Genomic DNA, 72089 nt, shown 5'->3' with positions numbered 1-72089 from the left:
GTATATATTCGCTTTTCGTAATTAATCGTTTTTGTTGGGGGGCGGTAAAGTTTTGCCAGTTCATGAAGGGGGCGTTGGGCCAAAAAAAGTTGAGAAACACTGCTTTACACGAAAGCGCTTTCATATTGTTGTTTTTTCTGCAACAGTAACCTACACTACCTGAGTAATTTTCAGATGTAGATATTTTTAAATAATAAAACATGTTTTTTCAAGCAGTAGGACGAATAAGATTACTGTAAACATTTTAAAGTAAAATCAATTTGCATAAGATACTTACTTGTTGACAAAAAACATCATGACCAAAATCACGTGACCAGGTTTTCCACCACCTACCATGTACAGTGAAGGTTCTGTGTCATTCCAAAAAAGATCCAGAATTGTAAAATATAATGAATACTATTCCATTGCTCTCTAATTCAATGGATTGTTTATGAGTTGTTGGTTGAAAGAAAGGGGCGAGTGGAAGCACCCGAATATGTTTAGGTTTCATAATTGACTAATTATGACTCTGACTTGCAAGCAGCCAAGTGCCTGGGAACTTCATGATTCATCATTCAGCTGCTTGAAAGCATAACAGTGAGAAAAAGTTCTGAGAACTGTAAAAGATACAAGTTGGAAGTTTTATTGATCAAACTACTTGTTGGTTGGCGGTGTTAGGCTTGTGACAAAATGGAAATACCGACTAAGTACACAAACTGAATCAAGACTAAGCAGAATCAAAGTCAGTTACGCGCGGTGCTGTGTAGGCCTACCCGCCAGTGGTGCGCACTTGAAAAGATTTGCCTGTGATGGTTGCAAAAGTGATTGCGTAAGGGAAAATTAATTAACTGAATTGTAAATTTTCAAATAATTTCAAAACTTGCAAAATGATCAAAACGAAATTTTGTTGTCGGAAAACATTTTGAAAAATTTTGCGCAGCGTGAATTAGACATAACTCAAATTCAAAATATAGCAAGACAGCGCAAACAAATCTTTCTAGTCTAGGCTTTATAGTAAAACACTGTATAGTGGCCATTTCGATTTGTGCGCATGACTACGCGCATGCGCAAAAGTGTACCCGCAATACCGCTACATTTTCTACACTGAAAAAATAGAGAGTAGGCTACCACATAACATTGATGGGTCCAAGGGTATTGTAAAGCTTTTACTATGCAAGTATGGCTTCGTTAGTAGGCTACATATCATTCTTCTCAAAGTAGAACTTTGAGCCTTTATCTGTGGTTAGGAAAGATGTGTAGTTACTGATGAAGCCACACTAATATGGCGAAAGCTCTACAATGCACTTGAATTCATCAATTTAATGTTGTCCGGTTCTTTAAAAGAGACTCTACTGCTTCTACTTTTGTACCCTCTATTTCTTTGATTAGTATTTAACGCAGTTTTAGGGAGCATTTTAGTGATCGCTTGTTCAATTGTTGTACATGGCATTGGAAAGCCACTCACCAAATTCAAGACTAATCGACGTTGGTTTTACCTTCCGACTTCTGAACTCAAAATTGACACTTGACGCCATATCATGAGATTAAAATGAACAAATGATACTGCGTCATCTGCGCTATCGGCACAATGCCAGTCTGCACGCGTTTGTTCACTGTGTGCCGCAATAATATCTGCTGCTGTAAATTCCTGTAAAAATATTTGAGTTATCTCTTTCCGTTCTTTTGTTTCAGGTTATTTGTGGGATAGCCCACAGTCAGTGGGGTATGGGGGCACACATTTCTAGTATCTAGATATCTCTGATGGGGGGAAAGGGAGGCATTGATCGTTGCCTCCCGTTTTTAAAGAAAAGTTTTAGTAGTTTAACAAAGTAAAGTACGTCATTCATTATAATTGGATAACCATGTCAAAGCAAACAACATTATTGTTACAAACTAAATTGCTCAATGGACCCCCCTGCGTACACCACTGCCTACGGTTGTTGGCTGTTGTCAGAATATTGTTGCTTTGTGTGGCATTTTTTGTAATGCAGTGTTGTCAGTTTGTCACTCACACTCTTACAAGTTTTAATAAAATGTAATGGAGTTTTGGCACTTCTAAAGTAAAATAATATTATATTAAATACAGCTAGTCTATTATTCAACTAAAAGTTTAACCCCCTGTTTCATCCTTTTTGGAATCATCAAAATGTTTTTATTCAAACATAAAATTTCAATACTAGAAATACTATCACTTTAGAAGGAATAACATCAACACTACAAGAAAGTTATCAATGCCAAGTTATCAATATTAATCAAGAGACATTTGTACATGACATTTGGTCTGCATAACACTTCTGTATGCTTGCAGTTGTTGAAACATCTGAACAGCAAGGAAGAAAGAGGTGATGTTAAGAAATGTCATTTTTACTAATTCAAACCAACTCCAGGTTTCCATGTGCTCGGATAAAGATGAAGCAGTGACTAAAGACTCTGTTAGTAAAATTAGGAAGCTAAAAGATCAGTTGGTCACATTTCAAAAACTGAAGATACAGAGGTAATAAAAATGACATGTGACATGCCTTCCAAGAATATCATGAAAGTAATATTTCCAAAGCTGAATTTTCACGCAACGAATTACTGTCATATGATTGATTGGAACACAGCACTAGAAGATGAGCTCATTATAATGCAAAATTTTACCTGGACGTTTATTTTACCATCAGCAAAAATGCTCTAAGCGATCATAGCAAAATTCAAAAAAAATTTCCATCATTACTTCCTAACGCATTGCGCATTCATTTGGATCATCATTACTTCCTAACGCATTGCGCATTCATTTGGATCGTCATTACTTCCTAACGCATTGCGCATTCATTTGGATCATTGGTAAGTTCAAAGAAATATTTTCAATTGGAAGCTTTAGTTTAGAACATTGTCATTGTCATGATGCGCGAAACCAATGTAAAGCAATAAACCATCTTGTTTATTGTTGCTTTTACTTTTATTTTCATCAAATGAACGTTGCCACTAGTGCCAGAAATAAACATCGTAAATATGACCATATCCACCTAAAAAAATCATTTCGAAACTTACACATGCTTTTGCACTTTCGATCAATCAATCAACTTTGTTCACCATCCAGCAGACACAGCGAAAACATCATCCATGACAAAGTTAATAATTAACAATTGCTCCTGAATGAAAAGAAGGAAGCGAAAAGACCACAAAGGGCCCTCAAGTCTGTCGCCATCTCAATTGGCCTAAGTGACAGAAGAATAGGTTAATAATAAAAAACAACGACGACACATAAAATAAATTAAGCTACTGTAAATAATTTAAACGTATGTGGAGAAAAATCCAACAGAGACATGCTAACACAATGTCAACAACACAATACTTTTGTGTGGTGAAGAGAATAAATATATTTTTGGAACCATTGTTTGGCGTTGATGTTTTTTAGAATGATGTTGCAAAATATATCTTGACAAAATTTATCATAGGAAAATTTAACATGACTAATCGGTTTATTGGCTAAGCGAATCTAATTCGATGTCATCCTTTGGAAATTCCTTCCGATATCAGGTGCGTAGTCAAACACCATGCGACGATGCTAAACTTGTTTTGATGCAACTCGATTTATCCTGGCGACATTTCATTGGATATTTCATTGTTTACGGTAAAAGGGTGACTTCCTTCAAGTTGGCCACAACACGATAGAACAATAGTTGACACAATTACCACTTTGATTTATCAGGCACTTCTTGTCAACATATTCTCAGTATAAATTAAATAGCCTACAGTATGTGGGGCACAATCAGGCAGTCACTAATCCTCAGAAGACAGATAGTAAGAGTTCTTTAAAGTTTATAAATATGCAAATTGCGCATATTTGTTTGAAAGTTCAACCAATTAGGAATCAATAATGTTACATTGTTAAACATAACTAGTTCTTTTCAACTGAATAAATTAATTTTTGTTTTGAATATTGTTCAGCACAAACAATAAATAAACCATCTGATCATTGACTTCTTCATCATCATCTTCACTTTAACCTATTTGTCGGAATTAATGAAACGCATTGTTTCATGTAAAATCTTCCCATATACGAATTATCGGACCTTTGCAGCTGCCTCAGCAACTTGTAGACTGTACACAGAATTTGAAAAGAAAGTTTAGCTATTACGTCAGCACAAAGACAACAATTCAGGATATTCTGACGGAAAATTAAAAAGTAAGTCGTGGTATCTCCTAGGGGTGGTGCATCAGAAGTCATCCATCATTGTGCAAAAAGATAAGTAGCGACTGGACCAAGCGATAGCTAGGTGTGAAAAGGCTGATGCCTCCATGAATTTAAATTTTGTTTTTTTTAAAGTTTGTTTCTTTTCAGTTATACTTTGATTCTTTATTCAGATGTCTTCAAACACTTCTGTATCCTCATCACTCTCCGAGTTCACATCTGAGATCTCAATTGAGGATGGTGATCCAATGACGACAGGAAATAACAGAACAAGCAAAGGAACCTCCTTATCAACTACTTCTCTTCCTTCTGAAGGCAACAATAAACAGAAGAAGATTTGGAGGCAAAAGTACTGGCCTCCGAGAGGGTGGATGGTAAAATGGCTTACATGGTGTAAGTACCACTTGAAGCATTAAAGGCTGCAACTCTAAGCTTAATATTTAAACTAACTAAAACAATTACATACACCAATTATATACGATCCTAGACAGGCGTTTATGAAACATCCAGAGAGTCTTGTGCAATTTGCTTGATTTCCTTGCTTCAAGTGTAGACAGGGTTGCCATGCCGTCCTTATTTCTAAGAAATATCCTTATTGTCGACTTGCGTCTTTATTTTGTCTTATTTTCAACAATTACAGAACTTCGATCGTTTTCCTCTGGTATCCGGTGTTGCATAATATTCTAAAATTAGTCTAATTAGTTTTCTTTAGTCATCAGATTCTTCAACGCCAAAGTTGCAGTGGGAGTGCGTCTTCTTGACCTGCGATCGATGCCAGGCGAGACCTCGGCACAGATCACGAACTTTATTTTCTCCTCTATTCAAGAGAATGGCCTAGACATGAAACAGCTGTCATCCTTTTGTGCCGATAATGCACCAGTGAATTTTGGTAGATCACAGCATATAGTGGAAAAAACGTCTTCTCTCGTCTCAAAGAGCAAACATTGCATCTGTTCCCAATCGGCTGCCCTGCTCATATTTTGCATGATGCAGCAGAGAAGGGATCAGAGCGCCTCACACTTGACATAGAAACAATCGTATTGAAGATTGGTAGCCACTTCAAAAGCCAAACTGGTGGAACGATGAGGCTCAAGCATTTCTGTGAGGAGCTTGATAGCAACTACTCGACTCTACCAACACACACGCCGACTCGATAAACCACACTTAATGCTGTACTCGAGCGAATGATCGATCTCTGGGAACCACTCAAAGCGCATTTTCTTTCGTTGAAACATCCACTAAGAATATTGGAGAATTTCTTTAAATAAGAAGAGTCACTGATCATCGTATCATTCCTCCACAGCGCTCTCTTGCTCTTCAATAAACCACTGTTACTCCTGCAAAAGTCAACTGCATTGTTTCCAGAACTGGCAGAGATAATTGAATCTTTCAAAATCAAAATATTGCAACGCCAGTGTTCAGGATTTTTCGGAGCAACAACAGACGAACTACTAAGAATAGCCGATGAAGAGCATCCTAAGGTTCTCAAAGCGAGCTTCTAGGAGTTCTACACCATTACTTTGGAATATATCAACAAGTGGTATCGACTTGAGAAGCATTCAATGCACATCAACTGGACCCTGCTGAAAGATCAAGCAATTGAGTACGAGGAAGTCAAGGGGTTGGCGAAGCAAGTTGATCCACTAATAGCAATGAAAGATGAGCTGTTCGATGAGGTATCGGCTGTTAACGCTTTGCTCAAGAAGATTCCAGATGATGTGTTCAGCAAGGATGAACCTGAGGTCAAGTGGATGAAGATCTTTACCGGAAACAACTCTTTTCGACTGCTCTACAAGCTGGTTAGCATCATTTTCTCCCTTCCGGTCAGCAATGCGTTTCTGAAAAGAGTGTTCTCTCTTCTTTCGGCGCAGTGGACCAAGGAAAAGAACAGACTTAGTGAAATGACAGTCAAATGCCAGCTACAAGTAAAGATAAAAATATACCTGAGCTGCCGTGAGATCCATGAAACAATTTCTAATAACAAGGAGTTGCTGAAGCAGATTGTTTCTGGCAAAAAGTATAGAATGTGATATGACACGGCTCGTATAAATACAAAGTGATGTCCAAAAACGTTTTTTTAAATGCTAACCTAATTTTTCGGTTGTCCTTATTTTTGAGTCAATGTCGATGGCAACCCTGATATAGAATATACCGCATTAAGAAAAGGAGTCGACAGACAAAAACTTTTCTTCATCAACTATAACAGGGGTTCTTAACCTTTTTTGTCTCGTTTACCCCTTGCCGAATGAAAAAAGTAAAATTTACCCCCACCGTTTTGGTGACCCATTGTGATGTCATCGTGTCCAGTCAACCATGCGAAGAAATGCAAAACATCTTTTTTGTCTGGATTTACCTTGGCAAATATCAAAAACAAGCTGTTTATTTGCCGAAGACACGATTGTTCTAGACGGGGTCCTGTGAAAAATAATGTCTACTCAGATGTCCTAAATAGCCTAACTATGATAAAAGCACACAAGAATGTTTACGTTTTTTTCTTTTATTAATCTTGAAATTGAACCAGGTCTTGGTCTTGAAATTGAACCAGAGGTTATTAATCACTGCCACGCAATTTCAACAGTCAATCAGTGAGACGTTTGTGCTTGCTTTCCACAAACAATTTTGGAGATTCTTGGAACAGTCGTTGAAAGAGCTACTCACATGCCGTCTTTGAGAACTAAGAGACATCGACGTTTTGTTTTAATAAGTTAGTCAACAATGAAGAGAACTCTGCTTCACACAGATAAGTAGTTGGAAAAGGTAACTTCAAATGCACGCTTAGTCAGCATAGGAAACTCTCCGACTAATCCACACCAAAACTTGGAAAAGTCACCATTGCACGATAAGAATTTGGAAAAAAGCGTTGTTGAACATTGAAGATCAATCAATTCATCTTTGCCAAGATCATCGTGAGCAATACTTTCTAACTTGGCTTCGAAGGGATGAGTTATCCAAATAGCAGTACTGTTAAAACTTTCACCTTTGAAGTAACCGCCAAAGTTGTTTTTAAGGCGGCAAGGTGCTGGCATATTTCGACTTCGAGGTCAGAAATCTTGATGCGACTTCTACTGACTTTCCAATTATCAAATGTTGGAAAATTTGCGTAAATTCCTTTTTGACTCCTACTCCACAGATCTAGGCTAATTTTGTCTGAAAGCCCTGAATTTTATCATGTACATCTATGATGGTAACACTTTTTCCTTACATTTGCATATTGAGCTGGTTCAAACTTGAAAAAACGTCTGTCAAATAAGCCAATGCACCAATAAATTTGTTGTCGCCAAAGTGCTTACTCAACGGGGATTTGCGTCTCGACGAAAAATCTCGATTTCACCATGTAGCCTAGTTTGAAAACTCGAGACAAAACAAGACCCCTAGAGAGCCACCGAACTTCGGTGTGATAAAAGAGAACAGAGTGTTTTGATCCCATCTGATCACAAACCGCTTTGAGTTGCAATTAGCATAGTTGTAAAGTTGCAATCCACTTTGTAGTCGAAGTCCTAATTAGGTTGTGTACAGTAAAAATGCAGCACACATGCGCTATGCTGCTGAAATGAAACTGGTCTACTTGCATGGAGACAAAAGAAAAAAACAAAAACTTACATTAAGCATAAATTTGAATCAAAATCAAGTGCAACACTACCAGTATTTTAATAACTGAAAATATGAAGTTTGTTTTATTTTATTTTTCAGTAAATTTACCCCCGGTTAAGAACCCCATAAGTAGAACAAGACACTGGAGTACAGAAACATGATTTGCCAAATTTGATGATAAACAGAGATGTTTGGAGAAACTACGTTTATGGTGTCCGGGTGCGCCCGAATGGATGATGATGATGAAGAATAAAATTAATGTTAGACACAACATTTTTAAACATAGAAAGATCTCATCACAATCTAATTGTTTTCAGTCTTTGTCCTTGCCGCTGTTTATGGTTCCTTATGGTCAGTGTTTCCAGAAGCCATGGAGCCAAAGCATAGTATGTTTAGCTTGGTCCTCACTATTCTCTTGTGCATAGCTGCAGAACAACTTGTTGTGAAGATTCCGACCCCAAAAGGTTTTCCACCTTTACCTCCACTGCTCGGTAAGTTTTTTTAAATCTTGATAACGCACGTTTTTTATTTCAAAAAATAAAAAACAATGCAAAAGGTGATATCGTTATACGACATTTCACAATTCAATCCAATATTTTCAGCTTCACTGTTGATGGGCTTGGCATTGAGGAATATTCCAGTAATCAATATCGCTGTTGATATCGATGAGAACGCGAATAGTATCCTCCGCAATGTGGCGCTAACGGTCATTCTCACACGAGCCGGTCTTGAAATTGAACCAGAGGTGAGTTCACTTAATTAATCGGAAAGTTTGTTGCAAGTATGCAACCCACAATCCTGTGATACACGTCATCAGCTCGATGTGGGGAGTATGATAAAATTAATCACGTGATGTCATCTACGTCATAAAAGTGTCATAACGCAACATTTTGACGCAGGCGATCAAGCAAATGAAACGAGCAGTTGTTAGCCTCGCTTTTGTGCCTTCCTTGGTTGAAACTGCCGTCATTGGTATCCTTGGCCACTACATTCTCGATTTCCCGTACACTTGGGCGTTTATGACCGGGTGAGGAAATGTTTTGTCTCTGCCATGTAACATAATATTCTTGATTAGTTTCAACGAAATGAATGCCATTTACTTTTTATTTTACACTGATATTCTAGACAATTATATTTTTTTTACAGTTTCATGATCTCTGCAGCTTCTTCAGCAGTGATTGTTCCTTCACTGATAATTCTTCAGGACACTGGTTTCGGTCTTGATAAAGGCATACCTTCTTTAGTTATGGCCGCATCGAGTATCGAAGACATACTTGCCATTGGTAAGATTTCGCTATTACTCTGTCCAGTGTTGTGTTAACTTCTTTGTAAGACTGGGGCCACAATACCTTTGGGCTCCCTATCCCCAAGAATACTTATGAGAAGAGTGTGTATTACCACTGCACCGATATGGAAAGTGTTTTACCTCAATAAACTTCCTGGCCAGTTTACAAAACAACACAAATGTAAGTAATACCAAACTCAGCTAAGACACCCTAAAACAACCCTAATTGACTGCCAGATATTACAGGGGCACAACCATTAGCACGAAGCTACCGATTCTACTTACCAACGCCATACCATATGCGCTTGCTAACATTACTATCACATGCTATCGTTCCATTCAAATCAATAGTTTACTGCAAGTGACCTTATACACAAAACAATTTACGAAAAAAGCATTGGCTGAACCACACTCCATGAAAGACTAAAGCAGTAGGACACGGTAAACACGTGGTTACTGAAACGTAAAAAGTTTCAGCAGCCACATGATTTTTAAGTTTTGTTTTCTCGGATTCTGCCAGTTAGAATCTGAGAAAACAAAATGATGTTATGCGTGTGCCCAGTGTTGCGTTAAACCTATTGTGGGCCCTGAGGCCACAACAACTTTGGGCTCCCTATCCGCAAGAAGACTTATGAGAAGAGTGTGTATTTCCACTGATATGGTAAGGTGGTTCACTTCCATAGACTTCCTGGGATAGTTGCAGGGAAATCTAAATTTTCAGGGATGCAAAAAAATCCCTGCCCAAATATAATCATGCGAGCCCAAAGACTTTTGCGGCAAGTCATACTCTGCCTTAAACGTTTGCACCTTTTACCAGTAGTCCAATACATAGATACGCCTTTGGTCGGAATGAAAGTCTAAAGCAGTAAGGGAATCAGATTGTTACTGAAACGCAATTAGGTGTATTTTCTGTGGCTCTCATAAGACGGTGGGATCAGAAGCCGGGCCCCCTTTCCTCTCTTTTGACACAGCACTGACTTTGTCCGGGATTGTTCATGACGAGCAATTAAAAATTTTGAAAAAAAAATTATCTTTAATTATTTTAGTTGTTTAATTAGATTTTATGTTTCCACAGCTGGGCTTACTGTGTTCCTTGTGTTTCCACAGCTGGGTTTACTGTGTTCCTTGTGTTTCCACAGCTGGGTTTACTGTGTTCCTTGGAATCATATTTCCCACAGAAACGGAAGATGACGTCATGGATGCAATTGATAAAATGCTTGGTTTTGACACAACTGAGTCTCTTAATGGAACGGTTACAATGGCCCACAACTTTCTCAATATTAACCCAACAATGGTGTATCCAGGAAACTACACGAACACAGAGATAAACTCGACCACAACACAATTGCTAAACAATACAATTTCTCAAACACAAAACAATGGTAAGCAAGTTATAACTTTAATTGATTTTATGGTTAAACTTCAATTGCTTCAAACCATCAAAACAGTAAACGAACGTTTTGCTGTTTCTGTAAAAAATAAAATAAAGTTTATTAGATTAGGCCAGCACTGCTAGGTCACAATTGTGATAAACAGCCAGAATGATAGAGCTTGTCCAACCGGTGACAGTCACGTGAAGAATCTTGAGCATTTCCAATTCAATGTTCCTGTCAACGGATGTTAAACAGTTTGTTGTGATCCACTTTAGCTAAAACTTATGAATAGGTCCACGTTACTTGCAACGAGACCTCACAACTTATTGATTGTTGTTTCACAATAGACTCGAGTACAATTGGTCGAAGCATTGTGTTCGCCCTCATCCAGATCATCATCGGTTTAGTGTCCGGTTTGGTTTTGGGATTGTTCATTTCCTATATTCCACACCGCAACATGAAATACAAGGTATATCTTCAAAAATAAAGCTCAGTTGAATTTGATATGTAATTACTTTTTCGAAACGTAGAACAGGAAATCCAGGTGGGATTTAAAACAATTGCTTCCAGTTTCCCATTCAGTTAGATCCGTTGAGAATGACGTCTGCTAAACTGTTGAAACTTTTAACATAATACATTTAAACTGAACATAAACTATAAACTAATATAGTTCATGTTTAGTTTAAATGCATTATGTTAAATGCCGTGTGGTTGCTTGGTTTTATCCGTCTATGGTTTAAGAAAGTCACCTCTTTACCAAAATTGTATTGTAAAAACTTTATCAACATTAGAAGTAAACAAGGCGAGATATATTCCTTCAATATAACACTATAATACTTACGATAAAACTTTCATACCTGGAATCACTCGGTAGACTTGATGAGCGATTTCTTCCAACTGTGTTTTTTTGTAAGTAACATTGCAACAAATAACAATAGAGAAAGTAAGAGTTCAGATTCCAGAGGATGTCTTTTATCATAAGTATATTGGATGTGGTGTCAAACTTACCTGCAACATGTTCTGGCTTAGAACTTTTGTCGCGGCGCTTTGCTTCTATTGATAGCCATCCTCTTCGTGTTTGGATCCACTGTTTTGGGAGTCTCTGCCGTTGGACCTCTTTGTGCTCTCACAATGACCTTCACTGCCTCCCTGCATTGGAAGGAGGAAGTGGTAAGCTGGAGTGACTTAATTGTTGGCGGCATAAATTATTCAATCGAATGTCGCATTGCGTTGAACAAATGTAAAAATATTTAGTGCACAGAAGATCTGGTTTTGGCTCACATGCGGTTTTTCTGTTAAATTACATAACATGGATGACGCCAGTTGATTCTTAGCAGCAAGAAATCAGTGATTCTTTAATGATTGTGAAATCACAATGAGATCACAGTTCAAACCACCCGACAAAATCTTCTGCATAGTTGCTTTGTGTTGTTGATATATCTTAAGATATATATCCCACCATGGCCTTTTGCACTTGCTGAGATATTTACATTGATTTTTGTTTTTATTTAAGAAACCGTTGGCCGAGGTCTGGCATTACATGTGGGTCATACTTCAACCCATTCTGTTTGGACTCACAGGAGCTCTCGTTGATGTCACAATAATAGATGGTATAAGCATTATGACGTTGCATGTTACAATATTTCGCAGAGCACCACCACAGTGTTAGGTTGTTCGTGAAAAGAATCAGATGTATCGACGTTTCAAAGAATTTCTAATTAGATTCGTGGTTTTGCTGTAAAATTTTGAGAACACTGAGAATATAATTTGAAACCTGAAACAATAATGCGTCAATCGTTTGAAACAAGGTTAAGTGAGACTAACTTGAAGTTATTGTCTAAATAAATGGTTTTATTGTTGGAATATTTAATAGGCTTCCTTTGCAGAATGAACTAACCCTTAACTTGATGTCTATGCAAAGTGTAAGAATTTTCGAGTTTGAATTGTTTGAAGCTTGAATTTGGCAACACTTCCATCAGAAAGTGACGTTTCAAGTTGCAACGTCATTTGTTTTCAGCGACCACAGTGGGCCTCGGGCTTGCCACTCTTTTCGTCGCTCTGATCTTCAGGTCGATTGCCAGCGGATTGGTGACGTTTGGCCTCAACTACAACCTCAAGGAGAAGTTATTCGTCGCCATTTCCTGGCTACCCAAGGGGACCGTCCAGGTGAATTTACTTGTTATTAATGATTTATTCCTTACTTCATTACTATCGGTATTCTTGGTGTATGGTTTTAGAACCTTTCCACGTTTATTTCATCTTTTCTCGTAATTTTATGCTCTTGATAATAGCAAACTGTTTCAATTCATTTTGCTACACTGGTTTTTCTTTTGTTAAAACAAATGTTGCATTCAAAATCGAAATACCACTTATTAATACAAATTACTTTAGGCGGCTTTTGGGTCAGTTGCATTGGAGAAAGCGAAAAAAATGAACCAACTAACGGAAATCCAATATGGCGAACAGGTTGACCAATCAATTCCCTTATTGAAAACATAAGTGCTAGTTTCATTCATGTGTTTTATTCTAAACCAAACAAACACTTGCAAGCTTAAAAATTGCTCAGTTGAAGTTACTTCAAATATCATAAATATTAAAATATTTCCTGAGAGTTTCTCGCCTGGGCATACAACTGGGGTAGTAACTGATATAAACAGCAAATTGATTTGATTATAAATGAAACAAGCTTCTGCACAAATGATGATTTGTAATGTAACGAATGTTCATCAAAACTTACTTTCAGATGCTCATTCTGGCGGTGTTGATCACTCTCATCTCTGCTCCAATCGGTGGGTTTGGTATTAACCTGACTGGTCCAAGACTGCTCAGCCGGCCATCCCAGCAAACACCAAACTCTAGCGACAATGAGGCTTACGTCGGAACCGAGATCGAATCTTGCCACGGCAGCAGCGGATACAACAGCGAAAGCATCCGAAGCTCTTTGGATGGGAGTAGTTCATCTAGTTTCGAGTTAAAAAGTAGGGATTTGTTTGAAGCTCAACAGGACATCCCATCCTGCGATGGCAATAAAATTACAAAACTTTAAATGTGGCTGCAACGTTTCCAAGGCTTCACCAAACATATTGTGTTTCTATCACCTTATTGGATCTGCCATACCAACACCAGGCCTGTTGGTGTCGATTGTTTTTGCAGCTAGTGAACAAGTCTACTCTTGCATACCGTTCTATGTAGATGTAAACGTGCTGGAATATTGCCAATATAGTTTATTTTCTAATGTAGCCGAGGTGAATATACCTTGCTTAGCCAATTTGAAAACGTTGAACACTGATTGGGGTTTGTCGTTGGGTCTTCCTGATCAGAACAATTGCACAAATTTGTATTGAATGACTGAGCTAGAGAAGTTTTAATATGTTTAAATATATTGATGCTGAGGCGTTTTGTATGTTAGGTTCATTTACTCTTTTTAAGAGCGTTTTTGTGTCACTTTATTTTTATATTTCAATCGTTTTGGTAGCCTATATGTGTCGCTATTATTATCAAAAATAAATTGAATTTTCACAATTTCCCCTTTCATTCCTTTTCTACAACTTTTCCATATTTTGCAACAACAAAAAACGTTGCTTCGCTCGCTCACCGGATTTCAATAACATACCCGACATTATATGGGTAGGCTGGGTAGACCACTACCATTGCTTATCCAAACTTTGCAGGTTTCTGCAATGCTTCTGCGAAATTGGACAAGAAAGTTTTGATGATCAGCTAGGGTGACTAACTGACTATAGCTTGATGTCAGTTTTACATTGCTTCTACAAGTAACATCTACGATTAAACTTAAAGATACTTGCTCATCTGAACAAAGGATTTTTACAATCAATCATTGGAAGACTTTTATTTGAGCCCAATCGCAGAATTGACACGTTAAAACAGTGAAAAAATATATTTTTGAGGAAGTATTTTTGATTTTAACTCAATGTTCACCTACCGAATAAACCGCCATTAAAAACTGCTTGGTGATCTACGAAATGGTTCAAACCGTTTGCAAATATCGAGTTTAAATTAATTGGTTAACGTCTAGCATCAACCAAAAAGCTTAAACAAAAGTTACAACTTCAGCATCCTTGTAATAAGCATTCACCAACTTCTCATGTTCAATTATTGGAACATATTTGCTTGACTGCAACTGAGCATGGAAGTGGATAGTTGCTGGAGTGTTGATGTGTTTGTGCAGCCACACCTGCGTTCTTGTGTTGTTTCAAGTAATCGTACACGTGGTGTGTGCATGTCATGCTCAGTGATTGGTCCTTTTTTCTACGTGACATTAATTGAGCAAAAATATAAGTGCTCATGTTGGCACCAAACAATTTACTTTAGTTTCGATGAAGAGTTGAAGTTAAACGATATTCTAGGAGGTTAGACTTGTCAGTGGAGAGCATTGATGAGGAGAAGTGATTGGTCAAATGTGGAGTGGCCAGTGGTCCAAAGATGGATGTAATCACTTTATTTGGTCATTGCAAACATTTGGATGCGCCATACAATGCTGCTCTAGCTATGATGTTGTTGTGTAAGTTAACTGTCAGACAGAGTTGTGGAAGATATGAAATTAATGCGATTGGATTTTTTGCAATGCCTGGTCTTTCATGTGGGAGCGATGCAAACCCGAATGCGTGCAATCTTTTTTGTATTATCCCATGAACATGTCATTCAAAAATAAAGTTCAATGATTGACTTGAGGTTTTTTTTTGTGCAGTACCCAGGTTGAAAATTACGCTTGCCAAAGATACACTGGGAAAATCTGGAGTGAACATTGTTAAGGCATTGAGAAAATTTCCAGTTCAACGGATCGGAGTCGTGATCTGTTTATGACATCACCGTCACACAATAGTTACTTGAAACTAAGAATCACCTTGCCAGTAAATAACTGGCGTGCCTTCCCCATTGTCGAAAACAGTTTGAAGATTTTTGATCGATTTTCTGAGGTTCTAATCAAGTGGGTAAGGTATGGGAACAAAAGGAAAATACCGTGAGAGAAAGACGGCTTAAGCACCCAGTTTAAAGTTGCAAAAATGAAAAACGATTGACAAGTATTGCACAAATTCATGACGTTGTCACAACTTACAGTGGTCCATGTCGAAACGTCGTTCTTTAGAACGAGACCAGTCAAGCGCAAGCAAAGGTCGCACCTTTCGTGGTTTGCAAAAACACAAAACATTTATTTCCATCACAGGTCCCAACGACGCTGAGCCTTTTTTTATATTCCCGCCGGTGAATGATGACATCTTTCGGTTACGGGAAACTCACATATATTTCTAATTAAATTATTGTTCCATTTACTCAGCTGACAGCACAACCATAACGACCGGTTCTGCAAGTTATAAACTCACTATTTTATTGTTTTCACCTTCTTCATCCACTCCTGACCATATGCTGCAGCATTGCTTGATTTCTGCTACGACACCTAAACAAGTGATCCTAATGAACTAAAGATGCATCGGGAAGGCATCATGCCCCCTCCTAATTCCACTAGTGGGCCACTATGTTTAGTGATAGTTAAACAACAATGCCGACAATGCAGCAGCGGATCTTGAAAACAGTTGGGGAAGGACCAAAGTTTGAACAAAGCAAAAATTATAAGATAAATGGACAATGCAAAACTTAACTTCCGCAAAAGAAAAGTTGGAAAAAGAGTTTGGTTGGTTAGCTTTGAATCTTTATCCTCGAACTGACAAAGCCTTGATAGGCTTCTCGGCAGCCGATTTGTAGCAAGAATTGACAGCGATAGACACGTGTTTCGCCCATGAGGCTGGGCTCATCAATATCGCACCGTATTCTTGCCACAAATGTATTCGACCGCCGCTTTACCAGTCAGTTTAACTCTTATCTTTGTTGAAAGAAAAGAGCCAACAAAACCAGCAGGCGCCAGGGCAGAGGACATTGTGAAGAAAGAGGCGTTCTTCCACAACACACCTTTCCACAACACTTCTTTCCACATGCACACCTTGTATGTCACCAAATTTATCAAATTATAATTGGATTTGGGTAGAAGGTTTGGTTAAAACTTTGAGTTAGCATACCAATTAAAAAAAAATTAGGACCACAGAAGGATTTTAATAGTTTATTTTTTGAAAGTTTGTATAGGCTACGTGGAAGTGTGGTGTAACCTTTTACCAGGCTAGAATTTAAAAATCTATCTGAGGTGTCCCTTCTTTGCCTATACTATAGCATTTTCATGGCACATTTAACTTAATGATCTATCTCGATTAATACCGAAAAGTATCAATTTAATCGTTAACTAAGTAGGCTGTTTGAGTGAGCAGTGTTTGCTCGCTTTGTTGAGTTTTTTTGGGAACACCAAACTCCTTTAATCCACTTTTCAAACTATGCATGCTTGATATATCGCCAGTTAGTTGAATGAAATAAGGTTGGACTAACAAAGCGAGCAAGAAAATTTTGCAAAACTTGAAATAAAAAATTACTTATTAAATGTTACATGTAAAATTACCAGCCGAAACAAGTTACACAAACTAACTGTATGTGGTCCCCTAGATGGAGATGGACCCAAGCCGGGGTTGGGAAGCAGTAACTGGGGCCTTGCATGATTGAAGTTATTGAATATCGACCTTTTGCAACATGTTTTTTTAAACAGCCAAAAAACACAAACCTGACTAAAATGAGTGGGCCTCTAATCAGCTACCTCTTCCCCGGCCGAGAGGTAGGAGGGCAGTTAACTCGGCCATGGTCACACATGCTTTAACTTTATTGTTTATTTAACTTCATTGTTTTAACTTTATGGCATTTCTTAAGATATTTTCCAGACAAAGGTGTTCTGTAAACAAACAAGATTAAAAGCATCGAACACAAGAATACTATGATCCAATCCAATGACCCACCATATTAACCAAAGCTCAGTGATAGTCATGTTCTATTTGAATGCTGCTGTTAATCTGAGCACGCTGGTCGCTTGAACGCAGTTCGTCATGTTGTGATGGTTGCATTGGATGCTTGGTTGGCAAAACATACAACGTGCCCCTCTTAGGGCGCTGTTAAGTGGCTGCCTTTGCGCCCTTCACCGTCCTTTCAGCTACGTCATTGATAACATTTCTAACTCATGCCAAACCAGCTCAGAGGCCAAGTGGTTATCGTCGTTGGTAGTGCAGGATCGATTCCAGGTCGGGTCATTCAGGAAACGATAAAAATGGTACTGAGTGTGTTCTTTCTTGCATAACGCAGTGTGAATAAGTCAGGTAATAATGAATAATATGATGACGTCTTAAACCTGATAAAAATTGAAGTTGAGCCCTGTCGCTGAAAGACCTTAGCACTTAGCAGTGGTGGAGCGAAAAAAATTAAACCATAACATTATTATTATCCTTGCACAATCAAATAGCTCATTTGAAAGCACAAAAAAGATCAACTGGTACCAGAAGAGCAAATTTGTAGCTTTTTTCATTGCCGCAATGTCAGCAGACGTTGTTTCAGTGTAAATAAGAAGTAATTTGCTCAGTAACGTGATAGGAACGGTCCCACGCTTCACTAGAAACTGAAAATGAATGGCCAAAAAATTGACGTAAAACAACAGCGAGAATCTGCGTTATTGCAGCTGAATGCTTGAGTAGCTTTGTGGTTATTACAACGAAGTGCAACGTTGATTTTGCATCTATTCACCAACGTGATTCACTTCGAAATAATTTTCCGCTTGGGCGCCAGAGTATAAGATCGGGATAGTTATAGAGCGGCCTGGGTCATGACATCGCAGTTTCAGAAAAGGTCCGATTGGAACCGAATCAACAGCTGGAGGTCAACAAGACTCTTGGTGAGCGATTTAGTTTGCACTTTTTGTTGATTTGATTCCATAAGCGGCAATAGAGCGAAAACCAACGGCGTTTTATCAAAACAGTGAAACAAGAAGTCACGTAGATTCTACATCCGACATTCAAATCTCATCATGCGCAGTGGGCAGGCAGACATGTGGGCTGATTGTGGCTGCCACACACGTTTCAGAAATACTTTGCAATTGCCCCCAAGAAACATTTAAAATATGTTTTTCAACTTGATGTAGCATTGGTTCAACGTTTGTATAGAGCAGAATGCTGTGGTCAGAACAGAGGAACGACAGCGTTAATTTCTTGCCAGATTGTCAAATGTGCAGAGGCCGGTTATTTGGTTGGGAGGGAATAGATGAGATAGCCAAACACAATACAATTATAAGAAGCCTACTTTGCCTTCCCAGTTTGTCTTGACTTCTTTTATTGGTGTGCCTCGGCTTCTCATGTACGCCTGCCTTTAGATGACATCTACTCCATCAAAGACTCTCACTCCTCCCCCAAGCACCGCCCACTACGTGTCGTTGTCACTTCTTGGCGGCACCAGTTATACATTTGGAACACCAGCTCAGTGGCCGAGTGGTTTCGCCTTCGGCTCTGGTGCTGTTAGATTTGAGATCGATTCCAGGTCGGGTCAAACCGAAGACTTTAAAAACGGTACCGATTGTGTTCTATCCTGTAGTCTATAGCGCAGTGAGAATGAGTCGGGTAATAATGTGATAACATCGTAAACCTGAAATAAATTAAAAATGAGCCTTGTCGCTAAAAGACCTTAGCTGTTGTAGAGCGACGATAAATAAAACCATAACATTATTATTATTACATTTGGAATCACAGCACCAGAGCCTGGTTTAGTTGTTTTTGTGAATGTTTCCTTAAGCTCATGCTTTCTCGCCATGACACGGTTGGAAGTGGAAGCTTCTTTAAATCATGGATTTTAAAATCAAGAAAAGTAGGAGTGGCAGTTTCAAAGGTTTCAACAAGGCTCAATAAATTTTATCCCAGGAAAAAAAAGTAAGCGAGCTCCTACAACAGATTATCTCACCCTCAATTTTATTTTGTTGTTGTGCTGTATTAATAAAAATAACACTGGATCAATGAGCTTTTTGACAAATTCGTTGCAGTACGTCGCACGAATATACTTCGATAATTATCGTGGTACAGTGTCGAAGACAACTAAAAGATAGACCTAAGTAAAAAAGTGGCAGCAAACAATCAATCGTTAAAGTATATTTCAATTCAACCAATCAACCTAAAATGGTCGTAAAAACTTGTATCGCTATCCGGTGTTGGAATGACAACCTATGCATTGTTCTTGCATTCAACATTCCCAACTCATCATGGTTTAGTTAGGAATGCAAAAACTTAAGGGAGCTTGCATTGGTTTGGTTGGCTTACAGAGCCTTCGTTGTGTGGCGCCGTGAATCCCGCCTGAGCAATCATGCGATACCGTTCATGTTTTCTTGAAAGCGACAGTGGAACACCTGATTGTTGACATCACAATCTGTGCAAGGTTTTGAATGGGAGCTTTTGTGGAAATCCGGTCTTTTGTAAGCAACCAATAGCTGTATCTTATCTTTCTGACGTCAATTGACCGTTGCAAGACAGCAGGCAGATCACTAGGTCTTCAATCGAGGCTTGAAGTTTGGCGTGCGAAGGTTAAAAAGGCTGCTTGACCCGATACAAGGCAAAGCGATACACACCTGATGGCTTGAATGTGACCAGCCTAGCGGGACGTAATTAAATCCGCCAACTATTGTCAGGGCTCAGGAGAGGGTGTATCTGATGACATCACATGAACCGAATTGCATCACTGAATCAGAACGGTGAAATTTTCACATACCAGTTCTGATGAATAGAAACGACAAACGATATTGTTAATCAAGAGCTTGCTGTACTGTTACAAGTTAAAGTTTAGCCCGATTGAGCATAGAATCTTAGCATGTAGCATGAGAAGACACATTCTTTGGAGATATGGACGTGAGGACTTTTTTTAAGAAAAGTTTGTTTCAAATGGTTTTATTTTAATTTAGTGTCCCCTAATTTCCCCAACAACAGCCTCTTGAAACAATTAGGCCTAATCTTAAAATAAACTCGTCACAATCAAGTGACGTCAAATAGTTAAAAAAATTGTCAATGCCAATAGTTTAGTTTAGAACGCTTGTTGATTGTAAAGCAACAATGTTAGTTGCCCAGCTTCCGCGTTGCATAAAAAATAAAACAAGTCTAATTTAAAGTTTGGTATTTAACTTTTTTGTTTTTTATGACTTGACTAGATTGTGTTTTCACACACTGCCGTTCACACGCAACTGGGCTCAAGTGAAATATTTGTTGGATTGAAATTGCTCAACGCTTTGCAGAAGGAAGAGAAATAATAACGGGATCCCAATGATTTGTTTTCAGATATCCAATAAGCTCATTGCTAAATTGCCATAGTTTGTTTGCCAAGGAATTTCCATTGTACAACTACCCTCATCTGATGAAACTTGCAATGAAAAGTTAGCACCAGCAAACACGTGAGTAGGTTTGACAACGGAGATGTAATTTCTACAATTGAATCATTGAATGTCTGTTGCCAACAGAGAACGTAAAACAGAAAAATGTACTGTCAAATGTGACACTGGCAATCTAGACAGAAAAGTGATGTTGTTAGACACATAAATCAACAACTGCAAATGGGTAACAGATTATAAATTTTGTTTCATTCTAAGGATTTATAAAATTAAACAAACAAACTAAAAGAGGAAAATTTATAAGAGCACAACAGAGAAATAAACTAGAATTTACATACGTTTTCGGCTCTACAACATGTTAGCCGATTTATATAGCATCTTAACAATTGAAATACTTATAGCTAGATGGGCTTCCATGAATTGAAATAAGAAATGCAAAAGAATGAACTAACATGGCAAAAGAGATAAGTCACATCACAAGACGATTTAATTGAAAACATTGAGCAGAAAAGAGGTACCTCCGGCAAACAACTTATTGTTTGGGGATAGCAAGATTTGATAAGCAAAACCTCGTGAACTTTAAAGTCGAGATCGAGTTCCGTTTTATGTAAGCTACAGTAGTCATCATCGTCATCATCCATTTTGCTTCAAAGATGCCTGGTCTTCATCCCGGAACATCAAGGTCGACCAGTTGTCTGCAGCGACTCCTCCATCTCTATTGTTAGCATCTTCAATTTTAATTTTCTTTTTATCAAGTCATCTTTCACAGTGTCATCTCAAATTTTCTTTGGTTTTCCTTTTCTTCATTTTTTATGTCACTACTTTATTACAGTAGCCTATACACAGTAGCCTATGTGTAAATTAATTGTGTGTACAGTGTGCTTGACAATGGTTAACATGTTGTATAGACGAAGACTTTCCGACTTATTTATTTAATTATATTAAATGCTAAGTCGTTGCTTGGTTTCATCTGCGTGTGGTTCAATAAAGTTTCTTCTCTTACCCAATTTATAGCACAACAGAGATTCATTTACAAAGTGGCAAAATTGGCGACACTCAGACATCACAGGAACAAACTTACTGCCGTAACGTCACAAGCAAGTGTCACAATTTCAATTTATTCACAAAAGTGCTAGTTGCATGTTGGGGCAGGAAGGTGAAGGTTGCTTGCATATATTGTACCGGGTTGGTTCGAGGTGTAGTTCTTGTAGTTGTTAGATGTAAACGGGGATCCCACGAAATGATGACAGAAATGATTGTAGCATCGCAATGGTGATGTGAACATGACAATGATAGGTCTGATGCCGGATAGATTAGAGTTTTAGATTTCTGTGAAGAACGAACGGCCTTGAGTAACCTCAAGTTCATAGCCATGTGAACAAACGTTCTATAGATGAAGCAGTTTTCGTGCACATATTTTGTGATGAGGTGGTTAACACTGCATTGGAGCTTGCGGAATCGATTGCTAAGGCAATGTACATTAGATTGAATGTAGGCTATAGTAACAGCGGTGACAACAGTGTCAATGGTGGTAGTCTAGGCTGTGAAATGTTAAAAACTAATCAAAAAATAGCGAATGTATTTGCCTTGCAGGTCGCAAATCGACAAAAGATTTTACGCAATCTTGATGGTTTTTGACGTTACTTGCAGCATTAAAACCATTATGAATCGTAAAGGGTTCTTTACACATGATTGAGTTTGTTCAATCCGAGAGCGCTTGCAGCTTCAACTCCAGTTTAGAGCAGGGGTCACCAAACTTTTTTCTCTGAGGGCCGCATTGCTGCGAGATCAGCAGCTGCGGGCCGGATGCAAATCCACTATCACTTGAGAAAAGATATACAACTATTTAGAATCTCCATTGACTTGAATTGAACACAATAAATAACAAAGTCAGAGGTGGAATAGCAAAGTTGTGATGAAAATTGAAAGGTTGCTGGAAAAGTAATCCCCTGCTGTGATACACTACAGGGCATCGTGCTCTTGAAAAAACATTACATCTTTCCAAATTTGGCCTAGGCTGTCCCCATTTGCGGTGGCCTAATGATAAACAGCAACGTCAGTCCTTTATAAACAGTTCGGTAACTTTTTTCCTTAACAGTTGTAGTGCAGCTGTTATTTCCGCAGCACGTGGCGGGCCGGATGAAATCAGTTCGCCTGCCGGTAACGGCCCGCGGGCCGTAGTTTGGTGACCCCTGGTTTAGAAGGTTGTCTTGATCCATAAACTGAACAAATAACCTTCAATCTGGCTGACATGACTCTCATTTTTCTGGAGTCAGGGCATGAAGATGAAGATGCAAAGGGCATATGAAGATGCAAAGGGCACATGAAGATGCAAAGGGCACATGAAGATGCAAAGGGCACATGAAAATGCAAAGGGCACATGAAGATGCAAAGGGTTCATGATAAGTCGCAAGTTTTGAAAGATTTTAAAAATTCCTTCTCAGGTTTTGGTGCAAAGATCTGTTGCTATTTCCTGTGGTCAAATCAAAGCGTCTTCTGACGAGGGGGCCGATGCATTCGGAAACGTAGGGTGGACTACAAAATGTTGACGTCCGTTCTGCCTTCCGAATCCATTGACTTTACTTCCATCTCCACATGCCAGCCATCCACTGAGCTCACTTTTCAGAAGTCAAACCGCTCAGAGCTTTCATTAATTAACCCTCTCAGCTGCGCTTGTGCAAAATAGAAGTTTTAAACTAATAGCTCAAGAAAGACAAATTATGGTCATGTAAGACATTTCTGGATTATCACATGGACCATGTGAGAATGGGTTTAGTAAAATATAAATTCGCCTGCGCAGTCTATTCATGCGCATCTAACAAGGTGTAGACGGAAACTTTGTGAAGAATTACACTTTATGTTAACTTTATTTTACACTTTAATTTTATTTAACTTTATTCTACACTTTATTTTAAAATTACAATTTATGTTTGTACGTGAAGCGCATACCCTGCGCATTCATGTGTGACCGCTACAAAAGAGGTCTAGAAAGCAGTGACATGGAAAATCTGCATAAACCAATTGACATCTTCAGCGCATATGAATAACAACACACAAAAATTGATTTTAATTTCATCACTTCAATGACTCATAATCATTATCCAAGTAATGTTTGGTCGTGATGCTTGTGAAAATCAAAGCAAAAGATAATGTGGCTTGTTAATGCTGCACTATGAAAGCTAACCCCACTACATTTTGCTCAGGTAGCCAGCAGCCCTCCGTCACCGCCCGGTCATGGTTGGTTGGGAAGCACTGGATGAAATCATTTCAGGTTGTGACGTCATCACTCCACCAAAACCTGGAGTCGTTGGTTTTGGTCTAATTTCTCTTCATATCGATTTTGTTCCTCATAGAGTGCAGTAAACTATAAGGAACTGCTTCGACATTAACCCGACTTTTTCGTTCGTTAATTTTTCAACAAAGCTCGCTCTTCGGATCAGAAATTTCTAAACAAGCACCCTTGCTTCGGATATTTGTTCCCAGTAGATTGAACATTGGACAATATGCGACTAGACTATCTTTTTTGCTTCAGTAATCGTTGTGATATTTTAGTGCCTTGTTTGACTACGGGACGTCCTTTTGTATAACTGAATAGTAATTCTGTTAAGATATTTCGCTTAGATATTTCATGGAGCTTTACTTAATGTAGGCCGATATAAATTCCTTATTGTAACGTCCCACGATGTCACAATGAGCAAATTTATTTTCTGTAGCTTTCTGAGAGTAATAAATGCGTAATTATTGTGATCACTGGGTAATACTTACCATTGCTATGCACTTGTGTTTATATTTCATAGGCTATAGCTGTAACCTAACCAGTAACCATGGCATTCATCTCGCGTTTCTTCAAACTGACTATTTGTTCCGAATTCATGTGTAATTGTTGATTTTTGCGAGTTGTTCCCTATGGTACCTCGCACTCATCGAGGAGACATAAGTTGATGGTTCCCCATCCGAAATATTCTATTGTCTGCTTTTTAATGATTGGTGAGACAAATCATAATTAATCTACTTTCGCGATATTCAACCCCAACTTCCAGGCGATTTTGACAAAAGTATCGAGAAGCAAATGCAGTAATGCCACAGATTAATAGGCGGCTAAAAATCTTGGAGGGTTTCTAAGAGGTTTTCATTTACGGTTGTTGTTGTGACAATCAAAAAAAGAAACAAATGGGACTTAAAGTTGTGTCTTGTCTGCCCCGTTAGCTCAGTGGCATCGACTTACCCGCCCGGCTCAAGATCAAGCGGCGCTGGTTCGACTCTCGAGGTGTGCGCTTGAGCAACGCATTTCAGGACTGCTCTCCATTCAGCGGCACCTAGTGAATGGAATAATTTCCCAGCAACAACATTTGAACAATCGGAAAACTTCCCTCTGTCAATCTCGGTAAACGACCCTGCGCCAAGAGCCTCTACAAGTATGCGAAACTACCAGGAATAGCCAATCAAGGCTTTGTCAGTCCGAGGATAAAGATTCAAAACCAAACCATAAAGCGTAATCTTGCTTGAAAAACATGTTTTCTGAGCAAGTTTCCTGGAAGTTGTGGTTGTCGGTTGTTGCGTATTGTTACAAACTTTTTCATTATTTTAATGAAGAAAAGCGACACATGAGCTTCCAACCTTTGTTTCACCCACATTGTGTAGACAAATTATGTCTACTCTTCAAGAAACCTATTAAGCTTTGTTTTATTTATTTTCTGCTTTTGATATAACCTATGACTGCTCCATTGCGCTTTTAGTGGCATTTCACAACTTGTAAATATCCTCTATGTTTCCAAAAACTACTTGAAGAATGTAAAATCTTTGTATGACTTTTGCACAGGATAAGCTATTTTCTAGTCTGGACAGCAGGCCTAAGTACCGGTTCAACAAACGGGGCTTTTTGTATCTTGGCTTATGCCGGTGGTTGAAGATTTAGATTAAGTGGACGGGAAGGCAAGGAAGCCAATCTTCGTGTCCACTTGCAGACATGCATTTAAGTGTCTTGCCAAAGACACGGCCACCTGCTCTCACCACTCGGCTATGCAGCAGACGACAAACAGGGCTGATTTGAACTTAATGTAAACCGAAGTTCACCCAAAATCGTAATAGTTCATTCCAGAAGTCTTTTGTTAAAATGGAAAATAATCACGTTATAGATTGAGAGTATCTTTGTCTTCAGACTGAGAAACCTTCTTTGAGAGCTTAATCCTGATAGTTCTGTATACTTTTAGAGGCTTTAAACCACTGACGCAACCCCAATCGCCGAGATCAACTGTTAAGTTTTTTGATTACTGATGTGTTGTTTTCTTTAAAATATTCCTTTCACTATAGGTACCGCTCAATGGAGCAGTCCTTGACATGTGTTGCTCAAGCGCACACCCCGAAAGTCGAACCAGCACTGCTTGATTATGTGGTATTTTTTTTACCTGTTGTTACTATTCAACTTTAATTGAAATAAGCAAAGCGAAAGGGGCCTAGGTTTAGAGGTTTACTGCCACACAGACATTATACAAGAAACTAAACAACTAAAACAAGCTTAATTATTTGTATTCTCCAGGAAGCCATAAGCGACAGTGAAAATGGTTGAAAAGTTAATACTCTCATCAGCCTTGAAAAGTCAATCAGAAATTTTGGGTTTTTCGTTTTTTGTTAAAGGAGGCGCGTTTGTCTGATCCCATTTGGTTTGAAAACCAATGGTGGCAAAACTACTTCAGATTTTGTAAGCTGTGCCACAAGTAGCGCTGCCATACCAAGTCACGCAACTTCAAACCCTTCCAAGCTAGCTCTCGTGCTCTTCGTCAAAGCAGCCATCACACCACTTCCTGCCCTAATTTCACAACTCCCTCATTCAAACGACTGTGTTGTTAATTGTGAGAATCTTTATCCGAGGACTGGGAAAGCTTAATCCTGAGCTTAATCCTGGCAGCTTCGCATACTTGGTAGAGGCTTTGAATTACTGACGCAGCCCGGTTACCGAGACAGCATGAAGTTTTCCTATTGTTGTCTTCTATTGTAAACTGTCTTCAAACTACAGTATTCCATCCTCTGGGTGCCTCTGTTCTTGAAATGCGTCACTTGCGCACACCTCGAGAGTCGATTTCAAGCTATCAAAAATATTTTGTTTCGACGTAAAATTACACTGGTCTACAAGAAATTTTTACAGGACAAACCAAAAATTATTTCCAAGTAAATTTGGTTTGCTGAGCTCGAATCTGAAATCAGAACTGAGCTATCACGTCAGGATTTTATGATAGTCCACTTTTTGTTCTTTTTTTTCGGCAAATAACAAATATTTTATGGAGTTCATTGTCTCCAACATTGTATTTGACATAACGATTGTGTTAGCATTATGATGTAAGAGTTGTAATTGTTTGAGATAATGCATTGGGTGTTTCGATTTTGTGACATCACATAATTGACTACTAGTTATGTAGCCTACTGTACACCCTTTCAAGGTGTTATATCATCTGGGGACTATGTCATTGTTTTTAAGATTGTTGCCATGCTTGTGCTGTAGTTATAGGCTACGTAGCCAGTGTTATGCTTTATCAAAACTAGTATTGTTTTTGGAAGCTTAAGTTGTACAAGGTAGCTTTCAAGTTGCTGTATGTTTGTTACAAGCATAGCTCGCAAGAGCTATTGCAACAGCCAACAAGTATGAGTTTGTTTGTTTGTTTATCTTTATCCTGCATTGCGGGAAAGCGGACTTGAGCGCTATGCATCGGTGTACGCCTTCCGACATACACCTGACCCACGCTGCAGCCGACGGCAATGTCAGTTTCCGGTTGTCTACTCCAGGGCTTCTCAAACTTTTTTGTTCTGCGACCCCATTTTGAAAAATATATTTCTATGCGACCCCATTATGGGGACATCCACGTTAATGACATTAAAACGGGGTTGGTTCTTTTGTCTCAATTTGTTTCGGTTCTTTTTGGCTTTTTTGGGTTTTTTTTACTGTATAATTCTCTTAATGAAGTAGTAAAACAATATCGAAAGGAGCATGAAAACAAGAACAATGAAACATGAAAAAAAGCAACGAATGAAAACAAGAAATAACAAACGAATAATCCGACCCTAATTAAGACTATAACAAAACAATACAAATGCACCCAATTTACAAATCACAAAAAAATCCGCTATTATGATGAAAAGTGAACAAAAACAAATCATTTAATGGGATGGATGCGTTTCTAGCACTAGCTGCAACGTTCATCTGATGAAATTGAAAGTAAATCAACAACAAACAGGATGGTTTATTGCTTCACTGACGTTTCGCGCACCATGACAATGCGCACCCTCAGAGCGAATGACATACAAAATAAAATTTCACAAGGTTATATACTGCAGTGTGATTGAAGGCAAGAAAAAATATAAAAAACACACAATATTTTAAAAATGGCCAATGATGTGTGAGCGGTTACTTTCCACGTTAAATTATGTAAAAACTTCCAATAATAAACATAAAATTCGAAGCAGTGGAGACCAACAGAAACAATGCGATAGAAGGCAAGAAAAATAGAGCTTGATTTTTCTTGCACAAGTGATTTTGATTTTTCATTACGACCCCAAAATTTCATTACGCGACCCCATCTGGGGTCGCGACCCATAGTTTGAGAAGCCCTGGTCTACTCTACTTATGACTTAAATTTGGTACTACCCATTACTCGAAATCGATCACTGGGTAGAGGCAATTATCGTAAAGTTTCTTGCCCAGAGAAACAACAGCAAGTGCGGGTGGCTGGAGTCGAACATGCAGGCTCTCGACTGCGAGCCCAACGCGCTAACCACTCGGCCACGGCTGCCGACCGACGGCTGACGGCTGCCGGCTGCCGACGGCTGCCGACCTGAGTACTTGACCAAGTAGCTCCAGACGAGGTTGATTGAACATTCAACAAAATTTTTGCTTTATATGAGGAGAGTAGACCTACACTTTATCTTCTGACTCTGTGAAGCTGTCCACCAGGCACAAGCTTGCCTACAATGCACTACTTTGATATGAAGTTGGGGATCAAAACAAAAGCCACACTTTACATATTGCAATTGATGAAGTAACACAGAGCTTCTGTTGTGCTTGACGATAAACGGAAGGCAATAACTTCTGCTCTGTCAATGGTATGGCATAAGTAAACTACTATTACCGTACTATAGCAATATATACAGTAGAATTCGCCTATAACGGCACCTCTAGGGGATTGCAAAAACTGACGTTATAGCCGAATTGACGTTATAGACGAACTACCGCAAACTATTCCAAAACTGTCTTTTGATTAAAGAAAGAGGTGTATAATTCAGTCAGGTTTACTGTGTACCACCAAACTGACAAAAGTCACGCAGAAAATACAGTAGCCTAAACAAAGAAATGGTTTTAAAAAAAAATACAGCGAAAGGTAGCCTACAGGAAATTTGCGCAATACAGCTCGTTACATTCAATGGTAGAGAAGTTTATTGTTTATTAGCAAACAAGACATTGATCTTTAGCTGTTTTGGTTTTGACACGAATTTCTCTACCACATAGCGTTCAGCTTTTGCTAAATAATGTAGGATTTGCTCGCTATCGTCGTGACTTCGGAAGTATCGGTCTAGTCTGATTGACTTCAGGGCTTCTACTGGGTAGCTGTTAAAGGTCAGCTGTAGAGCTGCTTTTTACACGTGATAGTTTTTCACTTGGGAAAAAAGTTAATTAAAGTTTCTGCTGCGAACGACGTAGCAAAATAAAGAGAAGACATTTCGCAAGCAGCAGCGCTAACTGGATTAAAAGACTGACAGTTCGTGGTGAAGGTGATGTAGTCTTCGAAATTAGCGTAGGCAATCAGCAATTGCCGAGGTGATTGCCGACGCAGATGCAGGAATGGCGCATTAGCGTCGCCAATAAAAATGCCGAAGCCACAATGAGCGCTTGCAAGGACCACAAGATTACAAAAAATATAATTTTCCTAGACTACACCAGACTAGGATGTTGATTCAATCTTACTATTGCTGGATGTTTTCTTTGGGTTGCTTCCTACTTCGCCGGCGCTTAGACACGTGCCCAGCTGGGAGAATTGCATCTTTTATAAAAATATCACTCTATTTGCATTGATTTAATGCTAGTAGACGTCAAATTATTGTAAGCATCTACTCCTTATTGCGCCTCGGTTTCCGTTATTTCGTCCAGCTGATACAGCATCTGATGATACCGATTCTGACTAGTTCTTCATCAAACAGACTTTGTGTTACTCGCAGTGTCCCAATTGTGCAGAAATTATGTTAGCTTTTACGTAAATCGAGGCAATCTTCTTCGAGAGCAAAAGTTAAATCGATTTGTGCTGACTCGAACGTTGAATCAACCCAAAATTAACTTACTCCCCCCCCCCCCGTGAGTTATTTAACGTGAATTACCGTATGTAACAGCGTGCGTATCGCGTTGCTCACTTCATCGCTACTTTTGATATTATTGCATTTACATCACAGCAAATCAAACAATGCGGTTGTGATAGACTACTCTAGTCTATAGTACATTTTTCGGTTCTCGTTTTACATGATTTGGTACAATTTTTTCGTAATAAAAGTTCACAGCAATTGCCGAGGCAATTTCAACTTTTACCGTTTGGCCTCGGCAACGTTTTTGCCGAAGTAAAAATACGCTAATTTCGAAGACTGGTGATGGCGTTATAAACGAACAAAAGACGTCTGGGGACCAATAAAGGGTGCTGTAACATGCGAATTGACGTTATAGGCGATGCTGTTGTAGCCGAACTACAATGTAGGATAGCAATTCTGCCGGGACCGAGCGAAATGTGACGTAATAGGCGAATTGACGTTATAAACGAAGCCGTTATAGGCGAATTCTACTGTAGTTGCTTTGTATGACAAAAATATAAAAACTTTAGACAGAAATCTAAAGTTTAATATCCAGCTTGCCTTTTAACTCTTCATCTCCCACCATGGTTCTGAGATAGCTATTGAGCTTCCTCCATCTAGAAATGAAGAGGTCTTATTGCTTGATGAACCTGCGAGTTTCTTATTATGCTGTAAACGTTTGGCTACCAAAGAAAAGTTCTACAATCGGGAGGAAGCGTCATGTCCAATTTAACCTTCCAGAAATAGTACACCTGCCTTCGATTTGTGGTGAGAATGGCTATTGAGGTTGGCTATGGCTTCAGGTGGAAATGAATTTGTTTATTAGGAGAAAAACTTTACTGCTAGGAAAACTGATGCCAACTGTTTTTTATATTTATTGGATCATAAATCGGGCACCCTTTGCTTGACGATGGCTTCAAAGAATCGTTAAGCCTTCCATGCTAGAAGGACGAGTTGTTGAGAACATATTGAAAGCATGGTTTTGCTTAACATTTTTGTTGACTTTTTATCATTGTTTTTCGCCATCGAATTTTTGTTGCACTTTGAAAATAACTAAATATGGTGCTTACTGATAACTTGACGTGATGGATGGGGAAAATCTGACTTCAGATTTCAGCGGCCGAAAGTCAGCTGAGACCACCTATTTGTACGATCTTTATCAAAAAAATTTTTTTGGACCAGTGTTATTTGTCTGATTTTAATTTTGAATTGAATTTCTTTGAAAACAATCTCGTTTTAAGCAAAAATGCGTGAGATTATAATTCTCACTGCATAGCAATGCACTGCAATCAGGGCTGAGAAAGAGCCAAACCAATGAGGACTGCGGTCCACCAATCGTTTTGCAACTGATTGAAAGTTTAACATCAGCGAGTAGGCTACATAAGTTGCTATTAGCTGAGCTTCTGAAATCCTGTCGCTTCCATCTGAATGGCAAGCTTAAAGTTAAGTTAAGTTTGAAGATTAGCTTGTTTCCGAAATTTTGCTCGTTTGAAACAAGGTTGTGACAGTTATCTTGCCCTCCCCCCCCCCCATGCAAGGGGTGCCCCTTCAAACCATCCTATGCTGACACAAATACATGTGACGTGAACACAGTGCTTTATTTTTATTGGTCAAGCAAATTCACGCATCAGTAATTAACGGTTAGCCATGGTAAAAAGTAAACAAGCGGAAGATCGGGACACGAGCAGTAACATCACAATGAAAACGAATATGTCGTCACGCAACTCCCGGTGACGTCAATCTGAAGAACGCGCTGCGGGTGTGACGTCATAACCGCATTGCAGCGTCATCTCTTGACAATTTAATGGTTGGATTAATGACGTCATGAATAAAAAAAACAACATAAAATAAGTGAAGCTGGTTGCAAGTCGAGGGTACCAAGAGCGACGCCCCCGGTGGCCAGGTTAAAGGGAAATATTATAAGTTGTAAATTGTGGTTTCCCATGCCGACCCATAAACAAACCATATGTGGTCAATTTTGCTTGATGAGGTTCCACAAGATGCGTCATCTGAGTCGGTGGAATGCTGAGTTATCAAGCTGTGGAAGATAGCTGGAATCATGGTTGCGATGCTTCAGATTGTCATGCATGACTGGAAAAGCTGGTTAGTCATGCGTGACTGGAGAAAGTGGTTGCACACATCAGTTTGATGAAATGATGCCGTAAGGCCACCAGTCGGACAATGTCGCCTCATGTTCATCGATGGGCGCGTCTGGAATGGTCCATGCATCCCGACACTTTGCAAGTGGTATCAACATGCCGGGGGTGACAATGGCGATAACAATCGGGCAACGACGCCCCACGTACACCCGCTGGTGGCAACATTGGGGCGTTGGTTGTCAAAATGACGGCAACTACCTTTGCAGGAAAAGAAGTTCTCGAAAGTCAGATGTTACTTGCCCCTGTTATTGGTTATCGCAGAAACATAGAAAGTCGTCAGTGTGACGTTGAAACAATGAAAATGATACAAACATCCGACGTTGATCCCGTGCCGGGCACAATAGGTAGAAAATGATGAAGACATTACGTATGCGATGACGTCAAACAAAGCGGTTCTGAACCCAAGATAACGACGTATAGTGACGTAATAGAAGTAGCAGAATGAGATCGTTTGACAGACGCAACAATAAAGTGAGCGGCTGGTCATGATGACAGCCAGGCGGTTGAAATAGATTGCAATGAATGGCGGGTGGGGGCGTCATGACAGTAGAGCAGCATGGAGCGCATTAGTAATTGAGCAGGTTTGTCTTGGCAGGAAGCCACAAGACCTTGATGTGTTCATGCGCGACCACCTTCGTCACTTTCCCAGCCACGATGCTTCCCGGGCCACCATTGATCGTTACTGCAAAACACGACCATTACTTGACGATGGAAGCCACATAACTGCTGCAAACAGACGGCCGCTATGATAATGTCAGGTTCCGTATCCCACTGAACAGAGGTGGACGGAGTCAGGCTTTCTGGACTCCTTCTCCACTATGACTCCACAATATGTTACTTGTGACTCCAAACCACTACGACTATGAACGCAAACCATAAAACACAATTCAGGTTTTTTATACTATTACACTTATACCTTCCATAGCCCTAGTCATAAAAGAAAAGTATATATTTAAATGAAAAAGTTATCGCTTTAAAAAAAAACTAAAAAGACGGTACATAAAATAACAACTATGTCAAATGCAGCGTAGATATTTGTATATTAAAAGTATCAACTGGGAAAAAACAGACTCCGGCTTAGGGCTCTTTCCAAAAATTTCAGACTCCAACTTCAGTCCGATTCCAGCCAAAACCCGAGACTCCGGATCCTGTACTGTACAGTAACTGTACACCTCTGCTGTAGACTCGTACATCGCAAATATTCGTTGATTTCAGAAGAACAGAGTTCCTCACTACCATGAACCCATCTTGCAACATAGAGCGGCCGATTGGGCCTCCGGAATCAAATGTCTATTGTCGCCCGACACCGAGTGGTTGTTGAAATCTAAGCAAAAATGAAGGGAAAAGACATGAAAGCTCGTTGGTGATCAACAACCCACCTGTCCCGTAGTACTTTGACACAAGCATGCGCTCGATCGCTGTCTGCTTTTCCAGGATCTCCTTGCATTGTTTCATCGAGAGCTTCTCGCGACTGGACGACCTGTCCTGGCTCTCCCTGTCACAACAACCCAATTAGCGTCTTCTGTGTGCGGAACGATACAAATATCGTGGTTGATGTAGACGACAAGACCATAGTGGCCTAGGTTCACCACAACTTTATATTTTACGTCAACAAACCAAAGAAACTTTTACAATGACAACCTCCATCACAATTTTAAGGTTCGTTGAAGGTTGCTGGAAGGCGAGATATTTCGCTTGAAGATGAATACAAGAGCAAACCGGTTTGATCTACTTACTTAATTTTCTTGGCGGATGAATATTTAATGAAGACGATGATTGGATAAACTTTGAGAAGATGAAGTCGATCAATGGCGTCCACTGAAACCTCGAGCAAAACATGGCGCTGCGGGAACTGAGAAACATGACAAAGCATGACGCAAGGTTGACGTTGACATTAGATTCAGGACGTTGTCATTGTCAATGTTGTCACGACGGTCACGACGTTGTCATTGTCAATGACGTTGTCATTAGTTTCAACATTCCACAAACATGGAGTAGAAAAGGCTTTGGGACATTTGGAGTCGTCGGACAAACAAGACACGACCAAAATGACCACCAGGCCTAGGTAATAATTGCTGGTGAGATTACCGCCTACCAGTCAACGTCGCTCTTTAGTAACCACAACTATATGGTCTGTTTCAAAGCGAAGTTGAGTAGAGTCAAAACAAGACATTCACTTCCACAACGGTCACTGAACAATAATTTTATGTAGAAAGTAGGAAGAATGTCCAACTCGGGGTGGCCACTTCTTAATGGTATCCATTAATAAACGTCAGAGTCGAAAATGCTGATTCAAAATTGGCCGTAGTTCACGAATCTCGTTTGAAACCCGGACAATGGAAACAACAACAAATTGCTTCACTTCGAATTGCAGAAGGCGGTCCGGTTGAGAACCCTCTGACGTAAGCACTCATTGATGTTGATGCCAGAAGCGAAGCCTCATACCTGCGCCATCGTGTTTCTAAGCACCTCTGCAGTCAAGACCATGGTATCCATGTCTTGTGTGTAGGTTTCAATGTATGCGCCGTTGTTGCTTGTTCCCTTCATCGGTTCCATGCAACATCTGCGCACAAGGCCAGGGAGATGTACAATGAAGACTCTATTTAACCATTGAACAACTCGTTGCAAGAATACCGTGAACAGATTAGACAATAGACATCCCAACCTGACAAGTATTTGAAAGCAACTTGTTTCATCGACAGAGTTTGCTTTGTTGCACCACAAACAGCAATACCGATTGCGGATTATTTATCATTAAGCAAATGGTCGATTTTTTTTGCAGGGAGCGTCCCCAGGAATGACAGTAGTTAAAATGGTTTCTATGGTGCAGGATATTGTATCGCAAATTTTAATGGCGCTCATGACAAGCAGCCTATGACTTGCTGACCACTCCTGATGAGAAGTCTATGGGAACGATCAGTTTATTTCTTGTCGTCAATCAAATATTTGTATGATCGTCGCCGTGTCGCTTTGTGCGGCAACTTCAAGTGACTGCTGATCAAGCGCGCACTCGGCTGCAACTAACATGATCAACCACTCACTTGACGAAGAGTTGGGTGTGTTCCAGAGAGAGCTTCTCCACCACTGAAGTTGAGTGGGGTCCGAAGACGACCACCGGCCGTCGGATGTTGCTGGAGTGCTTTTCCACCACTTGGTAGGCGCCTAGAAGGTCGGATGAACTTTCCACGGTCGACTCGATCGAGTTTTCAGATGGCGACTTGTGGAGTCGAGCGTCGCTGCTCGAGCGTGACGAGGTACGGTGAGGCTTCTTTCTCTGTCATTGGGTCGAACATGGTTTAGAACCACAAGGTGGCGCTACAAGAACTGTTAGGCAGAAAACTTCGCTTGTTTGCTAATATACTAATAGCATCTATATCGCGACACATCCACAGTAAACATTTAAAACAACCATGTTCCAAAAATCCAAGGCTACGTACAGGTCGGTAGTAAACAAAACAGCAGTCAGTGTTGAGACCAACCTTGCAAAATTTTGTAGACAAAAAGATATATTTTGAAGCGTACGTGAAATAACACAGGAAGATATGACGTGGTTTTAGGATTGGAGTAAGCTGACGTGACGTGGTTTAATGACGTGGTCATAATAATATGACGTGGTTTTAGGATTGGAGTAATATAACTTCGTTTACTAGTAGGCGTATTTAAGCGAACACCAGTGATTTGGCTTTTTTGAAGGGAGGAAACAGTACAGCATCGAATGCATTTAAACAAACAGTGGTAAGTATGAATTGCCACTTTATATTGGTGTTTACAAAATAACATAAAAACTTTAAACAAACGCATGATGTTTGCGCTTGATCAGTGAGTCGAAAGAGAAGATTAATTTCAACCCCGGGATCGTAACGTTAGCCTGCCGGTCATCAATATCCGGTGGGGGGTGTATAAGCACAGAGTGCAAGACAGACGCGGAACCCATATGAGTAAGTGGATTTCAACTAATTGTGTTGAACTTAGGGCAATCTGTCTCTTACAGAAAGGTGAAACCATGGAGTCGCTAAAAGTATCCTCCTCACCTTGAAGAAGCTCCTTCTTCCTGATCCACTCAACCTCTTCCCAGAAGATGATCCGGCGTAGGAGGAAGTATCATCCATCTGGTGAGACTCCTTTGACACCCTGAAGACAAACTACATGATAGCGTTCGCTGTAAACTTGCTTAATGTACCTGGAGCGGTTGAAGTAATCTTAATACTGAACACAGCATCCTCATCAAAGTTTTATTTCCAGATTTAAGTGGTTAACTAAATTGCGCTTCGCATAACAATTTGTTGTCAGACCCAGGCCGATGCCAGGTGGTAAAAGATTCAGATAATGTAAAAGGGAAAGTCAACGAAGGCAAGTAAGCACAACAGCGTGTGCACGGCACGAGGAAAATTGCCCGCCGGAAAATTTCCCGTGTGGGAAGATAGCCGTCGAGAAAATTGCCACCCGGGAAATTGCCCGTCTTTGAGGAACCATTGTTCCTCTAATAGTTTAAACTTAGCACCCAGCTGTGATAAAAGGCATGATAAATTTTAATCTGCAAATGCCAAACTAAATGAAAAAATGCTTCTGGGGAATATAAATATCAACTGTCTATCTCATACCGACAAAAGTATGCAGCTTTACACTGAGTTTTGAGAACAGTCTTCTTTCAGATTCCGCTATTGTCTCAAATTTTGTCACCCCAAAATGGTGACCCGTCATAAAAAGTGAGCGCGAAAAAGACATTCTTGTAGGTGAATTGCAATTTATGTATCATCGGAATAAGACGAATAAAAGTGGTACTATACGATTTATTGGGAGTGCAGTGAAAGAAAATCTACAAGTTGCAAAGAAAGATTACACGCGAACTCGCATATTGACAATATTCAAATTTTAAAGAAAGTAAATGAACATACATCGTCCGGGTGTTTTGATGAATGTATTCTCATTATTTGCCTTCTGTATGATCGCTTTGGTTAACGCATGAGCAACAATAGTAATCATGTAAATTTCTGATATCAATTAAACCTTCCCCATACTTGTCATTCCCGCATGAAAGTTGTTGCTACTTTCAAGGTCTAAATGATAAATTTATGATGTGATGTGCCTTTATTACTGCGAATTACCCAATGTACACTTTCAAGTTTGCTACAGATTAAAGTAGGCTACTTCATGAATTTCGCTGAATACATGACAAAGATCAGTGTCAAAACGTGATAATTAAATCTCGTCGCACCAATCTGGTTGCAAGGGTGCTAAGTTTAGACTATTTGAGGAACAATGGTTCAATACAGACTCACAGCTGGATTTTTTTAGCAGCTATTTCTTACTCATCAAAGACGGGTAATTTTCCGGCGGGCAATTTTCTCGACGGCAATATTCCCACACGGGCAATCTTCCTGTCACGCGTGCGCACGTACATTCGTACAAGCGTGAGGTTCCTTGTTTAGATCAGGGCTTCCCAAAGTGAGGGTCGCGTAACGAACTTCGGGGGTCGCAGAAAGTATACAAATTTTACACAAAGCACTGCATATTATCACTTATATGCCAAATGCTGTGAAAGTTATTAACTATTAAGAGTCGTGCACGCAATAGGCTATCAGTATTTTTTAAATTTATATAGCCTAGTGAAATATGGAATAGGAGTTTAAAATCCTCTTTTCTGCATTGTAAACGTGGATTTCAAAATTAAAGCCAATGCTTTAACAAGTTATTAGTGTTAAAAAATTAAGTCGTGAATTTTCCAACGGAAAAAGTGTAGCCTTTTTCCGCCGTGTTTGTAAAGACGTTTTTGGAAAGGCTTTTCAAATCATGCTATTTGTCAGGTTTCCCTGAAAAAAGGGAACGAATTTAATTTGTCTTTCCAAGGAGAAAACATTTATGTTTTTACATGGAAATCTAAAGTTGGAGCGTTTATCAAAAAATTAAACATCTAGAAACAAAACATTAAAAATGATTTATTTGAAATAATCTCATTTACTGAAAATTTTTTGGCTAACAATGGCGAGGAATCAAACGCTATATTAAGCCTCTGGTTATCGGCACTTGTCAAGACTGTTGAAAGAGCTTAAAAGTATTTTCTTCCAGAATTGGACAATACTTTTAGATTGGATCCAAAACCCATTTGGTTGGTTAGTCTTGAATCTTTATCCTCGGACTGACAAAGCCTTGATAGGTTATTCCTGGTGGTTTCGCATACTTGTAGAGGCTCTTGGCGCAGGGTCGGTTACCGAGATTGACAGAGGGAAGTTTTCCGATTGTTGCCGAGGAATTATTCCATTCACTAGGTGCCGCTTAATGAGAGCAGTCCTGAAGTGCGCTGCACAAACGCACACCCCGAGAGTCAAACTTGCGCCGCGTGATCTTGAGCTGGGCGCCTAACCACTGAGCTAACGGCGCGGACCATGCAAAAACAAAGTACCGATTACCTCTCTTTCAAATCTCAGAAAAAATTTGCAGATATATCTTTTAACTAAGTTGTGGCTTGAATTTTCTGGAAAAAGTTAGCCGAACGTTAGAGCGGAATATTCACCATTATATGGCTTAGCAGTAACCGCACTCCTGCGGTTTGTCTCCACGTATATGTGCGTGTCAGTGTTTTCAACGTTGATAAACTACCGTTCCAGCGTAAGTAACATTGAAGCGGCCTTGAGACCAGCATTGACAAACATCGAGCGACGGCTAGACTTGCTTTGTCGCAGAGAGCAGTCGCACCCATCACACTGAATAAATATGTTTAGGCTACTTTTTGGTTTTGTTTGCAGCAGGCTACAAGCAGTAAAGTAGTAGGCTTCGAGTACGGATAGCTTGTTTTTAGTTTTCGTTCAAATTAAACCTTTGAATAAATATCACAAACGTATATTTCGCATTGTTTATCCTTTTAACCGTAAAGGGGGTAGCCGAAAATTTTAGGAGATTAAAAGGGGTCGCGAGCAAAAAAGTTTGGGAAGCCCTGGTTTAGATAATAACACAGCCGCCGTGTGCTTCTGGCAGGCGTCGAACCGACAACCTCATGAACATCGTTCTCGCCACTAAGCCGACCATGGGCAAAGCGGGATGGAGCAGCCACACCTCCACCTCCGATGCCGTAGCAACATGATCATGAAGTACTCACGTCACTTTGCTTGGTATCCTCCCACTAGTGGAACGTCCACCTTGCTCGTCCACCAATGCCGCTGTCCACTGACCAGGCACGTAATCCGGGTAAGTGTTGTCCACTAGGAGGATGGAGTTTCTCGTGAATTGCAAAGCGCCCTCTCGCTCCACCATGTGATCGAAAAGTGCCCTGCAGACGAGATCATGTTTAAACCAGAATCTGCAATATTTGGTTGATTCAGGACAAAACATTCGCAAACAACCCAATGATCCTCTATTTCAATGGGAACAATTTCTATCAAACAACCAACTTATAGTCTCCACGCAAAGTGATCACGACGTTGGACAGCATGCCAGTGGAGGGCGTCAGTGCGCACCTGACATAGAAGTGGTCGCCGGGCATCCCGTAGATCTGCTTGAACTTGTTCGGTTCATAAAGAACTTGAAACGAGGCGCTGGATGCTGGTTGTGACATCATCATCGACGCCATCTCAAGTGTGACATTTTGGAAGGAAACACTGGAAATGAAGGTTACATTATGACGTGAACAAGCAGTAACAAATAGATTTTCGAGCCGGGTGGGAAGCAACCGAGACATCTGTGCAACCCGGAACAAACAACTGTCCATTCGTAAAGAAAAAAAACAATCGAATCAAGATTCGAACCCCGGTTTCCTAACCACCCACAGCGCAATAGAACGGCTACATCAATACAAACTAACAAATCCTCATCGAAGCTAATTTGTCATAATAATGAACGGTACAAAAGTTCTCGAAGAGTGCGAAGACCATCCCCAGACCATGATGACGTACCTGTTGAACTCTATGATTCTGTCGCCAATTCTAAGGTCGCTTGGCTTGTGGGTTAGTGTTTCATCGCTGGGCTGCACGGAAGCGACGTAAACACCGAACGAGTTTCCCCCCACCAGCTTGATGTGCTCCGTCCCCTGGCCCATGAACACATACCTGGGTTCGTTCAGACGCTGGGATTGCAAGGTCTCCTCCACTTGGGGGCTGTAACACGAATGAATAATTATCAATAACGACCCACTGGTCAATAACGTGAAATTTAAAATGTCATTCCAACTAAAATCGTCATTAGAAAAGCGTTTACGCCCTTCTGAATATTTCTTTGTCTTTCTCGTGAAGTAGACTTTCACATTTCCGCTCGGAGGCTCACAGTTACCATCAGTACTTTCAGACGGCAACTGCATATGCGACCAGCAATAACTCTTGCGTTACAAAAACACTATTTATTTTTTTACCAAAGAACACAGTTGTTGTGTGGCCTTAGGGGGATCCCCACAACATATTAGCGCCAGTTATCGGATCCATGTTGACATGGGTGACGCAACCAACCTTGCTCGTGGGGTGGTGTCAGGGGTGATGGTTCCATCCTTCTCCTCGTACAGGACAGCCTCGTTGTGCGGTGGAGGCCGGCCTACCCCCAATGTACCAGACAGGTTGCTCTCGATGCTGTGCTTGTACTCTGTCAATCAGCTCAAATGTTAGCGCGTCGTCAGCTGAACGTATCTCAACCTTCATGTGAATACCAGGAAGGGTAACAATCGATAGACCAAGAATATAACATGTCTAAAAGTAAAATTTATAAAATAACGTCTCCCTTCCAATTTAGCGTTTTGACTGACTTGTCTTTGGAAAGTGAAAATCTCCAAGTGGATGGATGGTCATTTATTTTGTTTGGATGCGAAATGAAACGTGTGCATCCAACACCTCACCGACACTCATAGTCATAACACTCGCAGGGAAACCGTCAGTGTACAGCTCCTACTCACCGAGATGGCACAAGGCCGTGCTTCTTCGAAATAAGAGTAAAAGCGTCCCCAACTTACTTTCGAGGTTGTAGTGAGCAAGGAACTTGATATTGTCCCCCGGTTGGGTTTGGCTCATGATCACCCTAGCCTGCTCCTCCTTGGCGTTTCGTAGGTTCACCCCGTTGTACTGTTACGTAACAATCACAATCAACACAGGATAGATGCAACAAGATAAAACTACTTTAGCACAAAGCAATATCAGACCCGTAATGTTGCAAGATAGCAACGAGACTTTTACCCAACTTCTTACAACGAAATATGAATGAGCATTTCTCTGGACTCATGTAAATTGCCTTTTTTTAAAAGCTTTTAACTAAAATCTGTGCATTGCGATGTCAAATTTAACAGTGTATAAAAAGTGTTAAATCAAAACAAAAACGATTCTATTATGACGTAATGACAACAGAAGGCAATTCGGTCACGTCAGAGATCTTACCTCCAACAGCTGATCACCATATTCAAGTCCTGCCTGTGACGCGAGGCTGTGCTCAGTGAGGCGTGACACAAATATCCCGCCCTGCTCGCCACTGACGATGGAGATCCCGATCGGTTCTGAACCTTTCACCATCGTTACGTAACGGGGGTAGTTGGCCACCGGGGGTCTGTGAGAATGCAAGGTCAAATGAAGAATATGTCTCCTCCTAAGAGGCAAACCACACTGAGCGTGGAAAGGTGAAGTAAAAAAAGTTCATATAAAAACAGATGTCCTGAAAGTGGCGTTTAGGCATACAAAAAAACTTTCAAAGTGATTTTGGTTATCTGCCACTGGTACCCAGGTGGGTAAATGCCCCCCAAATGTCATAACTTACCTTTTACGGTAAGTTAGAAAACTGGTTTTTGGCTTTAAATGCTCAAAAGTTTCGTGTCCAGCTACAATGCAACATTTGCTTCTAATTCTACCACATCGATCAGGAATTGGTGAGAACACAAGTTACCTGAGATATCGACTCAAACATGATGAAAAAATGATTGTTTCTTGTAAAGGTGTTGGATTGACTATACTGACGAAGCCACACTAGTGTGGCGACAGCTCAATTTGGTAAACTTGGATTTGCCGATTTAGTGTGATAGACTAATATTTTTATTTAGAAAGGCTTGTTTGGCGCCACTATTCTAAGGGATGCAGTTCTTTGTTCATTGCTTACGCATCATAATGTGGCAGTTCAATAATGCACAACATCAAAACGTACTATGTCCAGTGTTGGGCGCGATAACTCATTTTTCAGTTAAGAGATAACGATAATCGATAAACGAAAAATGCCTAAAGCGATAACGATAAACGATAAATCAAAAAAAAGTTAAGCGATAACGATAAACGATAAATTATCGCCGATAATGTCCGATAACGATATTTTTTTTTCTCGATTAGCGCTGCCCCATCCCATGCAGCACGAACTGTTTTCATCAACATGACGAAAAATCGAACATAATATACTGTAAAGGGACAAAACTTTTTGTAAGTTATGCATGAATAGAATCGCAACAGCGGCAGTGGGTATCAATCTTCAACCTCTTGATCCAGAATCAAATCACTGAGGTAACCGCCGTGCTTATAATTATACCTTCAGATACCAGTTGGATGCTTTTATCAATTGGGTTACACTGCCGCTTACGTGCAGTAGGCAAAATAATTAAATCAAATGAAACTACCATAAAAAATTTCAAACTTTGTATTTTGCTTTCTGCTTAAAGGGCTGTTTACAGCAAAGTCAGCAATAATTGAAAAAAATCCAAAAAACGCAAAATGCTTGAAAATTTATCAGTAATCTTAAGCGTTATTGGTAGTAAAAATGTGCATACTGTGAAATCCATCAAGCTTGTCAAATTAGTCGTGTTTGTTCAAGAACAATAACATAATTATCGTAATTTACTGATAATTTCAGATAAATTTTTCTGTTTTTTTTGTGAACACCATCAAGCAATGGCAGAACGCTGAGTTGTTGAAATAAGAATTACAATATAGGCACTGTATTATTAGTGGGAATAAAAATATTTGATTGAGCGTTGGCTATGTCGCATAGGTAAATCATCGTCGTATTCAGGCTTACGCCCGGTGGTTGAAGATTTAGATTAAGTGGACGGGAAGGCAAGGAAGCCAATCTTCATGTCCACCTTCAGGCATGCCTTTAAGTGTCCTGCCCTTTCGATTGCCGTTCCAGCGCTTTCACCACTCGGCTATGCAGCATAAGTAAATGAGAAAGGTTATACTGTATTTAGCATAATTTTACCACGCAACTCGATACGCAACTGTATGCTCACCCAGGGCCTCCGAGAGAAGTCAGCACTGGTCGGGAAACAATACGAAAAATGGGCCCCATAATATTTTTTAGCAAATATACAACTAATTTGTATCTTGCGTTGCATGTTCGTGTTAAGCTGAAATTAGCCTACTTTCCTCGGCATGAAAAGAACTTCGCTCAATGTAAAAATCATCAATAATCACTGGATTACACTTGCAGCAAAAATGTCATTGAGGCAAACTATTTTGTCTAGAAAGCTTTGTAAACACACAGTAGGCCTACAGGCAACGAAAATAGTTCAACCAAGCATTTAATTCAAGAGTGTCCAAACTTTTTCCCACGCGAACCAGATTTGATAATAAGTGTTCGCGGGCCAACAGCCACAATGATTTTTCTGAAAACTGCAAGTTGAATTTATATGATTTTTGTGTGTCTGCAGGCAAAAATAACACATTGTACAACAACAGGCGCAGGCCATACAAAAACGTCTCGTGGGCCGGATTTGGCCCGCGGGCCGGACTTTGGACATCCCTGATTTAATTAAACTCTTTCTGGACTTTTTGCAATGCAAAGTTACAGATCACAGCATCAAATGATAAAATTTTGAGACGTCTGAATTGATGCACAACATGTATAGTTAGGCTTTTCAATCGGTTTTGAGTCGTATTCCTACTGGAGCGCAAACAATTCTTGACAAATTTCAGTAATTGCTAAAACCACGTTCTCAAAGCGCAACAGTTCTAATGAAATTTTCATGGAACTTCAAACTCATCGACGATATGTTTGAGTTTGTTGATATTTGTCAATTCCAACAACTATCGAATCCTTTGCAATGTACGGTAGAATACATTTCCTTCGAATGATTCAGCTAGTTAAGTGGAGTTATAAAAGCGTTCTGTCCTCAGGAAAAGAAAACCATTTTCTTTTAAATTTATAATTGCCACTCCAACTTTAGCTTGCGAGTAGTAGCCTACTCTTCTCAGCTTTCTCTTACTTAGATTACATCTTCCTTTAATTTCATTAAATTCATCAGTGAATCTTGTTTAGGACCGTAATCCACATAATGCAAAGCAGTCACAAATTTAAAACTGCTAGTTGTAGGCTACCGTACTTTAGCATTGACTCAGCTTCCGATCAAGCTCTTGTTGGTTCCAACTTGATGCATTTAAGAAACGTCTTTAGAGCTTCAATTGCAAAAGGGTAATGTAAAGCATTGGGTTTGACTGCACCACGCCTTGATTACCCTATCGAAGTCAATTTTTTTTGCAAGATGATAGGACAGCTTTCTTTAGATTTTTCAGAATTTCTCCTCTGACTGGGCTATAACTTTAAAGATGCCACAAGCCTACAGATAATCAATTACTTCAAAAATGATAAGACATTTGAACAACGCTTTATGTAGGCAACATTATGAATTCCAACCAGATTTAGCCTAAGCAACAACATCCATAAACAAAAAACTCAAATACAGAAAAGTCACTACCTTCCAAAATCACATCATGAGAAGCATGACCACCAAAAGGCTACTTGACCACACAAAAACAGAAGATTTTTGAACTATGACAAAATTACATCCAGTTGCAGCAATAATAAAATCAAAAGTTTTAATACTGTTCGGCCACACTAAAAGATCACAATTCGGAATCAGCAAAGTTTGCACAGAAGGAAAAGTAGAAGAAAAAGGAAAACGTGACAGACAACCAAAACGATGGCAAGACAACATCCAACCATGGACTGGACTCAACTTGGCGACACTGGGCGAGCTGGCTCAAAATTGCCACTCTTGGAAGCAAATAATTCATGTTGATGCGCAATCTGCTGCAAGCGGAGATGATGACTGATGATGATCCATAAACAAAAAATGTACAGGATTTACTTTCTTTAATCGTGCTTGGACTGATACCTTTAACTTTCCCAGATAACTTATGTTGAATACAACTTCCTATGCCTGGCCAACGCAGATTTTGAAGTTAAGGTTCAGTTGTCAAGCAAAAATAGTTCCCGCTTAGCTAAAACAGCACCAGCTTTCAAGTTGAAACCGGGTTGAAACTATCAATACAATCGAAACCGTTCAGTGATACAGAAATCATTTCAGCTTCAGATTTTACATCTTGAAGCTGTTCAACATCGCCTACCTTAACACGAAAATGATTTGTTCTTGATGAGAAGCATCGAGAGTGACATTTACAATGATTGAGAAATACTTGGAACTACGCACTTCATTTAAGAATTTGTTGATTATTTAGTTGGTACATTTTTACTTTACTACTAAAAATGGGCCCCCCTCAAAAGTGCAAAACCAAAAAACTACTCGTTTTTCCTTTACAATGTTTTGCTAGGGGGTAAACTGGCCCGACTTCCCCCCCCTCTCGGAGCCACTGTGCTCATGAGCGGTGTCGAACCGGCGCCCTTTCGATTGCCGTTTCAGCGCTGTCACCACTCGTCTATGCAGCATAGGTAAATGAGAAAGGTTATACTGTATTTAGCATAATTTTACCACGCAACTCGATGCGCCTATTGTCATGCAAAAACTACTACAAGATGCAAAAAGTGTGATGTCGGTCTGCATGTCAAATGCTTCAAGCAATATCATATTCTGCAATGACTTGTTTCAGTGATGGTGGCGCGAAAGACCATGTTTCCGATGTAAAAGCGGTCTCGTATTGCGACACTTTCATAAACCACTTGCCAATTTTTTTCGCTTCGCTTCAAAGGAATCTGTACCGCCTGTGCGCCTACATTTTAATTGTAAAATTCACTCGCGATTGCCGATTGCAGCAAAACAACAAGAGACTTGTTGCATGCATTTCATTGCATTGCAATTTGCAACTCTAAAAATTATTGTGTTGTCAGGGCCGTCGCTGCAGGGGGCGTACCCCTCCCATGGCAACGACCTGTGCACACACACTTCAGGCACTGAAGAAGAACTGGTTTTAATTTTAGTTTCATTAACTAGGTGGCTAGTAAAAATATTACTTTTCATTGTCTTTCCACTTGTGTGTTGATCCGAAATAAAATTTATCGGCGATTAATTATCGGCGATAATCAAATATTGCCTTTGGCGATAACGATAAACGATAACTGAAAAAGTAATTAAGCGATAACGATAAACGATAAAAATTTATCGCCGATAAATTATCGCCGATAATGCCCATCACTGACTATGTCATACATTCGACTCATTGGGGAATGCAGTCGTGACAGACCGATGAAACGTTGACAGTGAACCGACACTCACGCACTAAAGCAGTTTAATAATAGCCGGCTGGTTTCCATAGAAACGTATGTTGCCGACTTGATAAAGGTTATGTGAATAAATGCCAAACGACAAAGTGGTTAAACTAAACACTATCATCAAACACAGCACAAACGCATTAGTAAGGTAGAAGGAACGCCCTCAAAGAAGATCAACCAGCGCACAGCACAGGACAGAGTCGGATCGCATAGCGACCTTGTCAATAGTAACCTTTGTTTGTATTACAATGTCCAATTTAGCACTTACACTTTTTCTTGGGTAGTTTTAAGTGACGTTGCAATAAAGAAGTTATTCTTTTGCAAACAAGCAAACACCATTATTAATAAAACACATTCTATTAGTTAGTCAGAGTCTTCCAATACGTCACAGCAGCCCACTCGATACTAACATTGTCCTTCGATGACGTTTATGACGCGCCTTCAGGCTCCTACAAGAATGGTCATGGATCAATACAACGCGGCAAATAAAATCAACACTGATCGGTCGATGTGCGGCTACTACTTTCTATGTATCCAGGCTTACGTCCAGTGGTTGAATATTAAGTGGAAACGCAAGAAAGCAAGTGTCCTCTTTCAAGCATGCCGGTATGTGTCGTGCTGAAGACACAGGTGTGTGCTTTCGAACGGTGTCAAACAGGCGCCCTTTTAAGTGCCATACCGGGGCACTCGGCTATGCAGCTTTGCTTGATGATTGTGGGACTACTATCACCACTGACACGACGGGTTGAAAACGACACGGATACAATGTTAGACCCCTCATTGCAAGACAATGGCTGGGAGCCCGGTTTCACAAATGTTAAAAGCCCAATGTTTAAACTAAACTTGCAGGCCAGCAATGCTCGAGCCGTCATCACAGGATCAAACTATGGGATCATGCGTCACTCACTTTCTACTTCGGGAAGAAAGCGTTGACGACGCAACAGAGATAGAGCTCATCGATGCGTCCGTTTGTGACGTGGACCGACTGGTGGTACCTCCATTCGGGGGGTCAATAGAGGAGTGGAACAACACTGGGGTGCTCCGATCAGACGACAGGGTGATGGAACCTGAAGAGCATAATATCGTCGTCAAACGCGCGACAACCATCATCGTGCAGTTAAGCCGGGGTGCGAGAGAGAGGCTATAGGGCACACGAGCAAGTTTCTCGTGTTAGCACTTCAACGATTTTTCGTACCAAAATTTTCGTTGAACATAACTTATTACCCTTGCACCTTATTAAAACATCCCCTAGAATTGGTTCACTTGTAACGCCAACCTTATCCATCATACAAATGTAGAAAACTGTGAAGGAGGTTCCATACTTGATTCCAAGTGTCGGGTATGAGAAGATAAGGTTCTCACTGTACTAAGCCTTTGGCACTAAGGAGAGTTGGGTGGCCAGTTATTTTCTCTCGGCCACATTTCCTGCAGTAAATATGCCCACCCAATTTATTACACCCTAGGTGGAGGTGTGCGGTGTTTTCAACAACCAGCTGAAGCTGGGAGTCGAACCAGGTTTGCATAATTGGAAAGCCAACGCCTTATCCAACACCCATAAATGTATAAAATAAAGAGACCATTAAAACCGTCAAAAAACGTTTTAACGTTTTCAGCATTTAATCGCCAACAGACTGCGCTAATTCTTCTTAAACGGTGCATCACAATGCAGGTTCATTAGAAGGATACGTGGCTAAGAAGCTTGGTGCCTCATGAGCCTACCGTGGAAATAACTAAGGTGGAAGTAGTTAAGGGGGATCTTGTAGCGGGCTGCAACGTTGATTTCGACATTATCATCACTGATCGATAAGCAAACGAATTTCATGGTCATTCGATATTGCATTCGATATTGCATTTAAACAGGCAGTGGATGCATTTGATTAGATCAAAACACAAGTTAACCAGTGACTAATAACCACAGCAGTGATAAAAATACAACATAACGAAATGATGTCATCAATGGAGGCGCTCACCTTTCTCGGATCCACTGAGCTTCATTCCCACCGACGCCTCGGATGGAATCCTGATCCTCTTGCATTCCAAGGTCTTCGACTTTCTGGAGTCGTGTCCAGAATGTGAGCTGACGCTGAACGAGGGTCCTTGGCTGGAAGGACAACAAACAACAAGACGGTTTTAATTTATTTTCTCTGTTGTCTTCATAACAAGTGCGTGCAACCAGACTCGAGGAAGTTATTCTAACCCCTTGACGTCACCTATGTTATCTATAACAGAGAGATGTGCATCGCGCTGGATCGTCCAGCATCAGCGCTGTACTCTACAAACTACATGGTGGCCGATCCCACCATCCGACATCAGCAACTACTTCCAGTGGAATGGCATGCATTGATTTTGTCGTTTAGTTTCCTTTAGGAGAAACTCGACAGGTCCACTTTAAACAAACGGTTTGACAATGTCCATGTTACAAGGTGGACTTGTATGCAAGGATGTTTAGAAGAGTTGTTCAGGTCGATTTGTTACGTAATAGAAACTTTTGCACCGAGTCTTGTGAATTGAAGCATTGTGGTCGAGAAACATTAAACTACTGCAAGGACATCAAATAAACGGGGTGACTTTTCCTTGGTCATAGGAGGTGAGCTACCCCGCCCCTGGTGTGGGGACTTCATGTGAAAAGGATTTAAAGAACACGACAAAGCTAACAAAATGATACAAACCTAGCGCTGGTGGGTCGGGGGAGGGAGTAGGCGCTCCTTGGACGCGATGTCGATGAAGCGTTCATTGAAGAAGCGAATGACGTTGGCAGAGCCAGTGAAAGCTAAACAAGACACAAAACCACGTCACTTCAGGTCGCTTTGATCGTTGCCGCGCGTGTTTAGATCAGTGGGGGGGGGGGAGAGAACAAGATCAAGCGACCCGGGTTCGAAACTTCCGTGCAATTACACACCAGCAATCAGCAGCACCTAGTCATCTAACAATCAGCAGGAACCAACAAGTCAATAACAAAGGAACATTGTCAACCTAGATGGCCGAGCATGCATCGGTGGTTCAAATCCTCTACAAACTAACTCCCAAGATTAACTTCCAGAGACACTAATTCTTACAACACAAACTATTCAAATGATCACAAAGTGATTTAATCAACCGACAGTTTGCGAGACTTAAGACGAAAACTATATTTTAACCACGACACGGCAGCCAAGTGATGAAGCGATGTCCTCACCTTCTTGCCTTGTTCCGGAACGCTTTGTTGGCGAGAGTATCGGAACGCCGACCTGCAATTCGAGGATAACAATTAAGTGATCGGGCTTACAGAAAGAGAGAGTTGAAACCGCATCTCTTGCCATAAACTTGGAAATATATTTTAAAAACAGTTTCGATAAGCTTTTTAAGAGCACCCACCTTTCAGGGGAGGTGGGGGACCGTACAGGGATGGGGGTGACCGCGACAGAGGACTGCGCACACTTGTAGGTTTCGGTGACGGGCCGGACGTCATAATCGTAGTTGTCGGGTTTGTGTGACGCATCAAGCGATGGGGATCTGTGGTTGAAGACAATAAGGTGAGCACATAACGTGGCCACAAACAACGATGCCAACGGGATTAAGCAGCCATCTCATCAAAGTGATTTAACACTTCTTGGCGAGCCTGGCAAGGATGACCGACAACAGAGTACCATTGCAAGCCGTGGTCTGTCGGAACCGGGTGGATACAAGCTCATTCAAACCCGCAGTGCCACGGTTGATGGCAACAACGAAGTTTATAGATCGGATGAACACGAAGGAGATACCAATACGTCATCGTTGAACAAACAAAAACAATAAATCTTCACCATATACAAAGTGAATGAGAATATGAACCGTACATTTGTTTGGTGTGGTCGTCTGCAATGCTCCTGGCGACTAACGTTGGGGCGCCGTTGGTGGTCGGGGCTGGCTGCTGCCACTGGAACAATAAGGGGTGGTTAGTGGAAATACACAGGGCCTTGCAGGGGGTGGTACACACGACGCCCACGTCCCACTGCTAGATACTTATCTATCAAAAAACGAATGACTGGGCAAGAATCAAAGATTCCATGTTCACCATGACAAGGCGGAAACACAATTTCAAGATGTTAGGTTTTGCCTCCGTACACCTGGTGGTTGAAGGTTTACATTAAGTGGTCTGGAAGGCAAGGAACCCAATTTTTGTGTCCAATTGCAGAATGCAGACATACCACTAAGTATCCTTCCAAAGACACGGCCACATGCTCTTAGGCGGTGTCAAACCAGCGCCCTTTCGAGGGCCGCACACCACTCGGCTATTTAGACGAATTTCAAGATGGAAACACCGTTGAAAGAATAGCTTCATAAGATCCGGTGATTCTACAGCATCAAATAGGGTGGCCAAAAAAAATTGAAATTTTTTATTTTTGTTTGCACACCCGCTCATTTGAGGAGGATTCATGAAAAAATGACACTGTGAAAATTTGAAGTGAATCCGACAAGAGGAAGTGCTCTCCCACCGACCTCAAAGTTTGCTTTCTTTGGCATAATTCGTCAAAATTCCTTGAATATGTGACGTAATTCTTTTTTGACTTATCTGCATTGCAGTTGCAGCATTTTTGTGTTAACCATTGTTTTACTCTGAATTTATGATACAATAAGTGTTTCCACATGCAGAAAAACAGAAATAATGCACAAAATAGATCACATTAACAAGCGTTTGGTATGAAATTAAATGCACTAAACTTAAGAGAAAACCTCATAAAAGTACGTTCACCAGTCACGATCACAACGCTTCAGGTGACAACACATTGCCCAGAAAAAGCAAAAGAAATGTTTGTAAAGAGTCAAGCCATTGATTTTATTTAATGGAGCTGTTGGCATGTTGGCTTTTACTTGCACTTGTTGGAAGCAGCTTTCTGTGGTGCTCGACCACCTGATAGAGGAGCTGGCGCTGTTGTTCATTTTCCGTAAAGACTTCATTGAAGTCAGTAGCTAATTTGACTGCCCAGTGCCCGCTCTGCACAATCATTGACGACTTTGAGATCATGGCATGCTAGAAATAGCAGCCTTCAAATAAATGCCTGCTGCACGACAGTGATAGCTCCAGTGTGGATTCTCATATTGCTTGATGTTGTGTCAAAACAAAGTGCAGCTAAATGCTCTGCTACAACTCGTGTATGAATTCCACTACTTTTTGGCCCATTAGTGATCCCGTTCCAACAGGCAGCTTCGGAATGCCAAGCAGTATCTCAACATGCATACCAGAAACTACAATGGCCAAAGAGTCGCACTTTGTGCCAGCGGCATTAGTCAAATGGTACCATGAAAATGAGCAACAAGTGGAACTGTTGGTTTAAATTTTTTCCGCACTGCAGCTGCCAGGCTTTCACGTGAGGTGTTTCGAGCATTCATGACAGAGGAATGTGACATTGTCAATTCATTTATATCAATTTCAGCTGCAGCAAGAGCAGGAGTGACGATCATCATTGCTTGACGACTTGATGTTATAGTTCTGTTCAGTGCTGCATTAAACAGTGAATTATCGATAATGCAGCGTTTTGGTAATGGCTGCTCCTACTGGGTTTTCTGTTGTTTTGGTGTTATTTGGATTTATGGTGCAAACAGTGGGTCACTGGAAGAATCTTCATCATCTGCTGATTATTTTCAGATGAGAAAGCAGCAGCACTTGATGGTACTGGATCAATGCGATTTCTGTTGCGTCTCTGTTCATCATCTTTGCGCTTTCTATACTTTGCAGCAGCTTGCCGATGCATTGGGTCCTCTGTTGTCATCAGTATCTCTCATGCACCACATTGGTCTAACAAAAACTGGCAGTCTTCTGGTATTGTTGTGCGGCTTTCCCAGTTAGCATGTGCAATATCAAATAATGCACTTAAGCTCTGGGTGAAGTCAGCTTCTGAGGTCAGCTGGGAAGCTGAATTTCGCCTCCCTTTGTGCTTTGATTCTCCTATATGCTCTTGATGGATGCGTTTTAGTTTGGTAACAACGTGAGTCTTTGCAGTGGTAGCGATATTAGCTTTCACCCACAAGAACTGCACTGCAAGCAAGTGGCAGTGTAACCTTATTGACCTTCATCTCGTAGTAGAGGTGGTGAAGAACCACACCCCATGCAGGCAGCTGACATGGCCCCTCAAGAGAGTCAACACTAGAGTGGGTGTCCATTTGTTGACTCTCTTGAGGGGCCATGTCAGCTGCCTGTATGGGGTGTGGTTCTACTGCATTGCAACTGCAGTACAGTTGCAGATGAAGTAACATTAACTACTACCATCTATGCCACTTTTTGGTTTGCAGCACCTTCATCAATATCTGCCCCTACAAATGACCTAGCAATGCTACAGCTCACAGAGGATTATAAAGAGGTTGACAATGCAATTTCTCAAGTGGCAGAAAAAAGTTGAGGTTGCACTTGTGGTACATCAGTGAGGATCTTGCAGCACTGCCTTTATTCAGTGATAATATCACAGATGATGAAAAGAAGGCAACCGTTAATGCTCTTAATAAAGACCCATTTTCCGAAGATGTTCGTCGTGTTGCCCAAAACAAAATTGTCAAATTTCAACGTCTCTCTTTGGCACAATTTGTAACACAGCATTCAATTAACCTTTTCGAGTCACTGCTTCTGTCGACACATGGCGTGATCGTGATGATTATAAAGAAGCATGCAAAGTTTGGCGTCATCTCAAAGCCGTCAATAATTGTGCAGAGCGGGCAGTCAAATTTGCTACTGAAGGAAGAATTTGCTACTTCAATGAAGTCCACAAAAAATGAACAACAGCACCAGCTCCTCTATCAAGTGGTCGAGCACCACAGAAAGCTGCTTCCAACAAGTGCAATAAAGTCAACCAATGGCTTGACTCTTTACAAACATTTCTCTTGCAATTTCTAGGCAATGTGTTGTCACATGAAGCGTTACGATCGTGACTGGTAAACGTACTTTTATGCGGTATGAAATTAAATGCACAAAGTTTAGTGCATTTAATTTCATACCAAACGCTTGTAAATGTGATCTATTTTGTGCATTATTTCTGTTTTTCTGCATGTGGAAACACTTATTATATCATAAATTCAGAGTAACACAATGGTTAACACAAAAATGCTGCAACTGCAATGCAGATAAGTCAAAAAAGAATTACGTCACATATTCAAGGAATTTTGACGAATTATGCCAAAGAAAGCAAACTTTGAGGTCGGTGGGAGAGCACTTCCTCTTGTCGGATTCACTTCAAATTTTCACAGTGTCATTTTTTCATGAATCCTCCTCAAATGAGCGGGTGTGCAAACAAAAATAAAAAATTTCAATTTTTTTTGGCCACCTTAAGCATCATGATTAGCTGGTTCTAACTCTCAACAAAGTAGACATGTTTATCTTGATCTTAGAACAATCGCACGAAAGAAGTGCAACAAATATTCTCACCGTGGACAATCCCCTATCTGTCATCGGGGCTGAGAGGGGCCGCGGCTTCTTTGCCCCACGCGCCGAGCGGGATGCTGCCCCTGGAATGAAAGAATTATTACACAGTCGTTAACAATTGATTGGTTGAGTTTAACTCATGACAAACGGCCTTGCCTAATGATAAAGCGCTGACATGGATTTAGCCCACTTTATTGACATGCTACATCTTCCATGGGTGCTGTAATGAAAGCTGTTACGTTGCGAGTTATAGCTTCTCGAGAAAACTTCATTTCAAGACATTGTTAGTGGCAACCAGGTTCATTAACTATCGGCATCTTTTACCTATCAATTTAAACAATCCATAGCTGGACAATCAAAATCTACAAAATATTAATATTGGGTCTTATCTGTATACCTGCTGCCCGAGTAGTGTCGTCACTTGGTTGGTTAGTGGCACTCGGTGACGGACGGGGGGAGTGTGGATAGTGGGGGACAGAGTTTAAGCTTGTTTGGCCTCGTAAAGTTGGGGGAGTACGGCCAGCGCTGTTACCATCAGGTGGCGTGAAGGTGTTAGAAGATATGGATGGGCGATTCCGTTTCTTTACGAAGATTGACAACCGACCTAAACACGGCGAAAGCATCACACAGGAAGTGGAACAGTTAATATTGTCAGAGCTGGGTGCAGAGGATACAACATGTCTAGGCTGGTGGCTGTAATCGTGAAATATTTAAAGAGTTCTCTTGGAGAAAACGTTTACTTTAGATTCAGAGCTTTTTCCTTCCCTAAGCTGGCCTTGTTCAATCAATAGAGCAATCGGTTCAAATTAAATAAAGTGAAAACATTATATTGCTGTCACATACCCCCGCCTGTGGAAAGAACGTTAGAAAGAGAAGGGCTATCCAATCTGGGCCATGTCCCACCAGAGTTGCCGTCGGATGACGAACTGACAACGACACTTTTACTTTTCTTCTTGCGGTTCCACAGAAACCTGGAAGAGCCGATTTTGGGCTGAAATCAAAGTAGGATCGCGTTAGTTTAGGATAATGGACAACAAATGATTATTGTGGTCACTACTTCTCTGCTTGACAAACGTGCCGGTGTGTTTGCACAACTACGCGCAAAGTAGTGGTCGCGCTTTCTATTATTCAACTGATCAATTGATCTACATCTGATGAGGAAAACAGGATAATACATCATTTAAAGTTATGTTTGCTTGGATATCTAACAAAGTTAAAATAACGTGGTTGTTGACGCTTTTCCACAACACCTATCCATCACCTTCTTCTTCTTCCCGTTCGAACGAGGGCTGGACAGTGGCTCGTCAGTCTGAGGGGCAGCGTCTTTCTTGACCACGCCTGTGGACCGTATAAAGACAATTGTAAAGTTGTAAGACGAAACCTGCTTTGAAAAGGTCCAGAGACAATTATGTTTGTCAGAAAGGTCGGCTCTACTACAATAGACCTCAACAATCCACAAGTCACTGACCATGAGAGGGATCCGAATATGCGGTGAAGCCGCTCACTTGGGACTCCTCCTCCGAATCTAACATCGTCTGGAAACAAAATGAAGAGTAATGTTGTTGGACAAAAAGTGGTTGATATTCGTTGGAGAGATAACACGTTTGTTAACTTTCTACCCTCCGACGTATCGTCTGTTGCTAACAAGCGATTGCTGACAATGTTTTCATAGTTACCGAATGGCGGTTGACAATCTTCTTGTTTTGAATCTTCTCGGATGTCAACGATAACCTAACACCCCCTCTGCCAGTGGAACGGGTGAAAGCCTGCGGAGGAGATGGTGAAAGTTTAAAGAAGCTTCCAGAAATCCTTAGTTTGATGATGACGCAAATCAGGGACGAAGATGGCAAAGCGACTTTCGTGCCATGACAGGAGGCGATGGACCTGGCACCGTCCTTCCGGGCAAATAGTTCCACAGTTCGGATCAGGAAGTTTGAGAGGAATCAGCCCAACGCATCAATCGCTGGGAAAGTAACTAAAACTAATCACGCAGGTGACGTACCATATTTTTCTTACGCAGACGAACTTGTGCGTCATTTCCTGTCCACACGTTGTTGTCATGATGACGTTTGTTGGGTGAAGTTAGATGTGGCGCAGTGGTGGAAGGCATAATCTCCTCGCGGCTACTCGTATTCGACTCGCATTGAAACATTGGGAAGTGCTTGACCAGCTGCAGCGTGCACGGACTGGCACGACCAACCAGCTCGTTGACATTCGCCAACGTCTTGTCACCGACGGGAACGTCATTAATCGACAATATCCGGTCACCGGAAGTGATGTTGCGCGAGCTGCTGTATTTCACGAAATAACCTTGTTCCACAGTGATGTCATGTTGCTGTGGCAACACGCGAACGACACGAAATTGCTTGAAGATTTTGTTGTTGGTTTCGTTCTCCCACTCGCCCGAGTCGATAGCCGAGTCGTGGCTGTGTGCATTCTCGCACACCTCGAGCTGGCTCATGTTGGCTCTCCCCTGCACCTCGTGCAGCTTTGCTACAACTTTGTGCTTAGCTTCTTTAATTTTATCCTGTTCCTGCACAACAATCATGAAGACCAGTTAACAAAGTGAACCTGTAGAATAGAAGCAGGAAATAATTTTACTTTATTGATATGAATTTCAGTTGTTTTCTCAAGTATTTCGCTTGCACAATGTTCTAAATGTGTGTCAGGGGAGTGTAGCAGGCGTGCACATACGAATCAGTCCCACACAGTTGTGGTGGTGGGATGTCAGTGATCAGCTCCATCTCTGGGATACACATTCAAAAAATATTGAAACTCTCTTGGTGTTTAATGTTTGCCCAATTGTCCGTGCAGCCATGCAAGTGACCTAATCCCAATAAACTTCTTTGAAATGGAATTGAAAAATAAATTGAATTATGGCATTTGATAATGCTTGGTTTACTTTTACTGGTTCTTTTAGTGGTGATTTCTTTACTTTATCCTTTTTTGTTTTTTAGTCTTTATCTTTTTTTTGCATTTTACCATTTTGCATTATTTGATTTGTTTCCTATTCTCTCATTTTTTTTGTATTTTTTCATTGATTATAAAGAGCTTCGATTATTTAAAAAATTCAACAAAAATTTTGGAAAAGTTTAAGAACCACTGACACTGTACACTAGAGGCTTCTTGTTTCGTATGAGAGTTTCTCTGAAAGGGGCAACAATATATAAAGTTTGAGAGCAACTGATCTAGTCTAGATTATCAGGTCAGTTCAGACGCAACCACCAGTGAGGTGAACCCAGCAACTCACCTTCACAGCTTCCTCAAGTTGTTTGATCAGTTTCTCCCGCTCTGTCGTCATGACGTCACAAACGCGCTTACTTTCCTCCAGCTCATGACGTAGCTTGTCTCGCTCGGAGAAAGCTATATCGCGCCACCTAATGAAGATGATGCAATGAAGAAGTCTACGCTTCTACATAGGCCAGCAACTGTGATGTTTGAATATATGTTCACTTGTCACCATCACACAAAACACACCAAGCCCACAGTAAATTTCTAGAAACTTGTGCAGATACATAAAGAATTGCAAACTTTTCACAAAACAGTTTCCCATTGGCAGACGTTCGTTTGAATAAATCACACTTAAGAATACTTCATGCTTTATGGCCAAGTTGGTAACTGAAATGAACACCAGGCTCGAATAGGCTAATATACAAATTTAAAACAGGAGGAATGCGATCCGAGCATGGCGTAGGTGGTCGGTGGTCGAGTTACCTCGTGACGTCTTTGGCTTCTTGTTGAGCTTCGTCTAGTTGTTGCTTCGTCAATTCTCCGGTAGAGAGCAGCAAATCCCGTTCCAAGGATAACTTCTCTACCATTTCTATGGCAACGGCGTGCGCCTTCTGGGCAGTGTATGCTTCGTGAATCTTGGTTTCTTTCTCCAGGAGAGCTTGCTTACGCTCGCATTGCGCAGCATACAATTCCTGACGGAGGGCCAGTGCGTCTAATGACGTGACCTATACCAAAGTGATAAGACATTCTTGTACGCAGAAATATAGCCATCGCAGACATGTGCTACTCTATGCGCTTTACAATCTACGATAGTTTCATCCTCGCCGATTTGAGGGCAACTACATTATTGCCTTAAATCCATTCCCACAATGCAGACTGATAAGGGGGAACTAATTTTTTTGGTATAATTTGAGGGGGTATTGAACATAAGGGTCTTTCATTCAAAAGCGAGAACCCTATCTTCTGGACCAGCGAGTAGGTTGGCCAAGCAGTACAGTGTAGGAAAACCACTTGCAACAAAGCTCAATCAGTGGAACACACACGAATCGTTCAGCTAAGATTTCACAAACTTTATTTATGTTTTAATTATCACTTAGCCTAAGAAGCAACATTGTCGCAATCGCCACAAAAACCTTCTCCAGGTCGGCAGCCTGAGAGTGGCGTACGCATCAGTGTGAAACCAAACCAGACGAGAGATCACAGCTCTGACGTCACTCACCGAACCCTGCTGCAGGTTGACGATTTGATTCTTTAACTTTTCTCGTTCTTCAAGCAGCTGCGACTTTTCCCTTTCCAGGCTTTGACTGAAACAATTTCATAATTCAGTGTGGCTCTCTGTGCATACCGGATATTGACAAGTGTGCGCTACAATATCGTAACTGCACTCCAACCAAGCACAATTTCATGTTGCTATTTAACCAGGCAATTGGTGGGCCACATTAATAGTGACCACACAAAGTAGATACAAATTAGTAGTTCACATGTACAATAATGAAAACACAACAAGTAACTAACTTTTTCTTCTGCATAACAGTGAGGTCGTCTTGCATCTTGTCAATCTCTTTATGGACAGCATCCCTTTCGCTCATCACCAACGAGTATTCCCTCTTGATCATCGTCCGCTCTTCACGCACACGATTCAAATCCCGCTAAAGAGAGCGATGCAAAATGTCAAGTTCTGTTCAACCCAATTCTTATCATTTCACTGTTTGAATCGCTACATGCCGCAGTCATCCAGCTACTGCTGCTCAGTGTCTCAACAATGAAAATACTGTATCAACAATATTAAAATAAAAGAGTCTCCTTGTCACTGTCAACTCCGAAGTTTCAGCGAGTCAGGTGTTGAAAATAACACTCCAACTCTTCTATCAAAAGAAGGTGGGATATCACTTCAGTGAATGCATGCTTCTCATTAGCATAGGATGCCTTCTCGTCCAGGCAGCCACATGTGTGAGGCTGTATTTCTTTCATGAACTCAACAAAGTCACAGTCTCAGTGTTGCTGTGTGTTGCTCAGTGCTCAGTGTTGCTGTGTTGCTGTCACAGTCTCAGTCTCAAAAAAGCACATTTGTTAACGTGGTGGTGCATTGTGGGTATTCTTGCAGGAGACAATTGCGATGCCAACGCTGCCAGTAGAGCACAGAAACTCGATACTCCAAGTGGATCATACGGTCAGATCTGATGTTACTCCAATTTTGAATACCAACATCGATAGAACACCAACAGTGCAAACGCCTCCAACACTCTTTCGTGTTAAAGTATCGTTCTTCTTCCTTTGAGCTTCTAGAACCGAAGTTCTATTCTCTTACCACACCAAGTTCACTATGTTCCCGGAAATAAATACAAAGAAACAAGAGGATTGGGAATGAACGTGATGATAATCACAAGTTGCTTTTGGTTCGAAGAAAACATCATAACGTCAAACCAAGCAACAACAACTAAACAATGGTAAACCACTCCGGAAATAATAGGATTTCCTGAATAAGCAGATGGCAGCGATTGAAGATTGCGATCAGTCAGTCGAAAAAGCTGGCTATCTAGCTAATGGAGATTTATTATATAAATAGGAATAGCGAATATTAATTGTCGTATTTCTGAGGCGGTGGTGCCTGTACAATAGTTGGGAAAGCCCGAAGAATGTTAAGACAAAACCTACACTACCACAAGGTTGGAAATAAAACATTCTGGCAAAACCGAATGCACAGACTTTCATCACAGCAACAAATGTATGTTGTATAGCACTGTATTGCAAAACGACTATCATTAACCAAGTACGCATTCTGCGATTCAAATATATTGCTAAATATCGACACTCCCTGAGAATAGCGTCATAAACCCTTCGACGTAGCAACTTCTTGCTGCCGTTGACAATAAACCCATTCCTCTAGGTCTAGGAGACACTAGGGTAGGGGTTCTTAAACTTTTTTTAATGCGGACCCCCTTAAAACAAATTTTGGTTTGCTTGGCCTAGTCTGAGAAACTTTTTTGATCAGCATGAATTAGACATAACATAACGCAATAAAATTAAAACGAGTTGGTAACAAAGTGTATGTTTTGAAATAGCGAATGCAGATTGTTTTTCAATATCTTCGATTTAGTTTCATTAATGTGAAGAATGCTGCTGTTTGTCTTCAACAAGAACATGAAATTGTGACTTCGTCTTTGATAGTGCAACACGCATGTCATCCTTTGCATCCAACCGGTTTCGACTCTTTGTTTTGATAGTTACCAAGGATGAAGATCCTGACTCACATAAATATGTAGTCGCAAAAAGGATTAAAGCAGCCATGGCTCTCTTTACCAAAAGAGGATATGCTTGAGTCAACGAACTCCAAAAATCGCCAATACTTTTCGAATTGAAGGACATTCTTAATGATTCCATTGCCCTTAGTTCCATGAACTCATCTTTTGCAAGGTCCTCATCACTGATAGATTTCAGTTCAACGAGAAAAGAGTAACGCATCCAAACTATCCATCTGTATTTTTAATATCCTCTGCGCTAAGCAGTAACCTCAGAAAGAGTTTTGCAATGCTTCCAAATGTCTGCACATGTCTGTGTGCAAAGCCAATCTCCTTTTCCACAGCTAGATAACTTGTCCTGAAAAGCTTTAAGTCTTTCAGAAGTGTCCATAGTTGTAACGGCAGGGCCTTGAATAGAACGATTTACCTCATTCATGTGAGTAAAAACATCCGCCAAGTAAGCTAACCTTTGAATAAACTCTTCACTGTTAAACTGCTTTGAGAGTTCAATATTTTTGTCTCTTAGAAAAAAATAAATTTCTATTTAAAGTTCAAATAAGCGCTTCAAAACTGTCCCCTTGACAGCCAGCGAACTTCTGTATGATAGAAGAAAACTTCATGTTCCGCTCCCATTTCTTGACGTAACCTCTTGAATATTCGATGGTTCAAAGCACAAGCTCTGATAAAACTAACGATTTTCACACTACCAGACAAAATTTCTTTCAAATTTGTTGGGAGAGTTTTCGATGCTAATGCATGGCGATGTAAAAAGCAATGAGTAACGATGACCTGAGGAAAATCATTAGCGTTGTTTTAACTTAATCTCTTTTCTTTTGAAAAATTTATTCCATTTTTGAAATTATACACTAAGATTTCCATTGGGCCTTCAATTCATGGACCCCCCAAAACTAGTCCGCGAACCCCTTGGGGGTCTACGGACCCCAGTTTAAGAACCCCTGCTCTAGGGCAACATGTCTGATTGATCTCTTGCTAACCTTTTGCTTTTCTGTTTTTCATAGGCGTTTCTACATCAAACAGGCTTAATTCTACAGCAATAAACACCGAAGTTTTAACCTCGATTATAATTTGTACTAAGGTCGATAGCTTTTCATAGAGAGCAAGCCTAACTCCAAAGCACATCTCACCTGCAAAACTTCCACATTCTCATTGGCAGCATGAAGCTGTCGGATCAGTGGCTCTTTTTCCGCTCCTAGACACAACCAATTGATTTATAACGAGACTGATTTACAAGAGCGCATCTACTGAGCAAACAGCGTCTACTACGCTGTGCTCACAAAAACAACTCAGTAGTTTAAGAAAATCTAACAAAGTCCGACTTCCAGGGAAGGATATTGCGTAGCGTTTCGTCAACAACTGATAACTGAGCAGCCATTTTCATTTAATTATTATCTACAACGCGTATCACAACAGAGTTATCTAAAACAAACACGATGTTGACATAAAAGGTGAATGGAGGTAAAGTAACCTTTCGCTTAAAAGAACAATTGTAGTAAACATTCCCCATGGAAAATACAACCAGCCTGTATCATCTACACAAGCAGATGAAATCTCACCCTCACAAGATTGGTGCAGCGATACAAACACCATGTTAACATTTAACGAGATGTTTTTCAAAAAGATTTTTTTTTTCGTGCAAGTTAAGACAGAGTCCAATTAAAACGGGTACGTGTCAGTTACGTAATGTTTTGTTCGATTATTTCCGTCATCGTTAAAGCAGTGCTTATACCACATACTTCTAGTATACGCGTTGTGGTGGATACAGGTATGTTGTATTGAGTTTTGCAAAGTGAAAAGAAAAACACTATGCCAATGTTAAAATTTTTTCTTAGCGCTCAAATGCATGTCACATTGTCACAGCAATAAACAGAAGCGTGTTTAAAAAGAAAGATCTATTCTAGATCGTGCTTTGTCTACTCTACGCATTAGCACTGTCTGATGTTGTCAGAGTTAGGCCTACAATGTTTCAACGGTGACATTGCTAGCTGGGATTTAGAGTCGGCAATACTACCAAGACAAGCCGCAAACCCAAAGTGATAAAGTTTTCTCACCACTGTTGTGCATACGAGTCAGACTCAATTGCTTTTGAAGCTTGGTCTTCTTTTCTGTTTCCTCATTCATCTTCCGGCACAAATCTTCGTGGGATGTTTTTAACTTCTCATACCTATACACAAGATGAGAACGCAGCGATATTTGGATGATAAAACACAAATGATTGTGAACTTCAATTGAAGAAAAACGTTTAAGTTCGTCAAACCAAGTGCAACTGACGTAAGTTACAACATGGTTCAATCAAAAAACAAAACGTCGTGAAAGCGAGTAAAAAGGTGTTCGTGTTTTACAACTAAGCATTTTATGCTCAATTGTGATTGCATTCTCCAATCTCCATCAATATAGTCACATGCTAGACCACTCACCTCATCAGGATGGTCTCATACATCTGCGTGATGATTTGCCCTCCTCCTCCCACCAAGGAACGGCGACGTATCATGGCCAACTCTTGCTGGTCGCTTTCATTTTGACGAATGAACGCCTCTGATTCAGCCTGCGCCAATATCGCACACTCTTACAACAAGAAGGAACAAAACTACCATACAAAACAAGCGACAACTGATTGAAATCAGAAACTTACTTACTTGACAGTGTCTCGTTGTAAAGTAGTGGGTGCAATTCAGAACAGACAATCAATGACAAGACATGAAAGGCCACTCATTCGCCAAACGTCCGGACAAAGTGATGTCAATCGATATTATTTGCGCATCGTGTTGGTGCGCGTTGTGTTGGTGCGTCGACGCATTGACACTCACAATACTGAAAGTGTTGGAAGCTACGCGTGACCTACTGATCTTTGAGCTCTATTAAACGCTGAGCTCCAAATACGACTCTAATCCATTCGATAACATCCACTCTCTCCAGTTTTACCTCACAGCCAACAAAACACAATTTCGTGCATCGTCGTTGACGTACACAGACATTATTTACCATCGAATCGACTGACTGAAAGAATCGTCAAGTAACGCTAGCCTGCCGCGTGCGACTTTAGGGGCAGACGATCATCCACTTGACGACGTCATGCCTATTGTTTTTGTGTTCAGTCTGCAGTGCTTGTGACGTTGTGGGCTCACGCTTTGTTCGTTGTATTACGGTGCGCACTAAGGAGCTCCTGCGGCATGATTAACATTCGCGTAATTCCCAAAAAGTTTTGTCAAAGTTGCTCCTGGTACACAGAATGAAGGCAGTAACCGTACCAGCATAGCAAGAAAGCGAGTACTCACGCAATGCAACGTGGATAATAGACTTACAACAACAACTATAATCAAAATATTATGACGATAATTATTTTAATATTGGACAACCATTTCGAAACTCTGGCAATACCAAATTTACAGCATATCTTTGCTAAAAGAATAACAGTGAAGGCGTTTCGCTAAATTCTTCAAAAAAAGGTGACGGTTTGCTTTGCACCACCCACTTACCCTCACTTCGGAGAGTTTCGAATCGGCTTCTTTCATCTTTTCTTTCATTGCTTTGAGCTGACCTTCCATTTCATCACGCTCTTTAATGGCGTCTTGATGGCGGCTGGTCAGCTTGTTCAGCTCTTCTTCCTTGTGGTCCAGCTTCACCTTCAGACTGTCCACCTGACTTTGAGTGGTTGCAACAGCAAATGATGTTCCAGCCACTTTTATTTTATTGTCTACCAATGAAGACGGTTCCGACATGGATATAATTTATCTTTTGAAGACACAACATTTCACGAACAAAAATTTCAAATCTTTATGTCATAGCCTCCAGTAGTCCCGCTGAAGCCACAACAAAACTATTTCGAACTAAATAAAATCCTTAAACCTGGGCTAAAAAAAGAATACAATTAGTTCAATCAACTAAAAGAACATCAGGTTTAACTTTAAGGTGTATATACTTGTAGCAGGTAAATAAAACTACCGAAAGGTCTCTTATAATAGTAATTGAAGACACAACCAGACAAAAGAAACAAGATACTTGATTTCGACCACACAAACTCACTGGGGCATGAAAACTGATTTTGAAAAACTAAAACAACCCAATTAATTCTTTGTTTAAAAGCAGTTTTATCAAAATACAATGGTACGTTTCCTCTGACATGGTACAAATTGTGAGTTGATTCTGAGGAAACACTAACGAAAAATGAAAACTGTTTAACAACTAACAAGTAAACAAACTAGTTGGTGTGATTGATCTCCATCACAGACAAACCTTAACTTGATTACATTATTACAAGCATTTTGAATAAACAAGTTTGTCACAAACCTGCCCATGACACAAGCAGTGCACTTCAGCACACACTCAATGACAAGAACAGAGGAACAGAACAGACATAAACTCCAGGTTTGCTGAAGTTAAGGGGAAAAACAAACACAGGCACCTCTTGACAACCTTACAACACAATTGTGTAAACTCGAGTCCTGTTCAGAAGTGTGGTGAGCCAGACAGACCTCATAGCAGATTGACAAGTTGTTAAGGAAAACCAAATAAAGGAAACCCAGCCTAATTTTACATCGTTTTCACATTATGCTATGCAAAACTACATGTGCAAGGAAAGAATGAAATAAATCTCAATCAGCAGCCTACCTTCAACCAGTTCTAAAGCTTTCGGTCATTACTGGTACAATCAGCTACCGTTACTGTATTCATGTTTGAGGTTGACTGTGGCAACCCACATTCATACACAGTTACACACATATATCAACCTACTGTGATCACCAGAGCAAATAAAGCAGTTCCCACTCTGTTACTAATTGACATAATTACACATTGCCAAAATCAATATAAAATATTAACAAAATTTATCCAGAAGGCCAAGATAATATGATGTTCTACTTTACTCATTGTGAATGAGTAAAGAAGCCATCATTCAAAAGTCACCACTATGTGTTTCAAAAATATGTTGGGAAGCAGTGACATATAACTCAGGTGGACATAGAACAAGGATGGATTACATCTTGGTTAGAAAGGATGAGAAAGTAAAGTATGAGTTATTACAGAAGAGGTATTGAAGCAATACTGTTTGTTAGTGATAGATATAATAATAATAATATATGAGATGTTGTAAAGCAGAGTGCTTATTCATCTTTCAATCACGTACAACAAACAACTAATAAAGATAATAACAATATTAAGATTAACAGAGGTCTCAACAGTGATACACACGCAAAAGTAAACAGCTACCGTATTTATCCGTGTACAAGTCGCAAAATTTTGCACCAAATTGTGCTACAGTAAACTGGTTGCCAGCAAAATGAGAAGGTAGCAGAGTGAAAGCTGGGAAACGGATTTAAAAGGCATTTAAAAAAAACAAGAAAAAAGTGTACTTCCCCAAGATTTAAAACGGGATAAGATCAACAACTGGGTCAGAAAGAGGAATATGGGATGTTAAAGGGGGCAGGTTGAATGAAAACTTGGTGGTGGAAAAACAATGAAGAACACCCCTAAAGAGGACATTATGAAAAATGGAGGATTGATAGAAACAAGTCCATTGCATGTACAATACCAAAATAAAGCAAAAATAGAAATAGCAAAAACAGTGAAAATGCTAGAAAGAAGGCATTTGAATTGAGGGAATGAAAGTGGAAGAAAAAAACAGATACATCTTTTGCATGGCAAAAACAACATCATTGTGCAGAAGAGATACTACAAACAGTTCTTGCATGAGAAAAAAAAATGGACAATTGGAAGATAGATTAGAGCCATGGAAAAAGTATTGTAAAAAGCTACTGAATAAATGGGAGAACAGTGCGGAAATGAAACATAATACTGAGGCACTCTGAGGCAGTGAAGGAAATCACAGATGAGGAGAAGTAGGCAATGACCAAAATGAAAGCAGATAAAGCGCCTAAGCCAAGTGGTATAACAATTAAGCAATTTGATTGTGTTACATTGAAGCTACTCTGGCAAAGATAGGAAATGGCTATACATTGGATAAAAAGTGTGTTGGTACCACTGCAAAGTATAAAAGCAAGTGACACAAAAATGGTCAAGGTAGAGGTCTGAAAATGCTCATTGCTCAAACATGCTGTGAAAGTTATCAGAAGTAATTTGAGGCAAAGACTTGAAATTTGGGATACATAATACAGATGGGTTTTATTCCAGGTGAAAGCACCAGGGCTGTGGAGTCGAGCAAGAATATACGGCTCCGACTCCTCACTTTTGTAACCAGCCAACTCCAACTTCAGTGTTGCCAGATTTAGAGGACTGCCAAATTTTTCTGAATTTTTGTCCTTTCTAAAAATAAATATCACAAAGTTTGCAATTAAAATTGAAACCTTGACTTTCACAAAACTGACAAGAACCGATACTTTTATTTTGTGGTAAAGGTTTAGAGCACAATACAAGAAACAGTAATTTGAAAAACAATATTGGAGCACAAAATAAGAAACAATATGTTGAAAAACAATATTGCAAACAAAATTTTTATTGCTAGTTGTTTTTATCAAGCTAGAGTCAGCCATTTCTTAATGACTTCGATTCTGGACATGGCAGAATCCCTCCGACATCTGTGTCGTTAGCTTAGTGATTACGCACCTGGCTCAAGATCACACAGCGCTGATTCAACTCTCGGGGTGTGTGCTAGAGCAACGCACCAGACTCCGCCGCCCTGGAAAGCGCAATAGACGCCATATTTCGTAAAGTTTTCATTAAAATTTTTCTTCCACTTCACCAATGATGACCCAAAAAATTGCATGTGATAAAAAAAAATAGGAAGTATATACCACAGTAAATTGGCAAAATCAAATATCGAGTCTTCACCACAGAAGTGTGGCTTTGTCAGCATCTTAATTTAATACAAAGTTGAGTTGCAGCTTTGGTTTTCACATAATGCAAACACAATTGCACAGACATATACTTTTGCCGTTTTACAGTCGTTTTGTTCGTAGCGTTTATTGTTTCGTAAATATAGTAATACTGTACTCTCATGTGGCATACTAGCGAGGGTAGGGGTGGCATAGTAAATATACTTTCTATTGAATTTAGTTGGTGATGATCAAAAGTGATAGTTGCGAGAGTGGCATAATAGCAAGGTGGCATAGTATTGAAGTTTGACTGCAATATGCTTCCATATTCAATCGTTGCCCACCTGGTGGTATATTTGATTGTGGTTCAGAATTAGCATTTTTTATAATTGATCACGGTAATTGTTAACAAAGTGTAATTTTTTTTTTTGGGAACCGCATTGTTCCATCTGAAAGGAATTACTGATCCAATCATCATCAAACCATCTTGATTTGGGGATTACACTGTTGTCTGAAGCTGTTCGGCTTGTGCATGTCATGTGTTCTCTCAAGTTATCTACTGTAGCTCAGCCCAAATCTCTGAGAAATTGTCAGCTGGCGCATGTTCTTTCGGCGGATTTCGTGCACCTTGTCTTCTAGCCGATCGCATGCTTGCGCCACACTGAGCTTCCGGCTTCTCTGCTGCATGAACTTCCAGACAGGGGTCTGCTACTATTCGGTGAATCCGATTCGGTGAGAGCCTTTTTCGGAGAGTTCCCTATTAGGTGATTTTTTGAAAATTATTTGGTACTGTAGCCTAATTATCATTGCCACTTTTAATCGTTTTAACGTCGCTAAACGTTGAAATAAGACCCTAACCCCTAAATCCCTAACCCTGCCCCTGAAACGGCAATTTAATAATTAGGCTACGATACCCAAAAATCTTTAAAAAAATCACCAAATAGGGAACTCTCCGAAAAAGGCTCTCACCGAATAGAGAACTCACCAATTCGGACTCACCGAATCGGACTCACCGAAACGGGCCATTCCGTCCAGACAGTGCTCCATGCCCGCTGGGCTTCCTCAACCGAAACAATTTCCTCCTCAACAGTTATCTCATCATCTTCGCTTTCAATCGGCTCCTTGCTGCGCAACATCTCCTTCGCAATCTCATCCGGTGTGAAAGACCCACCAATCTCGAGGTGCTCATCAGGTTCAAGAAAGTCAGACAGCTCGATCTCCTCGTTCTCGTGCATCTTTTCCTCGGCAGGCAGTGCTTTCCAGATCTCGAGCAGATTAATATTGTCTGGCTCAGATTGGATTTCCTCGTAAAATTATAATCAGTATATTACATATTTACAATAGTTCAACATTCAAACATTTTCGACTTAACTTAAGTCCTCATCAGGAATCTGTAAATATTTATAAACTACAATAAATTTCACTTCTTGACAGTGACTACCCTAACTAACTAACTAAACAACTAACTAAAAGCATCCAGAAACACGCAACGATTAAAAGCAATAGAGTGGAAACATACAGACAGACGAAAAAATTACATTAAGAAAAGGCAACTGCATGACTAAGTTACAAAGGAATATGCACCACGGGGTACGTGATACAACTAATAAATGTTGAGGAGAATAGAGGCGCCACCCGCAAATAATTGTTTGTTTAAATTTGGGTTGTAGCGTTTGATTAACAGTGCTTCCTGAATTTTTGTGTCAAATTGGGATTTGCCTTTGCGTAAAATTTTAAATGAGTCAGTAGAGAATTTTTGATCTGTGCAAAAAGAACAATCCATGATATGGTCTTTGATGGCACTTTTCTTTAAGTCTGCAAATTTCAGATGCTTCCGTACTCTCGTGGTCAAATGTCTGGTGGACATACCAATGTACGCCAATGCCGAATCACACGGACATGTAAAACTGTATACGACATTTGAGCAGAGAGACGAAGGCGTCTGGGACTTTAGTTGAAAATACGAACTAATTTTAAATGTTTTATAAATAGGAAAAACGTCCACATCAAATTTATTTTTCATAAACTGTCCGATTTTACGAGCAAACGTTTTGGATTCTTTTCCCACAAACGGAATGGACAAGCAATGCTTCACGTTTAACTCATTTTCAGCCTTTTCTTTTTGGTTGGCATTCTCAGAGATAAAGCGATTCAATATTTTCTCAAAGTACAATTTTGGATAACCATTATTATAGAACATTTGTTTTAATTTCTCTGTTTCAATATTAAAAAGAGCATCATTGCAGCAAATCATTTTAGCCCGAGCTAATAGGCACATGATCAAACCAGATTTCCATTTCAATGGGCATAATGCAGTCTTCAAAATTAGCCTCGGCAATCGGCAATTGCCGAGGTGATTGCCGAGGCGGATGCATGAATGGCACATTAGCCTCGGCAATAAAAATGCCGAGGCCACACGAGCGCTTGTAAGGACCACAAGATTATAAAAATAACCCTAATTTTCTTAGACCACACCAGACTAGGAGGTTGATTCAATCTTACTATTGCTTGATGTTTTTATTTGGGTTACTTTCTACTTCGCCGGCGCTTAGACACCTGCCCAGTTGGGTGAATTGAATCTTTTATAGAAACATCACCCTATTTGCATTGATTCAACGCCAGTAGACATCAAATTATTGTAAGCATTTACTCCTTATCGCGCTTCGCCTTCCGTTATCTCGTCCAGCTGTATCAGAAACGATCGCGCCGCTTTCACAACGAACCACACAACATCAACAGACGTCGAATACATGTAAGTAATAGGTTAACGTGTTAACCTTTAGAGTGAGCTTTGTTAATTGCGGTTTGTGATAGATGTCTTGTTGCGTAACAACAACAGGTGCAATTTTATGCGCTGACAATGCTCATGTGAACTATAAAAAAAGTTTGCAACCTTATAAATACTGGCTTAATCGTTACGCAAAAGTTATTCTTTCATCGAATGCTTGTTCTTTACCAGTGTCATTGCCAATATAAATCATGGTAAAGGAAGAGAAGATACAGTTAAAAAGTGGAATTTACCTGCTATAGCTTATGAAACAGAGGGGACAGAAGGAAAAGTTATTGTAGTATTTTGCAAAATTTGTAAAGAATTTTATGACGGAAACAAATCGGAATTCGAAAAGCTATGGGGCCCAGTTGAAAAAGTAGTACAAAATTGGATAAATGGGTGCTTCGGCAGTAAAGAAAAGTAATGCTTCCGATCATATGACATCGCGCGTTCATGAACGGGCAGTTTTGCGTCTTCAAGAAACTAGCACCAGCAGCGAAAGTTTGACTCCAGGGGAGACTGCAGCGTGTGCTGTTTCGAGTACCCAAAGTAGCATTCTTCACCATATTTAGGCGCTAAATTTGCAGCAACAGGACCAATTCATGAAAAAGTTGCCAATGGCCCATTTCTTGGCTTTGAACAATAAATCTTTCAAATTTTACGAAGAACTACATAAATTTGAAAAAGGCGTTTTTAATGCTGACTTGGGAGTTGGATACTCTACTGATAAGGCCTCTTGATGTGTTTGATTCCAGTGAGGACGAGACAACCTCATCCTCCGATGCAGCATCTGATGATTCCGATTCTGACTAGTTCTTTATCAAACAGTATTTGTGTTGCTCGCAGTATCCCAATTGTGCTGAAATTCGGAATGGCCCGATTCGGTGAGTCCGATTTGGTGAGTCTGATTCGGTGAGTCCAATTCGGTGAGTCCGATCCCTTAACGGGGGATTTTTTCAATTTTTTTTTTAATTATCGGGTACCGTGGCCTAATTATCATTGCCGTTTTAGGGTTAGGGATTAGGAGTTAGGGGTTAGAGGTTAGGAACTCACCGAATCAGACTCACCGAATCGGACTCACCGAATAGTAGCAGACCCCTGAAATTAGGTTAGTGTAAGCGTAAATCGAGGCAATCTTCTCGCAGGGACCTATTAATTTGTTACCGGTACCTGGTTGAGCAATTAACGCTATTTTATGATAAATTCAACGTCGCTAGATGTCGAATTAATGCAAAACAAATGTAAATTTCTTATTGGGCATTGTTGTTACGCAATACAACCGGTCGGGAAGTTAAATCGATTTGTGCTGACTCAAACGTTGAATCAACCCAAAATTAACATACTTCCCCCCCCTCGTGAGTTATTTAACATGAATTATCGTAACAGCGTGCGTATCGCGTTGCTCGCTTTAACGCTACTTTTGGTATTATTACATCACAACAAATCAAACAATGCGGTCTTGATAGACTACTCTATTATATTTTTCGCTTCTTGTTTTACATGTTGTGGTAGCCTACAATTTTTTCGTAATAAACATTCACAGCAATTGCCGAGGCAATTTCAACTTTTGCCGTTTGGCCTCGGCAACGCTTTTGCCGAAGTAAAAATATGCTAATTTCGAAGACTGTAATGCATCAAAATTCAAAAACAAACCAGTATGAGTTGGTTTGCGCCAAACCCAAGTATCAAATCCAGTGGCATTAATTTTAATGTCTACGTCCAAAAAAGGAAAGGTTTCACGTGCTTTTTCGATTGTAAATTTAATGTTTTTATGTTGAGAGTTCAGCATATCTAAAAAGGTTTCACATGAGGTCTCTTTATTAAATACAGCAAAAATGTCATCAATGTAACGTAAGAACAACTTCGGGTGAAATGCTAAATGCTTTTCAAATAATTTTGTTTCCAAATGTGCCAGAAAAAAATTAGCAATAGTAGGGCCCAATGGAGATCCCATAGCCACACCGTCAATTTGTTTAAACAATTGGTTTTTATACATAAATATGCCTTTGGTAGCGAAATTCATCAACTTGACAAATACGTCACGCTTGAAAGGTAATTGAGTTGGTTTTGTTTCCGAATAAATGTAGTCAGCAATGATGTTAACAGTCTCTTTCAAAGGTACGTTTGTAAACAGAGATTTAACATCAAAACTGACCATCATCTGTCCAGAAGACGGAGAATAATCTTTTAGTTTTTC

At 40.2% G+C, this 72089-nt stretch overlaps 2 protein-coding genes and 1 long non-coding RNA gene across 5 annotated transcripts; 2 read left to right on the top strand and 1 right to left on the bottom strand.

Moving 5' to 3' along the window:
• The first annotated feature begins 3468 nt into the window (after positions 1-3468).
• Positions 3469-13451, top strand: LOC145777381 (sodium/hydrogen exchanger 9B1-like). The gene is made up of 14 exons (XM_082588749.1): positions 3469-3501; positions 4330-4530; positions 5659-6109; positions 8065-8238; positions 8350-8492; positions 8647-8774; positions 8894-9030; positions 10172-10414; positions 10753-10874; positions 11435-11575; positions 11919-12015; positions 12423-12571; positions 12797-12871; positions 13149-13451. Exons 1-14 carry the CDS (start codon positions 3469-3471, stop codon positions 13449-13451), a joined length of 2397 nt encoding a protein of 798 aa, XP_082444875.1.
• Positions 13452-18124: 4673 nt separating this feature from the next.
• LOC145777308 (uncharacterized) lies at positions 18125-25688 on the top strand. The gene is made up of 3 exons (XR_014290325.1): positions 18125-18176; positions 20590-20702; positions 23843-25688. It is a non-coding gene; the product is annotated as an uncharacterized LOC145777308 (long non-coding RNA).
• A 5853-nt stretch (positions 25689-31541) lies between these two features.
• Positions 31542-64168, bottom strand: LOC145777267 (uncharacterized). 3 transcript variants are annotated; one of them, XM_082588609.1, is made up of 34 exons: positions 63832-64161; positions 62773-62900; positions 62407-62519; positions 61483-61547; positions 58614-58747; positions 58318-58402; positions 57582-57823; positions 57118-57244; positions 55870-56400; positions 55544-55633; positions 55336-55402; positions 55129-55205; positions 54711-54858; positions 54265-54471; positions 53871-53950; positions 50314-50393; positions 49853-49990; positions 49674-49725; positions 49168-49268; positions 48469-48599; positions 47406-47565; positions 46909-46947; positions 41461-41626; positions 41043-41151; positions 40549-40678; positions 40003-40203; positions 39568-39708; positions 39210-39380; positions 36148-36247; positions 35158-35390; positions 34562-34679; positions 33853-33968; positions 33496-33611; positions 31542-32798 (listed from the first exon to the last, which is right to left on the bottom strand). In XM_082588609.1, exons 1-34 carry the CDS (start codon positions 64072-64074, stop codon positions 32683-32685), a joined length of 4755 nt encoding a protein of 1584 aa, XP_082444735.1. In that variant the 5' UTR covers positions 64075-64161; the 3' UTR covers positions 31542-32682. The 3 variants fall into 3 exon arrangements, 2 of the variants coding, with proteins under 2 accessions (XP_082444735.1, XP_082444736.1); XR_014290322.1 differs by lacking the exon at positions 34562-34679 and having other exon boundaries at positions 63832-64168; XM_082588610.1 differs by lacking the exon at positions 46909-46947 and having other exon boundaries at positions 63832-64160.
• Positions 64169-72089: the final 7921 nt, after the last annotated feature.

The sequence above is a fragment of the Aplidium turbinatum genome, chromosome 9, assembly GCF_918807975.1.
Source record: "Aplidium turbinatum chromosome 9, kaAplTurb1.1, whole genome shotgun sequence".
Taxonomy (NCBI): domain Eukaryota; kingdom Metazoa; phylum Chordata; class Ascidiacea; order Aplousobranchia; family Polyclinidae; genus Aplidium; species Aplidium turbinatum.
Note: the sequence above shows the minus strand (reverse complement) of the source record. Positions and strands in the feature narration are given on the sequence as shown.

Coding starts and splice junctions, on each gene's coding strand:
- LOC145777381 (XM_082588749.1), top strand. CDS start 3,469: ATGTCATCCTTTGGAAATTCCTTCCGATATCAG. Junction 4,531..5,658: donor GGCCTCCGAGAGGGTGGATG/GTAAAATGGCTT, acceptor GCGAGCTTCTAG/GAGTTCTACACCATTACTTT. Junction 6,110..8,064: donor AAAAATATACCTGAGCTGCC/GTGAGATCCATG, acceptor AATTGTTTTCAG/TCTTTGTCCTTGCCGCTGTT.
- LOC145777267 (XM_082588609.1), bottom strand. CDS start 64,074: ATGTCGGAACCGTCTTCATTGGTAGACAATAAAATAAAAGTGGCTGGA. Junction 56,401..57,117: donor AACTTGAGGAAGCTGTGAAG/GTGAGTTGCTGG, acceptor ATTGTTGTGCAG/GAACAGGATAAAATTAAAGA. Junction 34,680..35,157: donor CACACCCAACTCTTCGTCAA/GTGAGTGGTTGA, acceptor CCTTGTGCGCAG/ATGTTGCATGGAACCGATGA.